This window comes from Zonotrichia leucophrys, chromosome 1A, assembly GCF_028769735.1.
Source record: "Zonotrichia leucophrys gambelii isolate GWCS_2022_RI chromosome 1A, RI_Zleu_2.0, whole genome shotgun sequence".
In the NCBI taxonomy this organism is placed as follows: domain Eukaryota; kingdom Metazoa; phylum Chordata; class Aves; order Passeriformes; family Passerellidae; genus Zonotrichia; species Zonotrichia leucophrys.
Genome location: NC_088170.1, coordinates 16033948 through 16095357, shown reverse-complemented (window position 1 = coordinate 16095357; position 61410 = coordinate 16033948). Strand labels below are relative to the sequence as shown.

General features: G+C 43.3%; 4 protein-coding genes across 6 annotated transcripts in view; 3 read left to right on the top strand and 1 right to left on the bottom strand.

The window, feature by feature from the left end:
* The first annotated feature begins 4103 nt into the window (after positions 1-4103).
* On the top strand, positions 4104-29820 carry TTLL12 (tubulin tyrosine ligase like 12). Of its 2 annotated transcripts, XM_064701740.1 has the most exons (15): positions 4124-4262; positions 5237-5312; positions 10992-11164; positions 13170-13368; positions 14543-14702; positions 15286-15416; positions 18128-18204; positions 22196-22312; positions 22440-22634; positions 24150-24261; positions 25218-25369; positions 25442-25523; positions 25969-26037; positions 27511-27649; positions 29442-29820. In XM_064701740.1, exons 3-15 carry the CDS (start codon positions 11022-11024, stop codon positions 29591-29593), a joined length of 1728 nt encoding a protein of 575 aa, XP_064557810.1. In that variant the 5' UTR covers positions 4124-4262; positions 5237-5312; positions 10992-11021; the 3' UTR covers positions 29594-29820. The 2 variants fall into 2 exon arrangements, with proteins under 2 accessions (XP_064557809.1, XP_064557810.1); XM_064701739.1 differs by lacking the exon at positions 5237-5312 and having other exon boundaries at positions 4104-4262.
* A 1168-nt stretch (positions 29821-30988) lies between these two features.
* TSPO (translocator protein) lies at positions 30989-40259 on the bottom strand. Its single transcript, XM_064730893.1, has 4 exons — positions 40188-40259; positions 34301-34501; positions 32483-32621; positions 30989-31737 (listed from the first exon to the last, which is right to left on the bottom strand). The coding sequence occupies exons 2-4, from the start codon at positions 34486-34488 to the stop codon at positions 31561-31563; spliced, it is 504 nt and encodes a 167-aa protein (XP_064586963.1). The 5' UTR covers positions 34489-34501; positions 40188-40259; the 3' UTR covers positions 30989-31560.
* Positions 40260-40320: 61 nt separating this feature from the next.
* MCAT (malonyl-CoA-acyl carrier protein transacylase) lies at positions 40321-42967 on the top strand. The gene is made up of 4 exons (XM_064701738.1): positions 40321-40955; positions 41052-41139; positions 41404-41621; positions 41894-42967. Exons 1-4 carry the CDS (start codon positions 40512-40514, stop codon positions 42314-42316), a joined length of 1173 nt encoding a protein of 390 aa, XP_064557808.1. The 5' UTR covers positions 40321-40511; the 3' UTR covers positions 42317-42967.
* A 14508-nt stretch (positions 42968-57475) lies between these two features.
* TTLL1 (TTL family tubulin polyglutamylase complex subunit L1) overlaps positions 57476-61410 on the top strand; it is a 21151-nt gene continuing 17216 nt past the window's right edge. The window contains exon 1 of one of the 2 annotated variants that reach the window (XM_064701728.1): positions 57476-57713. The gene's annotated coding sequence lies outside the window, so the exon portion shown is untranslated. Of the gene's footprint in view, positions 57714-61344 lie in introns of those variants that run through there. The other variant, XM_064701722.1, reaches the window with a different exon arrangement.

Here is a 61410-nt window from a genome sequence, read left to right as displayed (position 1 = left end):
GTGAAAGCAGGCTGGGCATAGATTATTTATTCTTTTATCCAGGAATCAACATCAACCGACTCCTGGTGTCACAGAAAGGGCCTATCCTGTACAACAACCTTAATTTGCTTTTTTTGCCTTTTAAATATAATGTCTAAATGGCAGTCAGCACAGGATGAGCTATGCTACACTCCAAAAGCATTTCTTAACATGTAGAATAACAGCACCTGTACCTCACTTGTGTGTGTAGAACAGTATTCCTAAGTAATGGTCTAACTTTTATAAAAGTAATATATTATACAGCATGGTATGTGTGCCTAAAGACATGGGAAAGGGAAGAACAGAGATCTGCCTTTGAAGGCACCCAAGCAGCTGGAGAAAAACTGGAGGTACAGCAGGATGGCTCAGGACTGAGGGCAGCATGTTGGATTGCCTACATGGACACAAGATCCTTGGAGCTGCCTGGCAAGGTGTTTTTTCATTGTTGTACTCCCAGAATGAGGGCAGCCTCCCTCCACCCCAGAACTGCATGAGCAGTGGGAGAGTATCTTTGAGAGTAAAACACCTGCACTTGTCAGTGTATGTTATGGCAGCACATAATGTGGGTGCAGTAAATTTGTCTCTTCAGGGAAAACCCTCAGGGGAAGTATTGTTTGTGCCAGACAATTTGTTTGGTTTATTATCCTTCACACACTGATCTCTTGCCAGACTTCGAGAGAAGGCTCAGTCCAACCTGCTGACATCACTCATCCACCTGCCGAGTGTTCCCCAGAGCTCTTTCCAAGCTCCACGCTCACATTGGGCACCCATTCCAAGGTGAAATCATGGGTTTCCCTCCTCACTCAGGTGACCATCCAGCCACACAACAGGACAGCACAGCCCAACTGTCCCAGGGTAGCCAAAGTATGGGATAGATCTCATACAGACTCCAGCTAGCATGTGGATATTGCAAAACCTTCCCAAAAGTTGTACCTGTCCACAAAGCAAGCAGGCAAAAGCTATACACAGTGATTGCTTGATTGCTTTTTTGATGCAGAAGAATTCATTTTTCCTTCCTAAAACATCCTTCTTACAAACCTTTCTGAAGTTTTAAACTCATATATACTGCTATGATAAAATATTTGCAGCAAATTATGTTCTTATCATCTAAGCCCCTAACACAGCTTTCCATGCTCTGAAGTTCTAGTTTTACCATTGACAAAGTTGTTGACTTGAAAACAAATGGTTTATTTATTTTAAAGTGCACCAAAAATATGTCCCTTCATCTCCTTTTCACTGTGTTGTTAAGATCTCTTCTTCCCCTTATATCTTTATCTCTCTTGAGGTTTCCATGACATGTTGGCAAAGAGGAAGGTTCGAACATTAAACAACAGGAATATGAAGTGGGGAATGCACATCAGATCTATTTGGATGAGACAGCCATAAACATTTGGAATAAAGCCACAAACTGCCAGCCTCACAAAACTTTGAAAAACTCTAGCTGTGTTTGTTGGGGACAAATGCTGCTTCACATATGGTAACTCATGATAAATTTCTGCTGCAGACTGCTGCAGGGTAGGAACTAAATGTGGTGGTGGCGGATAAGTCATGGAGCCTGCTGTGACAGAGAGGCTCAAGGGCTCCCTGGGTTGGCTTCCTATGGATAGTGCCAGAAGGCCAAATCCTCTTTAGACTGGGGTAGTGCTAGCAAGCTCAGCTTTGCTGGGATCTTTTTGCATTCTCTGTGAATTTCTATATAAAGTAACCCATTAAATTCAACAAGCACATTGCCTTAGTAAGGGCTGCACTGTTCAGGCACTGTGAATCAGCCACTCTTCCTAAGGAAACAATCAGAATAAAATACTGTGGTGACTTTTCTTTACAAAGATTGTCCACAAACACCTGCAGTGGTACTGGGCTGTGGCTCTGGCATCCATCAGAGCAGGAAGGACTGCTCCTGAAAGCCTCACAGTGCTTGAAGCAGTGGTAGGACAATGGTGAGTGCTGGTCCCTGCTCCGTGCTCCAGGAATTACTGCTACTGTGAAAAACCAACAAAAAAGTAAAACAAGCTGCCAAGCACAGCAGCTGTGCGAGACCACATTATATAAGTGCTGGACAAAGTCAGGGAAGGGCCCACTTACACTCTACTCTTACCATCAGTGATTCTCACTGTGTCTCATTTATTACTTGGAGTTTATCAGCAGCAGCCCCCAGACCTGCAAACTCACCCAAACTGCCAGCCAGCAGCCACAACTCCCATCCAAAGGGATGTGGAAGTGCAAACAAGTAGTGAGAAAGCAGCTGTCTACACTTGGTGAGAAAAAGAATTATGTAAATCTCATGTTCTAACAGGATCACACTCCCCTTACCTCTGGACAGGGCATGATCACCGTGGCACTACTGAACAAAAACATGAAGATGCCCTAAACTTTTCCTCCTTGGTCTGTTTAAGGAAAAATACTGGTTTGGTTTTTTTTTAAGGTAAGTAAAATATTTGAGTTAACTACATAACATGACAAAGACAGAAGTGAGGGAAGGGTGGCCTTTTCAGTAAGCAAGGTCCCCAGGAAGACTACTAGTAAGTGATCAAACCTCCACATTTTACAATACTAGGGCAAGATCAACACCACAGCTATCCTCTTTTCCCAAAACACAATATTAGCAATAAATATGCTGAAACTCAAGGTAGCAGGGTGGGAACACAGTCAGGGAACACTGGAAATCCAACCATTTTTTGATCTTCTGCTGTTTAATCAGGGAGGTCTCCTTAGAGACATCCTAGTGGAGCCTTTATGCTGAGGAAATGTGGGAACACAGCACATGGTGAGGCAGACACAGTCTCAGGCAAAGAGGAAAATTTGCCTGCATTTACTATTCAGATATCCAACCTGGAGATTTGAGTTAGATCCTCAGCTGCTGATGTATAGTTACAGCACGTAGGCACCATTTATAATCTTTTTCTACTCTCTCTCTGCCCAGCCAATCTACTGTAGCCCTTTAGTTTATAGACCTTCCTCCTGAATAATTCTGTGACTATGTGGAGAAAGGGATTGTTGCTACGCTTGGGTAGTTACAGAGGACACCAGTCCAGCAACAGTAGACAGGGCAGAGAGCAAAGAGGTATTTCTTCAACATGGCACATTCTCCACTGGCAATGGTCTGCAAAAGCAAAACTTTCTTGACCAGCCACTAGATCAGATTTCTTGAACTTGACTATTTCCAGGGCTGTAGGACTCTCCTCCCAGCACAGTGCTGCACTGCCAGTGCAAGCAGCACCGAAGTTGAATTGATTTGAGGATGGGCTGGCAGGAAAAGGAATTTCCACAGTCTGTGGAGCAGATAATGTGCAGAGGGAGCGGTGTGGGTGCTCCCAGCAGCAGCAGCGGGCACAGCAAAGCCCTGACCTGTGCTCTGAGCAGTGTCAGACACCTGGCTTCGCTCTTGGAGCTTTACAACCATACCTGAGGCAAGACCAAAGCTACCAGTCATGTTTAAAAAGCCTCAGGTTAAACTGGTTTAGGCTGTTCTCCACAAAATCTTGGAAGGAAGAGATTTTCTCAGAAATCTCTTCTAAACCATCCAATGAAAGAACTGAGAAGCCAGCACTCCGCTACAGGTGCTTGCAAAAAACACACTCCCTCTTGTACTGACAGATGTTTAAGTCAGGCTAACATGTTAAAATTTCCTTGTCAACGTTCAAAATAAAAAAGGTTTAATTCAATAAATGACTCACACTATGTTTTTCCTGAGCATCACAACTCACACGAAGCAATTCCCACGGCTGTGGCCAGCAATCAGTGCCTACCATGCCTCACATCCCAGCCGGAACCCACTTCAGGGACTATGGCTGGGGCCTTCCAGAAGAGTCCCTAAAACACCGTGGAAATAAGAAACATCTTGTGGCCAGCACTGCACCACAAACACTGTGAATTTTATTAACGCTCAAGGGCAGAAGAAGAACAAAAGAGAAGCAGAACCCGCATCTGCTCGGCAGACTGAAGCCTCCTCAGGGTCCTTCTCCTCCAGGGTGCCTGAAACCCTCGCGGCGCTCCCGGGGCCCACGGCTCCCACCGCGCTCCAGAGCCAAACCCCGGCGGCTCCGGGAACGCTCCGGGCACGCCCCGAGCGCCGCTCCCGCCTCCCCGCCCGCCCTCGGCCCCGCCCGGCGCGTTCCGGCCCGGCCATGGCGGGAGAGGGCGAGGAGGATCTGGCGGCCTTCGTGGCCCTGCACGGGGCCGCGCTCCGCGCATCGCGGGTCCCCACGCAGTACTGGGAGAGCCTGAGCCGCAAACTGCGCGGAGAGGTGGGTGAGCAGCGCTGGGGCGGCTCCGCACGGGAGAGCGGCGCTGAGGGAGCAGCCCCGGAGGGCAGCCCCGGGCCGGGGAGAGCGGCGCTGAGGGGGCAGCCCCGGAGGGCAGCTCCGGGCCGGGGAGAGCCGCGCTGAGGGAGCAGCCCCGAGATGGGCAAGCTGCGGCCGTGGCAGTGGCCGTGGAGAGCCGTGCTGAGGGCAGCCCCTGCAGCCCTGGGCGAAGAAGACAGGAGAGTCCCGGTGTTGCTTAGCAGGGGACAGCGGGAAAGGCGCGGTGCGGGTTGTGTTACCGAGACTGAAGCTCGGGGCTGTAAAAGACGTCAGGTGTATTGTACATATCTGATTTCGTCTTTTTGTTGTCGGCGTGAAGTTTGGAAGCGTTTGGAAAGCCTTGTAACTAGCGATACAGTACTGGAGAGAGGTGATGAATTGAAAAAACCACTGCACTTTAGCAACTTCACAGAAGGAAATTGTCTCTGGCCCAGGCAAATGCAGGACAGTGTCCTCAACCCTTCAGCTTTTTATGAAAGAGGGTTAAGAAAAAACAGCAACCGTAATAGTGTTAGAGTAAGGATGTTGTCATATCTTGATCCATTATGGTTTGGATTGACTTTTGCCTTATTTTTAATTTTTTTTTCCAGTTCAGTTCCACGCAGATCTGCCCTGCGGTCACTTATAACTGTGCAGAGCTCAGCCAGCTCATCTCATGTGTGCATGAGTTACCTGGCTCGGGCAGTGCTCTTCAGGTGAAGCTGGCCCCTGGCCCTGAGCTAAAGGGAGTGTGGAGACACAGGCACACTGCAGGGTGGAGTATCCCTTTTCACCTTTGTAGCAACCATCTGCTTGCTTCCTGGAGCTTTGTAAAGAGAAAGGGAAGAGAAACAAAGACAAGAAAATGAGTGATTTTAAACAGATTGTAAAGACACGGGTTGTATTTAGACAGTTTTTTTCTGTTTGCACATCTGCAGCCCAGCCTCAGTGATGAGGAAAGCTGTCTTTGATTTGTGGGAGTAAAGGAACAAGGAGCTGAGGCAGGAAAGAGAGGTAAGCCAAAACCTTTCTTCTGGAGAATTGAGAGTTCTTGAGGGAGACTGGAGGAGTTCACCTGGAGAAGAAGATATGAATGAGGTGAATTTCTAGTCCTGGGGAGAGAAAGAGATCTGATAACTGGAGAAAGCAACTAGTGGTGGTTTGCTGGAAGGCAGGATAAGCAGTGAAGAAATGGCTTAGATGGGCTGAGAAGTTTAAACTGATAGTATAGAATGGTAGAGAAGGTGAGGGAACTGCAGTTTAACACCCATGTACAGGTAAAGTAATTTCTAATTACCTGAGTACTTCTTTTCCCCATCTCAGCTCCGAAGTAGGAACAGGAGAAAAGCATTGCAAGTCATGATATGAGTGTTTATAGTCAGGAAAGGTCTGATTATGTTCCTGCTGCTTTCAGTCAGTTGTGTGGTAGTATTAATAACAGGAATATGTGTTTATTACAGAGAAGATTACTGAAAATCTATACTATCTCAAGCAAACTCCTTGTGGAATTACACCCCCCTCAGTAAGTACTCATGCAAGGAACTTGGAGCAGGAATATTGTCACAGACATGTTTTATGAAAAATCCTTTCCATAGGATTTTTCCTCCCAAGAAGCTGAGAGGCCTCAGGAACAAAGTGTAAACAATGATTGTCTGCTGCTGTGGAATGCAACAGGAGCATCTGTGATTGGTCTCATGTGGTTGTTTCTAATTAATGGCCAATCACAGCCCAGCTGTCTGGACTGTCTTGGTCACTCACAAACCTTTGTTATCATTCTTTTTCTATTCTTAGCTAGCCTTCTGAGGAAACCCTTTCTTCTATTCTTTTAGTACAGTTTTAGTATAATATATATCATAAAATAATAAATCAGGCCTTCTGAAACATGGAGTCAGATCCTCGTCTCTTCCCTCCTCCTGGGACCCCTGGGAACACCACCCCAGAATATCTGCTGCTGTGCTTAGGTAGGAGGGTATGAGAAGGGATGTCCTGGAAGAGGATGGAACAGAAGGCAGCATAGAAAACCCAGAGTTGAGACCTGTTACGTTTCCACATGCCAGTGTGAAGCTGGAGGTAGCAAACTGAGCCTGTGCTGTGACCTAATGCAGGCCTGAGATTCGTGACCTGTGGCTGAGATCCTTGCTTGTTAGCAGCTGTGCTGGGAAGTGTGACACTGAGAAGGTAGGACAATAGAGCGAGGAGAGATGTTTTTATGGAGACTGGGATGAGGAAAGGCAGAAGGAAGAAAGCACATGCCCTAAGGCAGCAGACTGCTCCTGCTGCTTCATTTTACTTGCAGTAGTGGCTGAGCAGGCTCTTCTGTACTAAATGTCCCAGTGTGTGTGGAAAAAGAGACTTAATTATTTCAGTGAGCTTTGGGAGATAAAGCAAGCTGCTCAGAGTGCTTGTCTCTACTGCTGCAGCTTCAGGTTTTTGCCCAGAAGAAGGGCAAAAGGATATGGAGAAAATTGGGATGTCCAGGAAAAGTTACTATGAGGAGTGCTGTGGACTGGGATAACCTCTTGAGCAGCTTGAGACAGAGTCACAGGAGCTTCCTTAGAACTGGACTATGCAGGGTGGCTGGAAGAGAAGCAGTAAAGAAAGAAAAGGAGGTGAGGGGAAGGGGTGAAATGGTTTTGGGAATCTAGGTAATAAAGTATAACCTAGGGGACAAAACCCCAGGGCAGTGTAGAACATAGGATGAGTTTCCTTGTGACGTGTTAAATGGGAGGAATTTTTCCTTTGTCCTAACCTGTTGCAAAGATTAAAACTTTCTAGCATAGAACTTGAAAAAATTTGCATCTATAATAGAGATAAAAATATCTCTTGCATCAATACCTCTAGAACCCAGCCCAAGCAGCTGCTATTGAACACTGTCACATGTATTTCAACATAGAGAGTGAATGCACCCTCCCTCCACTGTGTGCACCAAAGCCTGTGAGAAGTGGAGGGTTTGGTTGTTTTTGGTTTTTTTTTAATTTACCTTGGGATCTGCTGGAGCAGGTTTCCTTCTGAGAGCATTATGTAATTGGATTGCTCATTCAAAACATGGTGTAACTGCTGGATTGGTAAACCTGCATTTAGTTATTCGTTTTGCATTTAACATTCAGCATCTGTTGGGAGGAAATTCTTTTTGTGTTACTGACAGAAACTTGAAAAATAAAATATATGCATGTGTAATCATTCATTATAAGTGCTAAAATTGTGTTTCTAGTGTAGTGGATGTTTCTTATGCTCTTGGATAAGCTAAAGTATCTTTATAAGCCTGGAAAATACAGTGCCTGCATCTAATTTATTCATAATCTTTTCTTTTTCTATTCCAGCCATACACTAAGTTATTTTGCAGGCTTCTCTGTATTGCAGGGAGATTTTTGTAGCCCTCAGATGCTGCTGGCAAAAGACTGCTTAGAGTTTCATCCCAGTTAGAAATGGAGGCTCTTAATTAATTACCAGAAGGAGTGCAGTATGGTAATACTGCTAGATTTTATTTCCAGAGCAGTGGAAGGCAGCCTGTTGCTCAGAAGTTCCCTGTGGCCTTCAGAGCAGTTTCCAGTGTGCCTTAAAGGAATTTGCTAGAGATGCCTGTGTGGTAATTGTCATGACATGTGCTGCTTTGGTATCAAGTTCTGTGGTTTGCTGGGCTTGGTTGGGTTGGAGCTGTACCTGAACATGCAGAGGGAGGGATTTTTTGCCCAAACATGTTTTACTTGCAAGCAGTTGTGCCACTGGAATGTGTTGGTGCTTTTTTGCTGTCTAGAAGTTATTGGTTGCGCTGGTGGCATACTTAATGTGAGCTCTCCCTGTTCTGCTTCAAGCCAGAGATTACTTTTCAGATTGGTGATGTGATCTTATCCAGCTGGTTTTTGCTTAAGGAGCTTACTTAAGATTCCCTTAATGGAGCTGCTGTGTTAATAGGTTCAGTGTGACAGCCTGGCTCAGAGGGAGGGAGGAAGAGAGGACACACAAAACTGTCTGTGTATCCACACTGACCACGAGGTGCTTCTGCCAAACCCATCAGTGAACTGCTGAACTGCTTGTATTATCAACTATGAGTTTAAAAACAGCAAAACCCTCACAAAAAGCCGCTGATTAAGATGGTTTTGAGCTGCTGCTGCTGCGAGAAGTGTGATTTGCTTTGGGTGAGGAGTACACATAGTCCACTTTTAGGTGGTTATAAATTCTCTAGAAGAAATTTTTCATTAAGCATAATTCTGTAAAGGTATTGAAAGTGGAGATTTTATGCTAAATGTAAGTGCTACAGCCTCGTGTATCTGATAATTTGCCAGAGGAAAAGACCAAACTTTGGCTTAGGGCATTTGGAATCCCTTCATTTTTCAGTCTTGAGATGATATTAAATACAAAAAAATAAAATAAAAGTGCAACAGCTTCCCCTTAGTGTTGTGGAGGAACTCGATATTCACTGTGGGTGTTTGGTAAACGGGTGGAGCCTGTCCTGAGGGGAGGCTGAGGCTGAGTCAGCCATGGCTGGCCTCCTGTCCCTCTCACAAACTCCTCAAGACAAAAGCCAAGTGTGGAAAGCACACACGGGGCCACGATGCAGCACATGCCAAGTGGCTCCCACTTACACTTTCCATTTTCTGATGGCTCCCACTCACTTGTCTGTCACTTCTCTGCTGGCTAAGGAGGTTGTTGAGGGTGGCCCTTGATCCGGGCAGGGGCACTGAAGTGTCACTTCAGGGAAGAGAGGAACGTGTTTGCTGGCTGCCATGGGCTGGGATTAGCATTTGTGCCCTAAACCTGACGAGGGAGCTCACCCAGCTGGGAGCCAATCTGACAAAAATTAGTTGTGAGCACAGGGCAGGGCTCTTTCTTTTGCTGGGACCTGCCTGCAGCTACATGAATTTCAATAACTACAAATTTTCAAGGCAGCCATGCAGAGACTTTAAAAAGCATTGAAAGCTACTATTAGAACAGCAAGAGGTTTTGATACTGCTTACTACTGAGTAATGTTATCCTCTTCTAGCAACTGGAAAACTAGAAATAAATTGGAACTGCTATTTTGATACCTGCTGAAGTGAAAGAAACTAAGTTTCTGATTTTATTCTTTTTTAAATAGGTGCAGCTTTAATCTCTAGTAAGTTTGTTTGGAGAGTAATTTTCTTTACCCTAAAAAGATGCATATGTATGTATTAGCCAGCATACTGTTAGCATCTCCTTAGCATTTAGCTAAGAAGCTGTTAGCTAATAGCAGCTAATAGCTGTTAGCTATTGTTAGCATCTGGAAGGCATCCCTGCCCGTGGCAGCAGGGATGGAGCCAAGATGATCTTTTAAGGGCCTTTCTAACCCAAGACATTCTATGACTTTTTATCCAACGTGGCCCCCTCCCCTTTGCTTCCGCCATGCCAGAGGAAAATACCATCCCCTGTTCCTCAGAAGGGAATTTCAGATACTTCTCCCCTTGGATCTGATCTGTGAACTGTGGCTTAAGATGAGAAGTAGCTGTTGCTGTCCTGCTGACTTTCTCCTCGTAATGGTGGACACTCCCTCTTTGAGCAACTGTCTGTTTTTTCTAGGTGCCCTTTCTTCGCAGTTGTGGAGTTGATTTCATCACCTTCCTGTTGAGACTTAGCAAAAATAATTGTCCTGTAGAAACACTCACCTGAACAAATGAAAGCTTGTTGCTGCCACTGGCATTTTACAGCTAAGAAGTTGTCAATATATAGAAGTAATGATTTTTAATAATGTGGCATTGCAGGCTGTGTGTTGAACCATTGCAGGTTTGGAGTGTTGAACCAGTAACTCGAGAGCTCACACTTTAGACCTTTCTCCTTCCCTGCTACTTTTTAGTCATATTTGATTGAGGCAAATAATCTGTCTGCCCAAGCCTGGTTTATTAGGTAGTATGTGAGTGATTCTAGCAAAATAATTCTCTCTGAAAAATTCCAACAGTCTTTGGAGGCTTTACCTATTTTTGTCTTCCTAAAAGCGTATGTTCATTTTGAAATGATGAGAGTTGTCAGCAGGGTCTTAGTTCTGCCAGATATGCAAGCCCACTGTTAGGGAAGGGAGCCCTGTGTGGTGACTGCCCTCATTTCTCTATGTTCTGGAGGGAGTTGTTGCATCCAGAGTGGGCAAGAATGTAAACAAACCCCTTTCAGCACCTTAGTAGACATAAGTGTATGAAACTTAATTTGATATATAGCAGTATAAGGAGTCTCCCAATTTACCTGGGGGTGAGTGAGCACTGATAGTTCCTTTAATAGGGAAAGAAGAGAGAGAGAAGCAGGCTGAGATTTCTTAATGGTTCAGAACTCAATTGGGAAAAGCTCTTTTTCTTCAGGGACCTTAATGTACTTCAGTATGGTGGTGGAGCCTGGGTAACACTCGGTTTTGCAGGTCTTAAATTACTGATTTTAGCAAAGGTTGAGCAAGGGTATTCTGTTTTCAGCCTCTAAAATTCTTAGTGAGGCATTAAACTGATAGACAATCATTAGTAGACCTGCTGCTGCCAAAGAAACCAACAAAGCTTCCTGCCAGTATTGACTAAGAAACTTCCCAAACAAACAGCTCTGTTAAAATGTGAAAGAATAAATACTGTTGTTCATTCATCTCCTAAGTTAAAAATGCCATTTTTTATCAGATTACAGGGAAGAAATGTCTGCAGGTGTCTCATTGTGCATATCAGAGTTCTATCTTATCCAGTTGCATGATATTTTCTGCACTTTCCATCTCAGATATTTGATGCTGGTGACTACTTTGGAATAATGCAAGTAGAAGAGGTGGATGAGGAGGAAGAAGTTGATGAAGAAATGGAAGAAGAATTCAAAAAACCAAATCCTGGAAATGGACCTTGTTTCAAAGTTATTGTAACAAATGAGAATGGACTTCAGGCCTCTAATCCCAATAGGTGAGTTGTGTTTTTGAAAATATTGTTCAGTCTTTGAGTGGTGTGAAACCCTAAAATAATAGTGACTTGCTTTGAGACTGGTTGGAACCTATTCAGAAATCCTCTTTTCTATCTCTAAGACATAGCTGCATGTTTGAGGAAAGATGCATGCTATGAAGCACCCATTTCACAGGGTACTGGGAGCACAAACATCTTAATGTGGTTCCTTTTTCAATCATGCAGGAAGATATTTAGAAATTGGTTTTTAGTAAATTCAGGGAGAAAATAAGGAAAAGGCAACCTTGAAATGATTTCTGCAGAAATAAAGCAAACCTTTGTATCTGCAAGACTGTGTGCCTGTGGAAAAAAAACTAAAGAAATACTTGTGATCTCCTCATGCCAAGAAGGTATTCACAGTAATATTCTGTGGGCTTCAATTTCCTTCAGTTGGCTGAAGTATAGTTCAAGAGTGGTTGTGTGCATGTGTGTGGAATTTAGTATATTAAATTACTGTTCTCTTGCTAACAATCAGCTTATCTGTCATGAGTGTAAGACTAGGAAGCATGTATAAGACTATATAAAGTTGTGTAAGAAACAACTTTAGTTTATAGTAAAGTTTATAGTACTGCTTTTTGTGTTCTTACTGGTTTCAGATATAGACCAGGGTATTTGTCATACATTAATTAAAAGCAGTGAGATGACATCATCTCTGCTGGAGATCTAAGTTCAGTTCTGCTCAGTTCTGTAAAACTTCTGTGAGACCATTCATACTTTTTAGGTCTTTGGTAAACATGCAAACTCTAAAAAATTAAATTAAGCTTGATGAGTAAAACCAACAAAGATTCATAGGTATGTGCCTTTATACCCCTGCCTTAACCTAAGTAATCACCTTTCTAAATCTGACAATACACTTGAATTATCAAGTCCAGAACCAACTCCTGTGATAATCTTGGGCTTCTTTGCAGCATTCAGGTAGTTTGAATGTGGGAGCAGAACACCACCACACCTGTTTGCTAACATTTTGAAAGAGCTTGACCTTAGCATTCTCTGGAGTCTTTAATTTTAAAATTAAGTGAAGTTTCATGTGTGTGTGGAATCTGGGATACAATAATTGTTCAACCATATTTGCCCTATGTGACGGCTAACGTGTTTTTAGCCTCCTGAAATATGGGTGTTGTGGAGGGTATTTTATTTGGTGTGGGGATTTTGCTAGCAAGTAGAATTCAAATTTTTCTCTGTAATCGTTTAGTCAGATGATATCACCAAAATGTGAAGAATCCTTCTGTTTGAAAAACTGTGGTTTTTTTCTAAAAGTCATGCAGCCTAAGCAAGGATTAAACTTGTCAAGGGAAGCTGTGCCAGATATGTATGGTTTTATTTTGGGTTAGATTGTAATTTTTTTAAGCAATGCAATTTTTTCTAAAAATAATTTGGTGACAAACCCCACCCCTACCCAAAGAAAAAAAACCAAAACAAATGGAAACGATCAAAACTTATTGCTCATTTTCTTTTAATAGCACATACAGGCTTCTAATGATCAGACTTCTCCACCTGGCTTTACAGATGACAGTAGATATCACAAACCCTGTGGCTAACAAGGTCCTCAAGTAATTTTTCAAATCAGTGTATTGTTTTCCTGGTTAAGGCAAGAATATCAGGTTGTTGCAGTAGAGTTCCTAGTGATAAAAAGGGAAGGTATTTGTGTTCTTGGCTTTTAAAGGGAATAAGCTCAAAAACTGAGTGCCTGTTCTTTACCTGCTCCTCATTTTCATGGAAATGCTCATTAATGCACCATAAGCTCTTTAGAGCAAAACCAGAGTGTGAATTACTGCTGGAAAGTTGCTCCTGCAATGCCCCGGTGTGTGCTCAGGGAGTGACTTTGTGACTAAGAGCAGATTAGCTATCACACCATCTGCAGGGAAAGGCAGCATTTGTTCAGAGCACGTGTGTGTGTGTGTGTCTGTGTGTGTGAGAGAGCCCTGGGGGTAACCCCACCCGGGCTGGTGCCACCCTAACTCTCCTGCAGCGTGTTCCTCGTGGACCACGCCTGGACGTTCCGCGCGGAGCACGCGCGGCAGCAGCTGCGCCAGGTGCCCGGCCTGCTGCACAGGATGGCCAACCTCATGGGCATCGCCTTCCACGGAGAGATCCCCGACGAGGGCAGCATCCAGCACGTGCTGCAGGAGATGTGGAAGTACAGCCAGACCTACCAGCTCTCTCAAGGGGTAAGAATGTACGGCATGCTAAAAATTTTGGGGTGGATATGTTCCAATACATGAATATTAGCAAAGATCCTTACAGGTGTTCTTTCTCATTGGAAGAAGAGCAGATGCTGCTTTTAGGGTGTGTGGGTAAGACCACACAAGGTCACCCTGCCCTCTGTAGTCCTTCAGCACTGTGCAAACATGTCTTGAGCCTTCAAACGCTTCAAGTGCCATTTTTGAGGGACTACAACCCTTGGGGTGCAGGTGAAAACCCTATTGTACCGTTTGCATTGGAGCTCCAATGTTTTTTTGAGTCTTTTGAATTGAAGAGGAGAAAAATTAATTCTTTGGCCTCAGCCCTATGCAGGATGGGCAGGGCTAGCCCTGAGAAGTGAGAGCATGAGCAGACTGCCCCTATTAGCTCAGAGTCTTGAGATGTTCTCTGGACTGGTCATCTTTATCATTTAAGCTCAAATTTAACTCACAGAAGAATCAGGTCTGAAAAATCCCTGAGAAGGGGATTCAGTGTGACTTTTTCCTTAAATGAAAGGGAAATCTGAACAGTATCTCTGAGTCTTTCTATCCTATCTCTCTGTTTCTCAATTTGTCACGAATAGCTTGTGAGTGAAATGGAATTATCTGTGTTACTACTTGAAAAGTGATTCTCCAGAAGGCAATTAATTCATCCCGTAGCTGAACTTGTCTTCTGTTCACTTTTCTAGGAAATATCTCAAGTCTACTCTCTCTGCTCCATTTCTGCCTCCATAAAAAGGCCACATTAATGCTACCAAGCAATTTGAAGTTTATTTTCTCATTCAGGATTTTTTCATTATGAGTGTTGCAGGAAGGGGGCACTTTGACGATGCAGCCTCTGCACTTAGAGCCAGCTGTTGTTGCAGGTGGCAGTGTCGATCTCCTTCACACTTAAGCTTCAGACACTTTTTAGCTGATTGATTCTGAGAGAAACTGAAGGAAAACTAATCCTGCCAAGCAGCCTTCTGCTGGTTTAGCTGTTTTAAGCAGTTGGTTTGGTTCAGGGAAAGTGGGTCTGGTAGGCAATAGCAGTAGCACAAGAAAGAGGAGGCTGAAGGAGGAATCTGAGAAGTGGTGTAGGGGTGCTGCCAGTGCCTCTGTCTCATGGAGCTTTTCCTGCACTCCATGTGTGCAAGATGTCCCCCTCTGTTTATTCATGCAGACTGCAGAGGAGAAGGTTCCTGTCTGGTACATCATGGATGAATTTGGATCACGCATTCAGCATTCAGACCAGCCAAGTTTTGCAGCAGCCCCTCTGTTTTATATGCCTCAACAAATTGCTTACACGATTCTCTGGCCTTTGAGAGACCTTGAAACTGGTGGTGAGTGTGTGTCTGAGGAGCTGGGGTTTTCTTTAAAGCTTGCAATAGAAAATGGGCCAGTTCTTACAAAATCATTGAACATTTCACGGTAGAACGAATGTTTCAAGACCAAAATGGCTGCATTCTTGTAACAGTGTCAAATATAAAAGTTCTCTTTGTCTAATATTTCTGTATTTTAGGATACAGACCTTTTAGCAGTCCAAAAATGTTGCTATTGACAGAGAATTTAAATCTTGCATCACTACCTTAGTGAAACTGCAGATTCAGTCATCTAAGGGATTAAAAAAAATCCCCTAAAATCTGTGTTTGTAGCTTTGAGTTGGAAAGTCAGGCTCTGAAAGTTGGGAAACACCAGGCCAATGATTTATTCCTGTAATCTGAATCAGGGGTCAGCCTCTGCCTCCATCATGTGGAGAAGATAAACATCTTAAATAATACTTCTTTTATCATGTTTCATTAATTATCTCTAATTTTTCATTTAAATAACAAAAGTTGTGCTGGTATTGACTGTGCAGCTGTCATTTGAAGATTTTCAGTGGGAAATGAAAGGCAGTTCCTAAAGGTTCTCCTGGTTTTGGTGCAGATGAGGTCACTCGTGATTACGCTCACGGGGAGACGGATCGCCTGATCAGGAAGTGTGTTTTGTTACCCTGGCTGCCTGAAGTGTTGGATGTCAGCTCTTCCACTCCAGAGCCACCAGATGAGCATTACCAGGTATGATTTTAACAGGTTAATTCCATATCTTATCTCTTTAAATAAGAGGCAGAGTCTCGAAAAGCATTGCAAGAATTCTGATTTTGCTTCTTTTTAAAGACTGATTCAAAGGACAGCCATTAAAATAAAAAAACAATTCAGAGCACAGTGAGATAAGAAATGTCTTATATGTAATATTTAAGTATTTAAATACTGGAGCAACATAAACAAGTTTTAATATTTTATTGCTGTATTGCATGGCTATTTTTATAAGCACACTACAAGGTACTTCATATGAGGCATCAATCTTCCAGGTAGATGTTTGATACATTGCCTATTAGGCTTCTTGATTGAATTTGTTATTGTAGCATTGCTGTTCAGTCTTGAATTACAGAAAGTTTTGTTTTATTATTTTAAGAAAAGTTTAATTTTTCAGACTGGATGCTGGGCTATGTTGTGGTTTAGAACTAATAAATATTGGAGCACAAACATTTTTTAAGTTGTCGGCATGCTTCTAAAGTACTGATTCAGTTTGTTTCCTTTCTAATAAACGTTTGGGGTATTTTAAAGATGTGAAATTAATGTTTGGAATCTCCTTGTCATGAACAATGTCTACATGAGATTCACTTCTTAGAAAAATGAGGAAACTGATACCTATGAGTTTGCTACTGGCCACTAATAGCATTCAAAATACAGCTTCTAAACCCCTACCCTGTGTTTCTTTATGGTGGCTGAGAGGCAGAAAATGCTCTATCCAGCTTGTTACTAACAATATCTAGTCAGAAGTGTAGTTAACCTGCTTCTGCTTGGTAAAGTTGTACACTCATAATAGCTGGGCTGTCTTGTAACCCAAGGCAGATGGATTGGTTGTGATTTTGCATTTTTGGAAGAGCTGTACTTTGCATTAACAGAGGAACAGCAATGCACCCAGAGTTTGTCCTATATGTATGCTGTTGGCAAAAGAGCCTTGGTCTCAGAGAAGGCAACTTTTGCGTGTTTTAATTCCGTTTTGGTATGATCGGGTCAAGTTAAGGAACTGTGTGGCAAATAAGTCCAGAATCCTCCTTTACCACTCTACCTTAAAAACATCTTTTCAAGGTAGCTTTTTTTTAAAACTGTCTCTGCCACTCAGCTGTTGAGGGGAGATGAGAGCTCTGCTGATGCTAGAACCAACCAACAGAGCTTTTATTTACTGCTGGACATCTAGAGTGAAAGAAAGTCTCAGCTAGTGACAAACCAGTGAGGAGTGGCTCAGGGCATGCCACATCCCTAGACACCAAAGGTGACACAGCTAGAAAGAGATACAGCTAGATACAGCTAGAAAGGTGATACAGCCAGAAAGAGATACCATGTTGCTGACAGTTCTCATTATATGTAAAACAATCCTAGTTGCTGTGACAACTCAGCAACATTTTGGCATAACTTTTTGATACCTGTTTTTTATTCTGTTATCCAATTCCAGTTTCCAACACAGACCACAAAGGCTGTAACTAACTTAGATGATGCTGTGGGTGATGATGGGGCACTGATTGCAGAAGCAAGTGTCAGGGGAGGCAGCTTCTAATGGAATGTCTGGGATGGAGGAAGTATCTTCATGGGACTGGGGAGATTTCAACAGCTCCCTGGGTTTGAGCTGCAAAAAACACAGTAATGCATCCTCTGGTACTGTTCTGAGAATTGTAATCTTCTCACCTTAAAAGTACAGGCTCCTTTCTTTTTCTGGAGTGACTGCAACCATTATTGTGTATTTGTTCCTGCCCAGTCTGGATATTTCATGTAGAAGAGTGAATTCATGTTACTGCTTCTGTGTCAGGGGTTTAGTCATCATCTTTTGAACTGCTATTTTTATGAAGCTGTCAGAGCTAAACTACCTTTCATATTTCTATCTCAGAATATATAATTTTTAGGTAATCTCTCACAAGTTTTCAGAAGGGGGTGTCTAAGATCTTTGATTACCATTGTGGTTTTGTTTCTCTTTCCACTTAAGCAGGATTTTATTGCTATACCAACCTTAAAGGTAAAGAGGTACATATGTGGCTGGACAGGCCCTTCACTGCAATTTATGACAGTCTGGATCAGCTGGAATTCAAAGATCTGTTGCACAGCAGCAGCTGCTTTTCTTTCTCAAGATGTACTTCTCCTGTCCCAGAGTTTCTGAGAGCTGCTTCCTTTTGCAGGGCATCAGCAGGGGTGCCAAAGTGTATTTCCTTTCAGCAGTCAGAGGGGGGCTGTACAGGATGGAGAGAGACATTGCAGGCATGGTTACTGCTGAGGACTGCAAAAAACATTTTGCTCATTTTCACAGGAGCAGAATTGGCTTCCAACGTCCTACAATTTTTTTAGACATCTGTAACAAAGTATCACAGCTAGATGGTCAGTCTTCCATTTTGTTGGAAATACAACAACTTTGTCTTCTATTGCATATGGTTGGCTGTGATTTGAGGAATTTTTTTTTTTCATGTCTAGGAGACAAGAATTTCTCAGGGTCATTCAGCAGTGTTGATGTGCTCTGGTCTTGAAGCCCTATTTCTTACTCCTTTTTACTGTTAGGATTTCCTTCTGCCTCTGTTCTTGTACTGATTTTTTTTTTTTTTTCTGAACAACATAGTACACAACATAATGGAATTATGACTTTCCTGAAATTCACTTGCACCAAAGAGAATGGAGTAAGACATGCAATGAACTCTTTCATTCTGCCTGGAATTAACTTTTTGTGGTTTTCTGTTTTCTAGGCAATTTTAGCAGAAAACAAGGAAAAACTTCCTGTAGCGATCAATCCACCAGTTTATGCCAAAGACAAAGTTTTCAAGTACGTATCCACAAACAAAATGTTTTCTTATCATGATAATGTGCAGTAATTGCAGTGTGTTCAGGCTGAACAGCCTTTTCCATCTTTGAACAGAGGCAAGTTAAAGGTGGGTTTATATGGAGCCACTTGCCTAAAATTCTGACTTTCTAGTTACTGCTCTTGGATTTATTCTTCAAAGTGAATGAATTGTCGCTTACATAATTTCTAAAAAATAAATTTAGTTTGGTTTTTTGTTTCTTTTTTTTTAGTAAGTGCCACCTTCTGGTGAAAGAAAAGTTGCATCATGTTTTAACACTAAGTTACACGGTGTTGTTTTCTCTAAGAATGATTTAAGGTGTAGAAGAGGCACTAAAGACTTGTCTTCTGCATTATAGCATGTATGTCCTCAGGGGTTGCTATGTGAATATATAATAGACTATTCCCCTTGTTCAGATGGCATTACCAAACAGGAATCCTATAAAAACCTGCGATGTTTTAGATTGGGCATGTGTTTACTACAAAAATGAGCTGTATGCTGTGAAACCATTTCAGAAGAAAGCTGGAAGAACATTGCAAAGATAAGAGATTTTTTTGAGCAAAAACAGTGGTGCTGCATGGCCAGGCTGCCTTGTTACTGGTTTTATTCCAGGACAAACCATTGCTTAGCATGTGCTGTGAGTTGCTCTCTGGGGTGTTTGTGGTCTGACACTGGGATCACAGTTCTTGCTTGAAACCTTTTGCTTAAATGCTAAAGTTGCACGAAAATGTATTTGGTAGGCGTACTCACACACCAGCTTCTTGTGTTGATTTGTTACTCCCTAGATGAAGTTTACTTGAGGAGAACTACTGAGAATCAGAAGTCACTTCTTGTGGAGAGGCCAGTGGTAGTCAAAGTTTCATTTGTAGTTGAAATCTCTGGTTACATGTGAGGATAAGCAAAAGCTGATACTTTTCATCTGATGTACTCAGATGCAGGAGTCAAAGGCAGATGCATTCTGATAGAGGCAGAAACCTCTTTAGTTTGTATCTTACATTTCAAATGAATGGCACTCACATTAGGCAGGGAAGGAGCGGGAAGCACATGAAATTCTTCCTGCTTTTCTTCTAAGAAATTTAATCCACTCTTTAATGTAAATTTTAGTGGAAATTTAATGTACTCTTAAGGGCTTCCCTCCCTTTTCCTTTATCTTGTTCATGTCTGGACAGGAGGCTGTAAGGTCTCTCTCAGCTCTGAATTTTGTGTACTAATGCTCCTCCACAGGTAGAGCAGCATCTCAGAGTCCAGATGACTGAGTGGGAGCTGCAGCCTTCCAGTGCTCTTGGCTTTCCCTAAAGGTTTTAGGGCTGTCACCCTGGGCAGACAGATGGGAACATGTGGAGCTGGGTAGATGGGTGTAGCCTGTTAATGATGTTTGTGCTCTCCTTTGTGGATTGCTGCTGTTTTAGGGGATTCAGAAGAAATTCAAGCTGCAGAGTTTAGAACCTGGAACAAACTCTTAGCATCTTGTATCCAAGCAGAGTTAAGACAGAGAGTGGAAGATCAAATAAATGTTTAACCTGAGCCCTGAAAAGCAGGGGAGTGAGTACAAGTAGTTTGATACAGCAAATTTATAGGTTTAATTAGAGCTTGTAGCATAGTAACTGCTGCCCTAGGGAGATTGCTCTATCCAGCTGTGCTGATTGCTGAATGGAAAAAAAGAATCAAAGATCTAAATGCTTCAAAGACAGATTTATTAGGGAAAGTCTTTCCAGTTGGTGTTGGGCTTGATCATCTCTGTTTCTTTTGATCTTCTCTTTCATGTTTCTTTTCAGCTACATCAGTTACTGTTTTAAAATGTCCAAAGAGCTGTTGTGAGGCAACTCTTTGTTTTGGTTGGTCTTGTCAGCTCTGTGCTGTGGGAGTTGATTCTCATAACTGCTTCTTAGTTTTAGATATTTAAAGTTTCAAGTTAAGTAACATCTAAACATATTTATCTTACTTGTATCATTTCACTGAATGTCATCTTTAATCCCAGAGTTCATAGCATCCCTTCCAGGACTTCAGTGAGACCAGGGGAAAAAACCCATAATTTGGGAGGCATGGTTAGCTGGCTTCATTAGTTCAGTGTGCCACTGATACTGGACTGAAAGGTCCAGAATAGCTTGGCTGATAACACAGGATTGCAGTGGAGGTGTTCTGCCCTCTGCCAAAGCCACAATGGGACTTGGTGCATTCCTTACCTGTCTGTGTCTTTTTGTGACATTACCAGTGTATTACCTTAGAGCAAATGAAATGGCTTTATTGCCTCTCTGATCTTAACCTCCATCATCTTATTGCAATGATGTTCTTGCACTTAAAGCTAAATTGAGCTCCCCTGTTTCTTTTGTGCTGCATTTTAGCAAGTCTTCAAATATGTAATCCTGAGTGCTCTGGGACTGGATCTTTGTAGGATGGTGACTTGTAGGGTGTGTTTGTAAAGAACCAGTTTGGGATTCTGAACAAGATCAATTTTAGTACTTCTTGTGCTGCATGTGTTCTTTCTTGCCTATTTGTGTGGAGATTTTGGATGCTTCAGGACTTTGTTACGGCATTATATAATTGGCCTTTTATCTTTAGGTCACCACTTTGATTTCCTCTTGCTCCAGCAAGGACTAACAGTTGCTCCAAACCAGTGGATGTTAGGGGAGCTTGTGGGTTTGGCAGCACTTGTAGTGGATCCAGTACATTTGGTATTACACTTTCCCCTTGTGTGCAGACTTACAAGGAGAAGCCAAGAAGCCACAAATTGCAGGAAGAAATGCTAGTGGGACTCTGTGGAAATACTAATTTTGTTCTGTTGCAACAATGAGGAAGGACTGGTGGCTTCTTTCAACAGGCTGATTCCCTTCATCCAGAGTGAAGTCAGCTCTGTCAGTTACAGACTTCAGCACAAATAGTATAAATATTGTAATATCTCACACATGGAGCTATGCAAAGCACCTTACATACTTTGCTTTTTAAAGAATTTATTTCCCCCTGTGACTGGGCTATTTCTGCAGTTCATCTTTTTAGAGAAGTTAGAGAAGTGTCTCTCAGGGGAATATATTTTCCAATTGGTTAGTAGTGGAGGAGGAGAGGAAAGTTTACAACTAATAAGAATAGATCTGGAGAGAAGGAAGAATAGAGTAGTTTCTCATGGAAAAAATTAGTGTCTTTTTATTCTGTTCAAATGTTTCCTTACCATGAGAATGAAATAAAAAACAGTCTTGCTTTTTGAGTTAACATGCTGAATTCTGAATTAAGTGGCCTCACTTAAAGCTATAAAGTCATCAAAACAAGCATTATTTCTATCTGCTTATTTTAGCATCCAAGTCACTGGTTTTATTTGAGAGGGAACTTTCCTAAGATACACAACAATTTACCTCATTCTTGGTTACATTCTGAAATGTATGTGAGGTTTGGGTTGGTGTTTTGTATGATTTTAAATGAGGTTGAGAAGGAATTTGTATCAAGCCTCAAAGTTTTCTGTATTCCCAGCATATACCTAATGTACCTACTTTCATATGTTTGGGTTATTTACAGTTCTGAACAAACAAAAATAATCTTCTGCAGCTACAGAATTAAGCTGACAGGATTTCCTATGACTTTCTTTCATGTGGGTGACAGCAAGTTGATTTTTAGAGCTCTTTCAGGAGTGAAGGCATTCACAAGGCCACTCTTATTTCTGGATATTGCATGTAGAACAGTGAATTCATGTTACTGCTTCTGTGTCAGGGGTTTAGTCATCATCTTCTGAACTGTTATTTTTATGAAGCTATCAGAGCTAAACTACCTTTGATATTTCTATCTCAGAATAGATAATTTTTAGGTAATGTCTCAAGTTTTTTATCTATCCCACTTCAATTTATGTTGTTTGTGTGAATCAAGAAGAGATTGTCACAGAGAGTGTATACAGGAAAAACATAAAAGTTTTTTTTTCTATTCAAGCATTAGTTGATCAGTTTCAGGAACTAAACTGACATTTTTCTTCTTTTGTGTGCTTCTTTCTTCTAGGGTTTTCACAGACATTCCTCAAGTTCTCAACAGCCTGACACATCCCCGTTTTGTATTCACAGACAACGAGGGAGAGGCAGACATCCTCTACAACTTCTCACACTTCAAAGATTATAGGTTAATTAATTATAGGATTCATTATTCCCCTGATAATACTTCTTTTTAAATTTCTTTGCTATAAAAACTGTGTTCCCAGAGGCCTCCCCAGCCCTCCCCCTTCACCAAGCACTTGTTTGTGTTGTAGGAAGCTGAGTGAGGAGAGGCCTGAGGTCATGGTGAATCAGTTCCCATGCGAGAACCTCCTGACTGTCAAAGACTGCCTGGCATCCATTGCCAGGCGAGCTGGAGGACCAGATGGGCCCAGGTGGTTGCCTCGGACTTTTAACCTCGAGACAGAATTGCCTCAGTTCATCAGCTGCTTCCAGCAACGTGACAGAAGGTGACTTGTGTTTCCTTTTCCCCAGGTTTTGTGCTGTCTTGATCTCACTTTCCTCAAGGACCAGGAGCCCACATATTGGCTTGGCAGCTGTTGCACTACCATGATTTAGCTCTTGCTGCATTTATATTCAAGTGAATTTTACCTGAAAAGTAGAGGCTTTTTAGGTTTTTATTTTAGGTAAAAGTAATTAAGCAATGCAGTTTGAAACCCAGAAACTTTGCTGTGATTTGAATACATAGTTGAAGTCCTTTGCTCTTTTCCTAGTCAGGATCTTGCCTCTTGTGTTTAACAGATATACAGAGCCTCAAAATGTGTTTGCAACAAATGTGAGATTTTATTTCAAGGGAACAGTAGCAGTTGTTCTTGCACTTAAGCCGGAATGGAAAATGTTTAAAGTACTTGGATTCTGTAAGGTTACGAAAGTAAAATTAGTGTTAGACTGGAGCAGTTGTGGAGCTTTTAGGGTTTTAAATCCACACTTCTGCTGGTGCAGCTCCCTTGGGTGGAAATTATGATTTCTCTTCTTGTGAGAGAGAAAGAGAGCATTAGCTACTGTTCTGTCTGGCATGGAGTACTGTGGTTAAAAGGTTGCTGCTTTGGTGATGCCTGTTTATTATGGTGACACCTGCCAGGTGTTTCATTTGGCCATTATTTGCTACACATAATGTCTTATGGACTGGCATTGACCAGGAGAGAGCTCACCTGCCACGTGTCCCTTTGGTGTAATTGCTTTTCAGCATCAAGGACTGACCGTGCATGCAGTGTGTATGTAAGCTTAGTGGGAAGGAGGTGGTAGGGATTTTCAAACAAACAGAAGTTAAATGCTATCTTTAGCTCACTTTATGATATTTTAATAGTTTGAGGAAAGGACATCAAGCATCATCCTGTCCTGACTTGAAAAGATAGGTGGAAAGACCAGCATATTGCTGGATTTTCTCAAGGATATCTCAAAGAATTTTGCCCCAGGAGGTGTCGGGGGGTTACAAAGTGAGACGATGGTGGTGTGGTTTTATTTTCCTGTAGTGTGAGCTGCTGATAAACTGTGTGGTTTTTTTCCCAAAGAGATGAGTTCTGGTGTCATTTAATGTGAATGATTTTGAGGTCTTGGAAAATTGCACACTACGCTGCCAGAGTATTCTCAGGCTCCTGGCAGAACAATTCCACACTGTGACTTGCTTGTGCATGTTCATGGTGATGCTGTTGATGGGTTGTTTTCCCAACCATGATGGGAAAACATGGAGTTTTGATGGAGTCAGATGCAATAGGAGATAAACAGTGAGATGGAGTTAGGTCTAACTAAAAAAAAAAATTGTGAAAGGTACCACTAACTTTTCTCTCCCTTATTCCTAAGACCCACTCCTCCCAGCTGTCAGCAGAAGTCTTAATTCTTGCAGTGTAGCCCACAGCTTTATAAAGTATTTTTTCGGGAGAAGACATGTATCCAGCCAAATGGATATTTAGCCGGATGAATGAGGTAGATACTTACAGGTATTGCTCTCCCACTTTCTCTCCCAGAGGAGAAGATAATCACTGGATATGCAAACCATGGAACCTGGCCAGAAGCCTGGATACCCACATCACCAACAACCTGAACAGTATCATCAGGCACAGGGAAAGCAGCCCAAAGGTGAGAGGGCATAGTTTTGAATGGGATTTAAAAAGCAGAGCTGAAAAAACTGCTTCATAGAACGAGGTCTGAAAATACAAAGGAAATTTATTCTTCAAAATACATATGCTGGCCATAAGCATACAGTTCAGAGTAGATTCAGTTGCAAATTGGTAAACTCCAGTTGTTGCAGAGGTGAACTCAGAGCCTGATGTTGCCTTATGTAAAGAATAAAACTTGCCCTGGCTGTAGTTAGCATTGCTCGTCAATTTGGTAACATTATTGCTTCTGTCCCCTGGTTGGTTGTTGTTGCTCAGTGGCACAAAGGACCACCCTTGCCAACAGGAGATGAATTGTGGAGCTTTTTACAGGGAGCCTGCAACATCCACCTGTACCTCACTGTGTGTGAGCACTGGAGCTCGCTTCAGAACCATTTGTTGGTGACGTGTGGACTGCATGTGTTTTCTGGGGTACAGAAATGCACACAGAATTGCTTCACAATTGTTACAAAACAGCAAGGTCACCAGAGTTAGAAATCTGTGATTTTTACAAATGAGAAAATCCTGGCCTCCATGTTTCCACACCCTGTAGTCAGAGTGTGAACAAAAGCAATGTTGTCTATTTGTGCACCTTTCTGGGGAAAAGCTGAAATGCAGGCAGGGCTGCCCTAAGTCACCAAGGTGCAGTGACACTTGCATTTCACCTGAGCTGTCCCTGTGCTGTGCTGTAGGTGTGTGACACTTGCATTTCACTGAGCTGTGCTGTGCTGTAGGTGTGTGACACTTGCATTTCACTGAGCTGTGCTGTAGGTGTGTGACACTTGCATTTCACTGAGCTGTGCTGTGCTGTAGGTGTGTGACACTTGCATTTCACTGAGCTGTGCTGTGCTGTAGGTGTGTGACACTTGCATTTCACTGAGCTGTGCTGTGCTGTAGGTGTGTGACACTTGCACTTCACTGAGCTGTGCTGTGCTGCAGGTGGTGTGCAAGTACATCGAGGAGCCGGTGCTGTTTGGGCGCGAGGACGTGGGGCAGGTGAAGTTCGACGTGCGCTACGTGGTGCTGCTGCGCTCGGTGCAGCCGCTGCGGCTCTACAGCTACGACGTGTTCTGGCTGCGCTTCTCCAACAGGTGCTGCCCTCCCCTCGCAGGCTGCGCTGCTGACACAGAGCCCTTAAACTGAGCGGTTGTTCTGTTCCTTAGGGTGTTCTCGCTTGATGACTTGGATGACTACGAGAAGCATTTCACCGTCATGAATTACGCTCCTGGTGCGACATTGAAACAGGTGAGCAAACTGCCCAAAACACTCCCTCCACTTTCTGTTGGTAGAAAATCTTCTGGTGTTTGCTGTTAGCAAATAGTCTGTTTCACATCCACTTCAACAGGGTGTTCAAAATACCTGAAGTCCTAAGCAAATACTTTCCTAGACTCTTTCCCCTCTTTGCCCCAGTCACCTGTGGTTATCTAAAGTAATACAAACCTATGTTCTGAATGGAATCCACATCGAGAGAGACAATAAAAGAAGTATAAAAAACAACAGCTTGTCATTGTCAAAGCCTTACACTTTTGATCTTTTACAACAAGAAATCCTGGAACAAGGAAGGTATTCAGGAGCTGTCTTAATTCCCTAGTTCTCTACTTGCATTTGTATGAATGGCAAATATATTTGATGCTCTGTTCTCTTGTCATTCCTGACCAAGACAGCCTTTGATGTTACTGAACTGTTTTAGGTGCACTGTGAAGACTTTATTCCTCTGTTTGAAAAGCAATATCCTGAATATCCTTGGACAACAGTACAAGTAAGTCAGCAACTCATCTTTCTCTTGTAAATGTTCATTATGTGTTTTGGGTTTTTTATACTCAGCAAACCAGCTTTTCCAGAAGTCTTGGGTTGTTAGGATTTTTTTTTTTCTTAGAAGACATGTTTCTTGTGTATCACAAAGGAGATCATATGTTAACCTTTACTTCAAACTGTGTAATTTGCCCTCAAATACTTGATTGTTTGAGGATTGTGTTTTTAATTTGAGAATTTTACTTCATGATCACACTGTGATAATTCTTTATGTTGGACGTAGCAATACAGCCAGTCCTGACTACTCTCAAGCAGAGTTTTCTGCTGCTGCCCCAGCTTCTCTCTGTTAGAAGCCTTGCCAGGGCTCTGTCCCTGCTCCTTGCACAGATGACTTTTCACAGGAGCACAGATGGCTCTCTCATACCAGGGCATCTTTTTACTTTAAAAAGGAAGCTCCAAATACTACAGTTCCATAAAACATGCAGGAAGGCACATGAGGGCCCTCTCATTGATTTTCATTTTTCCTGTGATTTGTGCTTGAAAGAAAAAGCTGAATGTGAAGAGCCACTTCAGAAACATGCACAAAACTGAATTCTTTCATTCTTCCATATTTATTAGGAGCTGGAAGAAACAGAGTGAATGATAGCTGAGCCTTTATATGTGCATATTCATTCAAAAGTGCATAAATTTCCAACTGTGACTTGATTTCCTAGATTAATTCACATTTGTTTTAACTAGATCCTTGTGTACTCAGACTATGACAGGGTTTAAAATAGTCTGAAAGAGACTACAAGGGGTGAAAAGAGAGATGTAAAAATACACCCTGTAGGTTACCCAAAGTAGTACCGAAAATAGAGGGAATGATTCACTGCAGCATAAATGCAATGCTAAGACTCACATCTCTGTGTTCTTCCTGGTTTATTTCATTTCCAGATTGGATATCTGACTGTTTTTTGAAACACCTATGTAATACATTCTTCAAATTTCTATGTCCCCCCCACCTTTCTTAGGGGTATAAATGGGTAGAAGATTTTTCATTGCAGAACAGAACAAAACAAAGCAAGACTACAACTGAATAGGCAGGAAAAAAAGCAGGAATTTCACAATTGTACTGCTGGTTTTCACAGAACTCTCCTAGGTTTTCTTTTTCCCCTCCTCTACACATAAGTGCAATACTTGGCATAATGCCTGAGAAGGGGGTTAATTCTAATGTTAAATGCCCTATTTTTAGGATTTCCATAGTATTCATTGGCTCTCCAGAAAAATCCATGGATATTGCCTGGCGCTGAGTTCTTTCTTTGTGTTGGCATTAGGTCTAAATGCACATTTGGAAGCCAGCACTGTGCAGATTTTCACCTGTTGTGTAGTGCAATTGATACAAACCCTTTCAAACACTGCATGAATGAAGTGATTAGAAACGTGTGTTGCTTTTATGGAAGCTATCTGCTCATTCAGAATTCACTGCTTTTTCTGTTACTAGGCAAGTATTTTTAAGGCATTTGCTGAATTGTTCCAAGTTGCTACATCTAAACCTGCCCCTCTTGGCATCTGCAATTATCCATCTTCAAGAGCAATATATGCCATTGACTTGATGCTTAAGTGGGACACCAGCAGAGATGGTGAGAAGCTCTTTATTTGAGTGTTGAATTGTTTATGTTTGTGGACCTTTTCAGAAGTCTGTTCTCTGTGCCTCCCACTGACACCTGAAGTTGCAAATTTGTGGGGATAGCATCTGCCATGCTGCTTAACAGGAGTGATGCATCTGCCATGCTGCTGAGCTGCATCCTTGTTTCCCTGCTGCTGTTGTTCTCTGTTTGGAGAAAAACAGAGCAAAACAACAGGGGGGTGGGGGAGGGGACCAAAAGAATCCAATCAAACCACCACACACAAAAACCCCAAACAAATGTCTGAAATACCCAACTCTCTATGAAAATCTTGGAGACATCTAATTGCCTATGGCTTCCAGGCTTGGAGCAGTGTTCGGTGCACAGTGACTTACTGTGACAGGGAAGGGACCACATTCACCATTTCAGTGCTGTTGATATCCTCAGGGCTGGCATTCAGGTCTTACCAAGTCTCTGCAAGAACATGTGAGTGAGGCTGCTTCATGTTAGTGCCACAGCATGGCTGCCTACCTGAAGCCTTTCTTCCAGGCAGCTGTGGAGGATGGAGGGCTGGTTGCAAAGTCTGCCAGACAGAATAGTTTGTTGTCTCACTAGGAGGCTCAGAAATGTTCTGTAAATGTCCCTGACTCAGACATGTGTTCCTTGTAGAGGTACAAAAGTAGCAGAGGCACCAAGACGAAGAGAACTGCCAGGGAGTATTGAAGAGAGCACACTCTCTTTGTGTGGTACTGGGTTCTCTGGGACACAGGAGAAGTTGCTTGCCTGTGCCCATTTGCCTGCAGAGCAATTAGATGTTGTGTGTTGGGTGAGTGCCCCATGGCCACTGCTGCAGGGACTGATGCTGTGAAGATTGAGTTGCTTCATGTAGGGACATGATTGAGAAACAGGAGATATAAAATGGAGCCTTTGCTGATGAGATGAGGTGGAGCAAGGGTTGAATGTGCTGTGCTATGTCCACACTGGATCCTGTTTCACCTGTCCCAGAGGTGTCCTCAATGGGATAAGCAGAGCAGCTCACAAACATTACTGGATTGAGGACAACTACTGTAGTAAAAGAACATGCCTGGCTGAACATGAGCTGCACAGGTCCCTGGCCTTTAGAAAGTAAGGGGTGGTGCCAGTGGCAATGCTGTAAAGCTGTGGGCAGCCTGTGGACAAAGAGATTTGTTGCTCCTGTGCAAAGCACAGTAGGATTCACTTATCCATTCCCTCACTTAACAATCTCAACACCAGATGTTAAACAAAATCCTTTGGTTTTCTCTGCACAGAATGCATTTGATTCAAAACTGATGAAGTTTTAAGAGAAAATTAAATTTTCTGACTTCCTTTAGGAGTGGTATGAAGTGGCAGATGGGGGTGGCTGCAGTTAAAGGAACAGGACTGCTAAATACCTAGGAGATTTAAAGAAAGCAAGGTTCGTACTGAAATGTGAAAGGAGAAGCAGAGTTTACTTGAAGATGTTTGAGACTGACAAGCAAAACAGCTGATTCAGGGAGACCATATTGAATGGCTGCAAGTTCTCTTTCCAGAGGAGGCATTGAATTAGCACAGTAGTTCCAGAATCTGTTGGATAATTGTCCTCTGGATAATGATGGTAGAACATACTTCTGTCCCTCCAATAAAAACCAACCCACTGAAACAAAAACACCCTGCTGGCTTGGCAGTTTGGGTCACAAAAGATGCTTTTTCCAATAATTTTCTATAATTTCTGGATTAAAGAAAAATAGTGATTTGGGATCTCTGTAGAGTTTGTATTAAGCAGCAATGTTTGTGTTTGCCTTGACAGGGAAAAGAATTATGCAGCCTCAGATCTTGGAGGTGAACTTTAATCCTGACTGTGACAGAGCCTGCAAATACCACCCTACCTTTTTTAATGATGTCTTCAGCACCTTATTTCTGGATGAAACAGACAACTGCCATGTGACACGCATTGTCTAACCACAGGAGATTTGACTCCATCAATTTCCTTGTCAGATATGCTTAACAGCAGGATTTATATTTCAGTTCTATGAGCTGCTGATGCAACTGTCTTTCTGTACTGATCACCAGGGGGAAAAAACTTGTCTCAGAAGAATATGCCATATACTGTATTGATAATCCCTTTGTCTGCATTGTCCTCGTCTTGCTTTTGCTCTTTCTATAAAACATAGCTGTGTGTTGACAAAGTGTCTTGTTTATTGAATATAGGATTTGTTTTACAGGTAACCTGATTGCTTGCTTGCTGGGAAACATTGCACAAGTTCCTTGTGTCAACATTAAAACTATAATTTACTGAATCCTGTTGGGGTTTGTATATCTCTTTCTTATCTACCCCTCCTATACAAAGATCTAAAAATATTCTGGTGGGTGAGAAATCATAATAATAATAAGTAGGGTATTTCTGTCCAGTGAACTATGGGGTTAATGGGACTAAAGATTTTATGGATCATCCCATTTTCCTTATTTAAAAAGAGAGAAAACAACCCCACAGCATTTAGGAAGCTTGTTCTGATGGCTGTCATCCTTAGCCTGCCCCTTAAAGAAACCAGATTTTTCAGGATGTGAGCAGGAGGCGATGTCTGGAGCAGCACAGGAATGCAGAAACCTAAAGGAATGAAAGGAATTTTGAAAACTGCTAGAAGCCCAAACAGTCTTGGGACTTTGAAGTTTAGGGCATAAGAGAGAAGTATTTGGCAGTGGGTTGCCCATTTGAAATGAATCATTCCTACTCTTTCCTTAAATCAGGGTCACTTGGCTGAAATTTAGCTATTATATGTGCAAGCTGCAAAAAATTCTCCTGCCTGCCATGACATATATATTGTATGGGTAGTAATTACTTAAGCTAGATTGCAGGAGTTAGGATGTGCTCAAGAAGAAAGTGCAACTATAAAATTGTGTAAGAGTTCTAAACCTTGCTTCCAGCTTGCAGACATGCGGTGCATTGTCCATCATGATCAGGAACATGAAGGAATATTTGAGGCTATTTCAGGCTGGTCTGCAGGAACCTGCTTTGTTCCACTGACTGGAGCATAGGCTGGAGAAATAAACTTGGGGAAATCCAGTTGCCATGGAGGTGAGGCAGAAGGGAGAGCAGGGTTGCACAGCCAGAAGTGATGCTCACACCATGCGGGCCTGCTTCTCAGGGGAACCCCAACTGGTTTGGGCTCCTTACTTAAATTTGATCAAAGAAATGTTGTGACTGGGTTCTCACAGTTTCTTTACAGTTGCTTGAATTTCCTGGTTTGTCTTGGCCATTGCAAAGGAGGAGATGAGATGAAGGGGCTGTAGCATCCTTCTGCCTTCAGTGTTTTTCTGCTCAAAACAGTTTGAAACAATACCAGCAAGGAACAAGGTTATTAAGTGTACATGTAGTTTAATACATTTAGCTGAATGCACATACAGTTCTTCCAAGTGGGAAGGCACAAATTGTTAAACGTTTGTAAATTGTCTTAAACGTTTTCAGAGTACAATGGCCAGAAGACATCTGGTGGCTGTAGTGGGACATATCATAGCACAAAAGCACTGTGCCTGGTGGTAAATATGAAAGATTCAGGCCACAATCATCCCTGTCACTGTTAGGAACACCTTCTGGAAACTGTTAAGTGTGTGGCTGGATTTCTTCCTCTGAACATAAGGATGTTTGAGTCCCTGCTTTCTTCTGGTAATGGTTACAATGCTGTTGTCATGTAACATATAATACTAGAATATGACACTTAGCACTTTTCAGTCAAGACTTTCTTTTAGTTTGCTATAAAACCCAGTCAGGCATACACCCCTTTACAGCTTGCCTAGTAAAGTTGTATTTGTTTTGTCTACTTGTAAATACCAAAGTTAGGGCTGAACCAGTTCAGCTAATAATAAACTAAGGCCATAATTTTATATAAAAAATTATTGTGGAAAAAAAGATAGTTTTGGGTGAAAACTGCTTATTCAGGTCTTTTCTTGTTGCGATTGTCCTTCCAGATCCGATAATTGAGTGCAGAAGCCAAGCTTAGCCAGGCTAAATAAGGAATCATCAAATAAGCTGCTGCCTTGTTGATGTTGTACCAGGAAGCAGTGGTAGCTGTTGCTGTACCAGTTGTCAGCAGGAGAGTCACCAACCCCTGAAACACAGAACGTGGATTAGTGTTGTTTTACTCGTTGCATTTCCTGTGTGTCACTTTCCACCTAGCTCTGGCACCTATTCTGTCCTTCCTAAGTCCTTCTCAGAAAACCAGCCAGCAGAAAAAGATAGATTTCTGCTGAGTTACAAACTGCTTTGAGTCATAAAACCATACAAGAAAGGGCATTACAGCTGGGAGCAGAGAGGAAGAATGAAGTTTCTTTCACCCATACCCTCTTTAGTGGGCAGTGAGATACTTCCAAGAGTAAGTTGGAGCAAGCAAACCTGTCCAGTTTGTTCATGCCACCTGAAGAGATGAGGTGTGAACGAATCTGTGATGGATTGCAGTCTTTCCCTGTTACAGCATTACATGTACTGCTATTTTTTTTTTTTGCATTAGCAATTCTTATTTTTGAGAATTGAGCGGTTTCTCTTCAGAGAGCTGCAGAAAGTCTATTCTAAAAGGGGTGTTGATCACCTATATAATGTTGTAATAAGCTGTTTATCACTGCTGCTTGCCAGAGAAACCTAGAAATTGCAATAAGGTATAAATGTTTGTTTTGTAGTCACACAAAGCTCTTACCAAAGGCTGGCAGAATCTGTAAATTCTCTCAGGTGGGTGCTGGCATGCATTAAAGAGAATTCTAGAAAAGTTCTGCAAGCCATATTTTGCACTCAGGCCCATTTTCAGGAAGAAAAGATGATGACACAAACCTTTCATGCCAATACCTTAGTGTTCCACTTACCCATCCCATTTTGTGAGCTCCAAAAAATATTGGAGTCCATGCCCAGTTTAATGCCAGGTTCCCTGCATACAGACCCAGAGGAACCACTGACTTTTCATTGAAGCCCCCCAGTTCCTTCCACACAAGGTAGGAGCCGTATCTGCAGAAAGCAAAGGGGAAGTGTCATTCACTACACTGTTTAAAGCTACCACACATCCTTGATCCATGAAATAAGTTCAGTGCCAGGGTCTAGATTAACTTGGAAGACTGAGAGGTCTAAGCCTTACTTGGCAAAGTAACTGACAGCATAGGCTTGATCAGCTGCTCTGGATAACATGGAGAGAGAAAAATTCCAGTCATGCCAGAATTCTTATTTTTAAGTGCATAGAAGCAGATAACTTACTGCATTTGTCTTTAAAAAGAATACCATGTCGAAATGGAAACAAGTCTAAGATGCAAACGGTGAAGAAACTTTGTTTTGGTATTGGGACATGGTGCTTTAAAGATTTTTTAGAAATAAATCCAACCCCAGTTTTTAAGTAGATGAAATGAATGGCATTGAGTGGGATCCCAAAGCACAGTTCAGTAGGGGGAGCAGGAAGAACCCTTTGGTCACTTTCATTACTTTCACATGGACTAAACAATGCAGCTTTGCTATTTTGTCAGTTTGATTGCAGAAAATAATGAAAACAGAATAAAGTTGGGACAGGGTAAGCATTAGAAACTTCATTTCCTAAGTGATTTCCAAAGCACAGTGTGGACTTCAACTTGTTCATACACCTGACTTCAACTTCAGACCAATACTGTATGTACAAATCTAAGATGTGAAGTGTCAAGAAAGACAGGTAAGCTAATTAATTCTTGCTGCTAGTTATTTGTGGCTTTCCATATATTTAAGAGATTCTGGAGGAATGAAATGTCTTGGTCAGTCAAGGAATGTTTGTGCATGATGGATTGGAGAAGGCTGGTAGTAAGTGTGATCTTTCCACTGGGCTGCATGTATGATACGTGAGCAAGACCATCCACCTTAGGGTACAGTGATTCTGCTATTACCAAAATAAGTTATAAACTGTCACAATCTGGACTTTAAGGTATTTAACCTGCTACCCAGATTTGTGGTGAGGAATCCAGACACAGGGTTACAGATTGTGCAATCAACTTGAAGGGAGTTGGGAAAGCCACCCAGCTCTTTTCTCCTTGATACAAGGCATGTTTTTATTCACAGGTCAGTAATGATCTCATTCAAATGTTAACTCTTCAAATACAGAAGTATTCCACTTAAATAAGTTTAAAAGTACAGTCTGTAAGGAAAAGAGAAGTCTGGTAAGGAGGGACAGGACATGAGGCTATAAAAATTAGAAAGCTTTTCTGGACAGAAAATGAAACCAAAGTTAGAGAACATGGGAGTGCCAGTCTAGCATTCAGTTTCATCCATTGCATTATTGAGCTCTGTTAGAACAGTTCTATCCTAATTTCTCCCACCCCTTTTTTTTTTAATTTTCTTAAAACTACTGAAAGATATACTTAGAAGAAATCCCAGTGCTGCCTTGCACTGCTGCTTCCAGCTTGGCATGTCTTCCCCTCAGAATGAATGAGGAAAATAAATTAATGGCAGCTTTTCAAGCTGCTGCTTTTGATGCGGGTACTTCTGCATACAAAATGTCCTATCAAACCCACACATGACTCCCAAAACAAGTTTTTACCTGTTAAAGAAGCAGGTTCACACAGTTCCTTACTAACATAAAGCCACAGGAGTACAGTCATATCCTCTGGTACAGCATTATACCAAATGCAACTTTGAGATCAGGCCAGTGCCTTAATACAATGTGAAAAACATACCCCATAGATGTATAGAGAGTTCCCCAAACAGGAGCAAACATCCAGTTAGGTGGACACCAGGATGGCTTCTGTAGAGTTTGATACCATGTTGGGATTTCCCTTTTGGTTATATTGCCTCCTAACAATCCTCCTGCGTGTGGCAGGAGTGTGAAACCTACTGCTGGGGCCCAGGCTGGTACCATTTCCATTGAGACAGTGAACCTGAAAAAAAACCCAACACTGATTGGCAGAGAACTTGCAAAATGCAGCTGCAAAAGTTTCCATTTCTAACAGATTTTAAAAACAGACATGTCAGATCTGATCCACAGCCCAGTGTTGTCACTGAGAGAGACTGCATCTGAAATGAATGGATCTTGTACCATAATCTTACCTGTACCTGTAAAGGAATCTGTCCCTGGGGAGGTGGGAGCCAGAGGGAAGTGGGGCCTTTACTTCTCTCTCAGCTGAGTGCATGAAGATTACTGAATTTTACCTACAGAAATATCCTCACTAATAAGTATGGCACAGGAATAAAGCAGTTTGAATGTTATATGAACTGCACTTGGAAAATAAATAAATGCAGTAAGAAGTGTGTATTTCTATATTCACCAAAAAGCCCATTCCCTCAATGAAGTGGCAGAGCCAAGGAAGAAAGGAGCATGTGCTTTCCTGTGCTCAAGCAAAATAATGTGAGGTGTTGTCTGCAGGATGCTCAGTGGGAGCCAGAGGGATGTGACAGTAGCAGCCACCTGAGAAGCTGCCTTGGAACACAAACACCAGGGAGGACAATGAGAAGCCAAGCCCATTAAATTTGCCTACAGAAGTAGGGCTAAGTAATGCATTGCTCTGTTGGGCCATGCTGCTTTAGTTAGGGTACAGGCAGCAGGAAAACCAGCAAGCAAGGAAGGAGGACAAAGTGTCATTGCAGATTTTCTGGCCAGAGGCCAAATGTTACAGAAGAGCTGTGCTTAGTTTACTGAAATGTAAACATTGGAGCTACAATAAAAAAAAGGGCAGAACTGAAAGATGTTTTTTCAAATATACAGTAGGCAAATACACCCAATTCCTGTTCATCTGTTATGCAGGAGAGAGATTATGAGAGACTGCAGCAGTGGGGAAAGAGCAACTGCAGAAGGCCCAGGAGAGAAAATAAAGTTTTAGATCAATGAGCATTTCAGATGCTTGTCAGAGAAAAGTGCCATATTGATACTATCTTGGCTGTTGTGTTTCCCTGGATTTCAAAGCTTCTATTGCTTTAGTCATGGCTGCTGGGATGAGGAGGCAGGGAGTGGGGAAGAGGAAATCCTACATGTGACAGATGTGCTTAAACCGATAGGAAATGGCTCAGATGAGGTTGCATTGTCACAGCTCTGACCTGGTGAATTTCTGCTCGGAGATCAGGGTAAGCTTGGGCAGCAAGAAAGTTCTTGCATTATGGTTTTTGTCCCTGCACTCAGGGCTCTGCCCACACAGATTTAATGTGAGATTTCAGTGGCTGGGACCACAATGCCGTTTGCATGGGATCGTGAGAAATCCTGATGATAGAAGCAGAGCAGAGTTTTGAAAGCAAACTGAGCATGGAGGGACTGGTAAGGCACACAGGATGAGAAGGTTGAGAGGGGTAAACATGAAGGGGCAGGTAGGCCTGGACTGTGGGCTTGGGGAAAGTGGGCAATGAATAGAAATACAGACAAAAAGGCAGCAGACAAAGCCATCAGAGATACAAGTCAAGGTCAAAAACCAAAAAAAGACTGAATGGGTCAAAAGAGCCAAGCTGGGAAGAATTCAGAACTGAGGCTAGGGAGAAGGAGGAAGAGGAGTACAATGTGGTACTCTGCTGTGATAGGACCAACTGGGTCTTGGGTGGAGGATGGACAAGGGAGGGAGCAAAAATCTGCAGGGCTCACTGCTGCCATACTCCTGCCTAGTGGACTCCACTTAAGAGAAGCATCTTAAGAGGAGCAGAGGAGTTCTCCTGTTCTCTTGCACTAAGATCTGTGCTGTTATTTCCCAAGGAAGCAGGCTGCCAGCTGCTGTGTGCACTACTTGTCATCCCCACTGACAGCATGAAAGGCTCAGCTTTTACTGGGATGTAAAGCAAGTGCCATGTGCAGGAGCAACAAGGTGTGATGGGAACAAGAGCTCTGAGCACAATGATTCTTCTTTGGCTGCCTTCAGATGAGTAATTCCCAAAGGTTAAGTTAAAAATTGCAAGTTTATAAGATCTCACTAATTTTTAACCCTTTTGCTTTGCCTACAGGGATGCCAGGCTCAGCTCTCTACTCATGCTGTGATATGTGCAATTCCAGAGTGGCTGCCAAATACTATTTTTACAAAAGTGATAAGCAATAACCCAAAGGGCTTTATGCTTTATTTGGATGTTAACAATATAAGGATGGTCTCCTCACATCAATCAGCAACAGATTTTGTCAAGGGTTCTGTCAACTTCCTCCCAGGGAACAAAGTCTGAAAGTGCTAAATACTATAAAATTGAAACAATACTGCTCTGTGGCAGTCATTAGTGAATAAATGATGTACCCATGCATGTTAGAGAAAGAACACTGAAATAATTCTTAAGAGAAAGAAAACCAGACAGGCAAATAGAAACAGGGAAGGTGCAAAGCAAAGAAAAGAGAGAAGTGAAGCCACTCATGCACAGCAAAGGGGTGGAAATAGAAATTAAGAGATTGAACATACTGGCAGGAATTGAATTTTGGTGTCCCAGTCTTTTAACGACTATTGCTATTAATGAATTATGTGCTGTATTTTCCAGTTGTATCTCTCAGGATTTCCCAAGCATGGCAAAATACTCTGTCTAGAAGGAAGAATGAAACCATGCAGCAAGGTGTGCTGGCAGCATGACCACAGCTGTCCATCAGCAGTGGGAGTTCTTGTGTTTTCATTCCCAAGAAATTAAATACTGGCATCAACTTTCCATTAAAAAGCACAGGTAACTCAGAAAACAGCATGGAAAAAGCCACATCTGTGTGTGGTTACCTGATGTATGTCTTTAGCAAGAGAATGAGTAAAAGGCAAGGTGCACTGGAGAGTCTGTGCACTGGCCAGTGCTGCAGTCTTTGTTTACCTATGCAGTAAAAGAGCTGTGCAATGTTTACAGAACACCCTGTACATTTTCTAAAAGTAATGTGAGCACAGAGGTTCATCAGCCCTGCCTTCCTTTCAGTGTACAGCTGATGATCTGAGATGAATCGGTGAGAACTTGAACACCACAGACTTGCTAGCACAGCCCCACTGGCTGCAGTAGCATTACTCAACCTAGAAATAATAACTACTTTCCCAATTGTATTGCAGCTCCAGGGTGAGTTGCACAACATTCTTGCACCCCCATTTTCATACTGAAGAATGCTGGATGTCTGTGAATGGTATCTGCAGTGTACTCAGCAGATATCTGCCTCTAAGAACCATCAAGGTTGGAAACATTTTCTTCTCACACACACTTAACTTGTTTACTTCTTTTCCACTTCTTATCTCTGCCCTGCAATATATTCTTCATCATGCTGCCCCTTTTCTGTTTAGCCCTAGTGTGACTTCAGGCAGCTCCAGCAGAGCAGTGAGGGCTACTTTGCTTTATATAGAATAATTATTCTAAGTATTCAAAATATCTGACTTATCCAAAGTTAGTTCCAGCTACATAAAGTAAAAGGAGAAATAAAGGGGGAAAAACTGCAGTAGTTAAACTTGCTGCCTAATGGGCTTCTCTCTGCTGTTTTTCTATGGTGGCATAACATGAAGAAAAAACTACCAGAAGCTTTCTGTGTCCTCTTTCTGGAAAAAACACTGCACCCAAAGAAAGGGATGGGCTTCTCTGTAGGTGGGATTAGATATATCATGACAGAGCAGCTGAGTTGCTTCAGCCTGATGAAAAATGAACTGAAACACTTCTTTGCCTTGAGGAGGTCTCTAAAGGACGGGTGCCTTTCCCTCCTTGGGGCATTCTGTCAGCAGGAAGGAGAAGAAAGGTAAGAAAGGAGAACTGCTTTCATCCCATTTTCTTACACCCTTGTGCTGATAAAACTTCGGATTAGTTCCATTCATGTGCAGCTTGGGGCTGGCTATCCAATCACATGGGGCTTAAAATTGCATTAAAATCACAAACAAAAAACTCCCAGCAGAGCTAAATCACCCTGGCAGCCCTGGGGTTCCCAGTGCCCAGTGTTTGGAGATGGCCTGACAAAGCTGGGACCATACCATGGAAGGGGGTCCCCAAGACACATACTCTCCCTCTCATCCTCTACTATAAATTTTTTTAAGGGCAAATAAGGTTCTGCCCAGGTCTGAGAGGCAGCATGCAAATTTTCCCCAGGAAGAAGGCTTCTTCCCAAGACAGCTGTCTGAAAAATTAAAGACAACATACTTAATTTATATTGATAAACTATTTATGTGTGTTGCGGATTTAATTCCTGGGAAGCTGCAACACTAAAATCAAATTTATATCTCAGCCTATGACAAAAAATACAGCTACCACAAAAAAAAAAAAAAAAAAAAAAAAAAGCTGGCTATCTGATCTCAAGTAATAGAGACACTTCAAACAATAAATGTTCTAGGATATAAATAGAATATAAATACTAAGTGTATAATATGTGTTTATAATATGTATTTAGAATTTTTAAAAAGATGGTATTTATTGAAGGCTATAATGTAAGGTGTACAGATGGAAACAAAAAATCTCCCTCCCCACTGAGATTTCAACATGGCAGAGCACAAGTTGTGCAAATAAATCTATGATTTATTCACATACAGGGAATTGAAATGCATCCTGGAGCAAGATTTTTGCTGGGAGAATTTGCCATTTACTCTCAATCTCTTCTCATTGATGCTTATGTTACAAGTAGAGGCAGCCACGGGCTGGGATATGGTCACATGTATGTCAGATATCTCCTCTGTACCTGCTAATACATTTCAGCCAACTTGAGCAGCTCACTTCCAGGTATTTTACCTGGAAGCTGACACAAATGGAAGAAATCCTCTTACAAAATAACACAGAGAATAGAAAAGTGAGAAAAATAAAAAGTCAACGTTACTCCCTGCTATTTTGAAACATTTTCCTTCTCCCAAGCCGTACTTACAGTCTGTTTTACAGAGCTGCTCTGACTCAATGCTTGATACTGTTTCACAACTTTACTTCATGCAAAGTCGTTACACAATTGCAACTCCGGCACGCCAGCTTTCGCTTTTAAAAAAATTAGCGTTGAACGCTCCAATAACATCACAGTGCTTTTTGGGCTTTGATTTATAAGTATCACCCAAAAATTTGGAATTGAAAACCAAAGCCCTTTCTTTCACCCTTAAAGAAACGTTCCTCGGCGACACTGAAGGAAGATACCTTTAGTTAAACAGCAGCGTGAAAACTTCTCCCGAGTGCCGAGAGCCGCCAGCCCGGTGGGACCGGAGGAACGGGCTCTGCCCCTCTGCCAGCCGCTGAAAACCTCGTGTGCCAGATCGAAATTAAGAGCAAGCTTCACAGCTTGGTGGTTTGGTTTGTTTATTTTAAAGCACTTTCCACGCTAAACCCCGGCACGGAAAAGCCATGAGTGTTTGCCCACGTCCTGTCCGCCCGTGAGCGGGGCCCGCTCCGCCCGTCTCCAGCCAGCACCGCAGGTCCCGTCCTGTCCGGGGGTCCCGGCTGGCCGGCACGGGGCTGTCGCCAGCAGCAGAGTGCGGAATCGCTCCCTCAACCCTCTCCGCCGACCCGCGGGGGAGCCGAGGGCGCCCGGGGTGCGGCGGGGTCCTGGCGGCGGCAGCGCTGCGGGAGCGCCGGGACCCGGGCGGGGCGGGGTCGGGCGGCCCCTCCGGCGAGCAGCCGGGCCCCGTCGCGGGGCTGCGCCGCCCCTCGGGCTCCCCCGTCCCGTCCCACCCCGAGCCGTGCCGCGGGCAGCGCCGACATTACCTCCTCCAGTACCGCGCTGCTGCTGCCGCCGGTCGCGCCTGCTCTGCTCAGGCAGCCAAGCGCCGCCCCCGGGGCCGGCCGGGCGGGCTCCCCCGCCCCGGGGCGGGCTCTCGGCGTTGGGCGGACGGAGGCGCCTGGCGCGGGCCGGGCCTAGGGCGGCGCGCGGGGTTGAGGGCGGCGAGCGCCGGGGCGGCCCGACCGGTCTCCTTCGCTCCCTCCCTCCTTTCCTCCCTCCCCCGTCCCCTTTGCCGGCGCCCGGCCCGGCAGCGGCTGCCGGCGGGGCCGCCCCGTTCCCGTGGCAACGCCCGTTCCCGGGCGGCGGCCATGGGCGGCTGGGCCGCGGCGCCATGGCGGCTTGGTGGCTGCAGCGGGCGCGGCGGCCTCCGCGGCGCTGCGCTGCGGTGGGGCAGCTCCCGCCCCGGCGCTGGGGACCGGGCGGCGACCCTGAGCGACCTCCTGCAGAGCTCGGTGGAGGCCGAGGAACCGGGCGCGGCGGCGGCGAGGCAGGAGCGGCGGTGCCCCCGGGAGGGCACGGTGCTGCTCTTCCCGGGGCAGGGCAGCCAGTTCGTGGGCATGTGCCGCGGGCTGCAGCAGTACCCCGGCGTGCGGGACATGTACCGCCTGGCCGAGAAGGTGCTGGGCTACGACCTGCTCTCCCTCTGCCTGGAGGGGCCGCGGGACGCGCTGGACCGCACCCAGCACTGCCAGCCCGCCGTGTTCGTCGCCTCCCTGGCCGCCGTGGAGAAGCTCAACCACCTGCAGCCTGAAGTGAGGGAGCGCGGAGGGCGCGGGGGGTCGGGGCGGCGGCGCCTCGGGCCTGCCCGCGGTGCGGCTGAGGCGGCGCTCGGCTCTCTGTCCCCGCAGGTCGTGGAGCGCTGCGTGGCGGCCGCCGGCTACAGCGTGGGGGAGTTCGCGGCGCTGGTCTTCGCTGGAGCCCTGGACTTTGCCGAAGGTGCCCGGGGGACGTGCGGAACTCCCTGCTAGGATCTCCCAGCCCGGGCCCATGCTGTTTCCAAAGCGTTGCCTGTTATCACTGTGTCCTTCCCGCTTATTTTTAATTAGAGGAGAAATTTTACTTCCTACTTCGACTGTTCGCTTTAACGCGTGTAACACGGCATTAAAAGCATTGACGTTTCACGACGAGTGAACTGCTGCCCTTTGTTGCGCGCAGGTGCCCGCGCTCACATTTACGCCGCATCTCTGTTTCTCTCCGTAGCGCTGTACGCGGTGAAGGTGCGCGCCGAAGCCATGCAAAGGGCGTCGGAAGCTGTCCCCAGTGGAATGCTCTCGGTTGTCGGCCGGCGAGAGGCAAATTACAAATTTGCCTGCCTGGAAGCCCGTAAACACTGTGAATCACTGGGTATAGAGAACCCCGTGTGCACAATTTCAAACTATTTGTTTCCAGACAGCAGAGTCATTGCAGGACACTTACAGGTATTGCTTCAGAGTAACTTCCTTACTTTGAACTGAGCATTTCGCTTTTTAAAAACTCTTACTTTGTGCGCTTCTGTGTGGGTGTTATGTATGGCCTTAGTTTGTCCAAACAAAAGTATTTGATCTGTGGGGTGGTTTTTTTTTCGGCATGTGTTCAGTTGTTGGGAAGGGAAAGGAATTCCTTTATCACAGTAAGTCTGATGAGGTGACTCTTGTGGGGTGACTGAGAAAACCTTTGTTGTGCAAGACTCACTTCTCTCTCTCTTTTATAGGCTTTGGAGTTTTTGCAGGAGAATGCCCGAAAATATTATTTTAAACGTACAAAAATGCTTCCAGTCAGTGGGGCTTTTCATACCAGACTTATGGAACCAGCAGTAGAGCCACTGGCTGAAGTTCTAAAATCGATCGAAATTCAGAAACCGCTGCTCTGTGTGTATTCCAATGTCGATGGCAAAAAGTACATGCACTCAAAGCACATTCAGAAGCTGTTAGTGAAGCAGGTGGTGTCACCTGTTCTGTGGGAGCAGACCATGCACTCAGTGTATGAAAGAAAGCAAGGAACAGAATTTCCTTACACGTATGAAGTGGGGCCTGGGAATCAACTGGGAGCCATTCTCAAACAATGTAATTTAAAGGCCTGGAAACAATATAAACATGTAGATGCTCTGGAAGATGAGGAAGCAGCGGAGACCTAAATAACCTTTTGAGAAAAATCCATGCAACTCAGTTTTTTTCTAATTTAAAACTTTGTGCTCCCAAAAGAGGAAGCCTTAAGCATTCATGGCTTCTCATGATGTAAAGAACACTCACTATGTGCATAATTGCAAGGAACATTTTCCTTTGAATTCCTCAGGTGTGGAAAGGGGAGAGCAAAATTTGGCTCTTCCATTTGTGTCGGGACTGCAAAGCTGTCAATGAACAGGCCAGTTTGGCCTCAATCCTACAAGCGGCTTTCCCTCTTGGGTGGCTTTCTTTTTTTTTTATTTGTTTTGTTTTGTTCGGTTGTTTTTTGGGGGAGTTTTTTGGGTGTGGATTCAGGTTCCAGTTGGTAGCCTTGGCTGTCCAGTGCAGGGATCTGCAGGAATGCAGGGGTTGTTGGCTTCAGGTTGTGGAGGGCCCTGCTCTGGGCTGGAGGGTGCATTTAGAGGAGCCATTTGTTGGGAGGGCTTTCAGTGTGCTGATGTTCCTGTTTTCTTACTCAGCTGGCTTGTGGGGTGTTCATCTATGTAAAGTTCTCTTACTTTGTGTCAACATTACCAGGTAGCAGCTGAGTGAGGCAGATGATGTTACTAGAAACATTATTTTCTTAAGGTTAAACTATAAATAAACTGAAGCTTTTCTTGCTATTTTTAATGCTTTGGGGTGCATCATTATTGGCTCATCCACACGTGGATGGAAGTAACCTGCCCTCCAGTTGTCCAATGCCACACTGGTTGTGCTAAGTTACACAAGAAATGTTCACTGGGAAAAAAAGCTTTACAAAAATATTATGTACATTTCCTGGCAGCAGGAAATGATGAGCTGGAGATCAGCAGGTTGTCCCAAACCCTTCTGGAAAGAGCTTCCTATTACCCAGTTTTATTTTTTATTTTGGTATTTTTCTGCTGTATTTAACAGATATATAGAAAAAATTAGGATATATTACTTAAATCAAATGACTGACAGTATCTTCAATAATGTATTATGAAATGCTGGAGAACTTCCAATTACAGTACCAATCATTCTGTAACTTCACAATTATGACAGGGAGAGTGAATTAAAAACACTGGCCCTTACTATCATTGCTAAGAGGGCTGTATTATTAAACAGTTCTTTTGTGGACTGCAGCTGGCAGCTGTGCCTGCCCTCACAGTACAAATTCCACTTTTAGCATGTGTAAACATTAACAATTAGTAATGCAGAGTTTTTCAGCTTCACCATTCAACTGCTAGAGGCTGAAGATTAAAGTTTGGAAAAACTGTAAAGAACATTATTTCAGTGAAGGTTCCTGTGTTACAGGTAAGGTGTTAATTATTCAAAAAAGCATACCAAAATCTTCAGTTAGAAGTATTGGTTAGAATATTGCAACTAAATCCCATTCATATTATTAAACACTGGATTGTCCTATGTTAGAAGTTTCTGACCACACCTTGCAGGACCAAATGCAAGGTTGATGACTTTCAAACCAGCTTTTATGATAGGTGAAACTGAGTGTGTGCTTTGAAAGTTCTGGACTTTCTTTTTAATTATTTAACCTTTCTGAGGAAATGTTGGAGACCTGTTTTCTATTTGTAGTGTTCTTGCCATGATTTTTTTCCTTTTTTTTTCCACCTCATTTCACTTTGTTGTACACTTTGCTGGGAATTAAAGCTCTTTGGGAAATCCATGGTAGAAATCTCCTGTTTGCAAACCATTGATAACTTTTGCACTTTTGTCAGCTGAAAAATGCTGAAGGGAAATCTGTATCATAAGAGCATTCCAATGCTGTGGGTCTTGTTTAATTAGTGGGAAGAAGGACCCGTCACCACTGTTGGGTGTTTGCTTTTCCTCTGTGCAGTGGTTGAGCCAAGGCTGCTCCTCAGTGAGTTTTGTGTCTCCAGAGCCAGAAGCCAGAGGGAATCATGCTTTTGTGCTGATGGTGTAATTCCTAGGAGCAGAGGAAGTGTGATGGAGGTGTTGTACCTCTGTATGGAGAGTGTTCAGGGCTTGACTTTGTGTGGTGCCTGTCAGCACAGCCTCACCTCACGTGTGCAATAACATTGCCTGTGCCTGGGTAGAAAGTGCCCAAATAATTACAAATCCCGGATCTCAGAGCATTTCTTTAATGCTCTTGCTCCTCTATTCCCTCTGCTTCTGGAAACTGAATATTTGAGAGGTGAGAAACCAGTATGGCTCCTTCACCTATGAACAAGCATAACAGGATGTGGAAGAAAATCAAGTGCCGTAAATGCTGTCACATATCAGGAAGTGTGCAGCGAAAAAAACAGAATTAACGTTGGGTCCCCTGAGTCACTGTGGGGCTGTGACTAAAGGATTAACTAACTGTGCCCCACAGGTGAAACAGGAGCCTGGCACCAACTGCTCCCTGCTGCTCCAGTCAGTGCTGATTGCTGTGGCTTTGGATGCCATTTGCTTTGTGTTTCACTTGTTTCTTTGCTGCGATTGAATTTTGTGTTCCTCGGGACTGTGTTATGCTCCATGCATGCTGGATGATGAAACTCCCTTCCCTTGTGATTCAACACAAGAGTGGGAGAAAGCAGAATCACCCCACACAGCTCTTGGATAAAATAGGCAGTGAAGAGTCTCCTGTTCCTCATTGCTCCCCTGTACATAAAGGTTATTTATCTAGAAATAATTATTTTATAGTATTAAATTGATTCAGCTGGGAAGAGTCAATTTTTTCACGGTACTTCTGTTACAAATGAATAGTTCATTTATTAGACCCTCCTGATGTTAAATTTTACCCTTTACTAAATAATAGCTTTAAAATATTTTTCTATCACATTGCTAATAGATCTCAGAAGAGCAGTTAATTCACTGATAAAACTTTAGTCTGTTTTTTTGGCTATGTGGGCCAGCTTCTGGCCTGTGTGTGACTCCAGTTCCAGGTGTGTGAACTGTGCTTTTCTAGAAAAAACTTGCCTACCTGCTGCTGAAGGGCACATCAGCTTGAGAGCATTTTGAAAAAACATGACACTGAAATATATGCTGCTGCTGCTTGAATTTCTGGGGTATGCTGGAGCCATCACCCTTTATATTTCTTTGCCTGCTTTCCTTTTGCTCTGTATTTCAAGTCATTCAAAGATATTTCAAAATCCTTTGCATGAAATGGTCAAATGAAATAGTCTAGTGAAGCTTCATTTTTTTTTCCCAGAAACATTTTTTGAGATGGGCAGTTAGCATCATAATGGGATTTAGGCACCATTCATTAAAGAGAAGAAGCATGTTCCTCAACATGCTTAAATTTGGCTTGATTTGGCATTTGTCTTCACTAAAGAGGGGTTTAAATTCCTTGTCTCATTTAAAACAGAGACTCGAACTTGAAACTCCAACTTCTCTGATAAATGCTTAGCTCACAAATCCATTGAATATTGTATTTTCCTGTTTAAAAATACACTAAGGGTAGGATTTTCTTGTCTGGGCAAAAAGCAGGCATCCCCTATGCTGAGGGGAATATCCAAACCACAGCGCTGCACTTTTGTTTTCTCTCACTGAGAGTCTATAGCTGGATACTGCAAACCAGCTTCAAGAGCAAAAAGAGAAGATGCACTCAGATGCAGAGAGAACACCAGGCACAAATGGGAGACGTTGAGAGAGGAAAAACTCAGCTGTGCCCTAATGGCCACCCATGGAGTCCAGGAGGGTGACACCTCGGCCATCTCCATCCTGTAAGTTGGGCTCATGTTCCCCTCGGGCTTCCAGTGCCCCCAAGCACGTGCCTCGTGAAAAGACATCCTCTGAGAAAATCCCTTCTCAGAATCCATCAGCTGCTGGGCTTTTGTTCTGGGCAGCTCCTAGTTTTACTTTGAAAAGGGGCAGAAGATACTGCCATTAATGTGTGACAGCAGAGTCTTGGAAAATAAAGCAGACAGCACTGCAAAAGGTTTGAAGCAACAATTTAATTTTAAAAAAGTATCATGGTTTTAATCTTTACTATTGCTTTTACAGTGTTAAAATTTAAAGGATGGCCAGCATGCCTTCAGTTTTCTTCACATCCAGAATCTCTTTAAGAAACTCATTTATAGGAAATAGACACTTTATATTGCATTAAAATAAACATTAAAAAGACTTTCTAATTGCTTGGAGTCACATTTCAAAACTAGCAAGTCAGGCAGTTATCCAGCAACAACCTCCTTATTTTAAAAGTTTTTTCTTTAAAAAAGATATGAAAAAGCAGTGACCCAGCACTCGCCTAGGTTTAAATATTAAAGAGATTTGTATCAGTGTAAATTTGAAAAACAAACCAGCTGCCACCACTGGGGTGTTAGTGATGTTGGTCAGTGTCCAGCAATGACCTCCTGTGGTAATTGTGTGTGCTAATTCTACAGTCCATAATTCATGGCCCACCAAAAGGCAGCAACAAGCAAGGCTGCAGGCACCAGCTTCTGGCAGAGGCACCTGACAGGAAGCCTGCAAGTCTGTGGGAAGAAAGGGGTTGGACATTAGAAAAAACAAGCAGCAAAAAGAAGGTGCAAGGAAACTAAAAGAGTGCCCATGTGGGCGGTCAGTGTGGGCCCGAGAGCACGGTCTGGTTCTGCTGCAGAAATGCAGAGGGGAGTCAGTTTTACTGGGGCTCCAGCCACTAAAGAATCCTCCTCTCTCCTCTGGGTAAGTACTGCTGGCAGCAGCTCTGCTCTGCTCATCTCCCCAGGGAGACCCTTCCAGCATCTGACAGTGGCAGGTGCCTCCCTCTGAACAGAACCCCATGAGTTGTGTGGGATTTGGGTAGTCTTTAAATGAGAAATTTCAGCCTAAAGAGAAAAAAACAGGGCACCGAGGGGGTACCACACCAAACAAACTAAGGGATAAAGCCCAGCCTGAAGTCATATGATAATATTTCACTCCCTGACATTACAAGGGGGTCAGGTGTTCCTGTTGCCTGCGTGCCAACAAAAGTGGGAGAAAAGGGAGAGAGCGTACCCAGCCTCCATAGCCAGTGATCCGCTTTGTCCAGTTACTGCTCACATCTCCACAGCTTCTTATAACACTTTTAATAACATTCCACGTCTGGAAAACACTGATAGCAACCCTGATGATTTAAACAAAACAAAGAAAGCATGAGGATATAACATTTATTCTAAGAAGTGGCAAATAAAATAGCAATGTTTAGGAAACACAAACCAACAAAACCCAAACAAAAATCCTTAGTATATTCCTTCCTAAAAGTGTATGTGTACATTTACATTTCTCTAAATATTTAGGAAGAAGACCTTTGAAATCTAAAGATAATTTAAGTTCAGAATTAAGTGATAAAGTGACAATCTTGGTGGTTGTTTCAAACTTGGAAGAGCATAGAGCATAACCCAATGAGAGATGTTCATGCCTGATGAATCAGGACAGCAATACAAGACTGACACAGCAGTGTCACAGGCTCTCTCTGGAGTGTGAATCCAGCTTTGCTGAGGTGGAAGGTGCATACAAATGTTATATACACATATTTACAGGTTATGTTACACAGCTGTAATTGAACTGCATTCTGGTAGGTCTGCAATGAGTGACCTTCCCCTCCCAGAAGCAAGGAGAAAATAAGGTAGAGTGCCTGGGACTTCAGACACAGCTGAGTATCTCATGTCAGGACACTGCTGCATGTCAGTTAATAACTATGCAGGAGAACCCTTCAGCTCACAGCAGATGAAAGGCAGTTCAAACTAGTTCCAGCCATGTTTTCTTGGATGTGCATGGGTAAGTTATTGCACATGCAGTAACATGTTAATCCCACACTGGGCTGCAAGTCTCTCATCACTCAGTTGTGCTTAAAATTGTGTCTAAAGTTACTGTGCCTCTAAGGAATTTGAAATAGCAAGACACTATTGAAGTCTTTCCACTTTAAATGGCTATAATCTGTTGAAACAACTTACACTTTACATTATTACAAAACCTTTCCTTGTAAAACAAGCTGCTTTGCTTTTCTATGTTCTATATGAGGCAGCAGTAGCAGCAATAAATTTTTTATTTTGTGTACAGAAACATTCTTGTTTGTCTAACATGATTATTAAAAGGATCTGCCAATAAGGTAACTTACACTCGTGCCAGGTGAAGCAGTGTCTCTTCTAATGTCCTGTGGTGCCTCCTGTTAAATTCATCTCCAATCAGGGCCAGCTGACGGCCAACCTGAGTAGCTGAGCTGCAAGGCAGGCAGGATGTGCATGTTAGAGGAGAACCTGCAACAGCAATTCTCTAAAAGCACTCTGCAAAAGTCAGTTAATGTAATTCCCCCAACAGCTGGGCTAACTGGGAATGTAAAAATGAAATGTTGCAGAAGGTTTGTTTCCCATTATTTATGGGTTTGTTGATTAAGTATTTTAGGCCCATACATGAAGCTACATATTTGGCACTTTTGAAAAAACATGTTGATTTTTTAGGTGTTTCATTTCTTTATATAAGACAATGAGATTCTGGGGTTTTTGATTGTCCTACTCCCTTCCCCACCAAGTCAAAATATTGAAACTGCCTTCACTTCAAACCTTGCAAGATATTTCTTACAAAAATGTTGGCTTTGTCATCCAACAGATTTACTCCAATGAGTTCCACCGTGCAGTGTGGGTCTCCAGCTACTGGGTGGTGCCCAGGTACAAACTGACAGAACCTTAAGGCTTTCAAGGAGGTCCTGGGATATACAGAAACTTGAACATCTGTGTCACATGCTGATGCTAAACACTGGTTATGCTTTCCTGATGAAAATTTTCCATTAGATTTTGCTTCTCTTAGACACATGATTTTGTTCTGGTAGACAAATAATATGAATATACATTTTTATTTTAATTTGCATTTCTGCTGAGATCTGTTCACCAGATCTGCAAATAGTAAGTAGGCTTAAGAGCTTAATTCTAGAGTCTGCTGAAAAAACCCCTTGGGCTTGGCAGTCCACCTACAAAAAGCCACCAGAAAAACCACATAAAGGAATTATCACAGACGGGGGAGAAAGGCAACCCCTGATTCTTGTACTGGAAAAAATGTATGTATGGGATTAAGAAAAACCCAAGGCAGCACTACCAGTTTGTTGTAAGTGGCGCCTGGAGAATTATGTAAAAATGGCTTCTTCAGCTGCTTGCTGTAACAGGTGGGTCTCTAATAAAGAGCCATATCTGTGCCCCTGTGCAAGATAAAAACTTACAGACATTTAATGCAGCATAATCTTGCATAGTCAGTGTTAGGCACCACAGGTTATCTACACTTGCATCTATTCCACTTCCAATAGTATGCACTATGATTACTTGGCTTAGCAGTTTTCTGGAAAGTCTGGCACTTTATACTTGGGGAGGACAGAAGGGGTATTAATATAGTGTGATACCTGATATCAAACTCCATTTGCTCTGTGGTGTCTGGAATTGTCTGGAGGTTACTGTAGGTTTCCTCTTCTGGTGCTCCATTGGGGTAGCTGGAGAGGACAAAGTGCCTGGGGCTTCTCCTGATTTGAGACATCTTACTCTGCAACAAGTCATGAAAGACAACCTCAGGGCTTCATGTTATTGCAAGGTCTTTTCAGTTTAGGGGAAATCGTTTAAAGTGCTCCTAAAGTTACTCTTTTTACTTCTCCAGTCAGAACTCGAGTGTTTCTAAGATTACTATTTTAAGAGTAGTCAAAGGAAAGTTCCAGTGACCCAACAGATGTCCAGCAATTCAAACAAGCAGCATTTAGATGGCTGCTACATTATACTGGCTCAAAACAACCCAGAAATTGGAAAATCTCTATAAATATAAGTAGTGTAGACAAGTATAGTTTCTCAGTAGTTTCACTTAGTACAAGATGCTTTCCTACACTGTTTGCAACAACCTGCCTGGCATTAAATCACTCTAACCCATGAAGAACCCCAGGCAGAAAAGTACCTAAAACAACCTTGAACAGGTTTTCCTAAGTCTAATTCAGGTCCAAATTTACACATCTTCTTCAGCTGGAGGCTACCAACATGGAAATTACAAGCAACTCACCATAGAAATAAATATAAAAAAGATTTAGACCCATTAGTAACTTTCCACATGAAGGAGCAGACAGTAGGAACCAGTAAAATCAGCAGAGCTGCTTTCTTGTACAATGGGAAAGTTATTCACAACCAGTACCACAAAATCAATGTCAAAATTTAACAGGTTTCAGCACATGTGGCTTGTGTCTAATATTGCAAGCATTTGTGTAACACAGAGAGCAGTGTTTGGAGAGCAGAGCTGATGTTTTTGTAGTCATTAGGATTGTTTTATTTGGTTTATCAAGGGAAACAACATCAGAGCTGCGGATGGGGATTATTCCAATTACACACGTCCTTGGACACTCGCTGTAGTGGAAGGCTCTGCCTGATGAGGAACTTAATTACAACCTTCTGGAGATGCTCTGGTTTTATCTGGCATTGGGTTTGGCCAGCTTTTCATGGTTTCTTTGCTTCCTGGCTCTATCATTAAAAAACGGATCCCTTTTGTTGATGGAGCGATCCTGGACGGCAACAAAGGGGAGTTCTGCTGGCTCGGTTTCTTTCTTATTTTAAACACACTCTCAGCAGGTCAAATGAATAAAATGCAAATAAAATATTCTCAGAAATTAAACTAAACCAAGCAGAAGGTAATGTCATAATGCTGCTTAGTATGAATTTGGTTTGCTACATTGCTGCAGTCTTGTAAAAACTTTAAATTTTTCACTTGGGATGAGGTTAGGGCCTTTGTCATCTTCTTTCAATATTTAGATGAAGTTTACATTTTCCACAAAGCAAAATTATTCACAACTAATGTGTATACATTACTGCATAAGCAGACTCACAAAAATGTGATACTAAATATATGAAAATAGGCTTGGTTTACAGAAGGGTAGGATCCTCTTACAGTGGACAGTGGTGTTAATGTGGCTGGAGAAAAGCATGTTACAGACCAGTGTCAGCAGGCAGATATTGTGTTTTATACAGTTTGTAGTTTCATCTTCTGGATTTTTTTTTCTTTGTAGCATTTCTGCTTTACTTACAAAGATGTTTAGAATCTAGGGTTTAAAATATATCCAGAGTTCTGAAAGTTCTGAAAAGCTGTGTAATTTTTGCCATGACAAAGAGAAGCTGGGATCAGGTCCTCTGAATTTTAATCCACCATCTTTGAGGGGAGTTGTGTGACTCAACCCTCTTTCTAAGGGGAAATACCACAGCCTGCCTTCCAAGAGAGCACCTATCTTGGAATGTATTTTACAGGTGAGCTAAAGGGCTCTTTTAATTCAGATAATATTTTTTTAAAAAGAGACAGTAGTTTTAGGTGCTGTATTTCAGCATCATTTTTCATCTTCAAAAGATGCCCTGTTCCTTTATGTATTGCTGTGTGTCTCTCTCTTACATTAAAAAAAAAAAAAATCAGGTAAAAAAAGGGTGATGTCCATAGAGGAACTTTGTGCATTCTGGCACCATACCTGATTTCCAGATACCCAGTCACCCCAAGGGCTTTGTAGCTCAGAATCAGGTGCCAAGGCTTCATACACACACAGGAGTGAAGCTGTGTCACATTAAATCATTCCATATTCACTGCAGCAGATACTTGAATGGATCTTCCATTTCCCAGGGCACCATCTAGACCAGTGGGTTACTGGGTGTAGTGGAGGCCAAGGGCTGATCCCGTTCCCACAAGCACATCCCTGTCCCTTTCTGGCGCAAAGTCCAGTGTGGCACTACTGCAGTACGGCCTGCGTGACCCAGGGCAGCTCCTGGTTTGAGAACTCCACCAGAGCTTGGGCAGGAGCTCCAAGGCGTCCTGCAGATCCCTAAATGGGAAACTGGGAATGGCAGAGCAGGGTTTGGAGGATCCCAGGGATGCTGAAGTACTCCCTTGGACAATTAGGGTGTCAGTTCTCTGGATGCAGTTAATCTCAGTAGGCTGCACAGAGAAACAGTCAAAGCACGCAGTGCTGGACTTTTGGAGGCTTAACAAGCCAACTGTTTGGCTCACACGTACAAAGTAAACATCTAGGGATGTCATGGTATACTCCTGTAGCTTGTCGGTACCAATGGAAATGTATTAATTGTGTTTCTTCACAGTTCAGAAAGTTGTTAAAAGTTATCTAGTAAAACAAGTGCCATAGTGCATAAAATGTATTGAGACCAAGCACAAAAGGTCAGCTGTCTCCTGCACATGTATTACTATTTTTAGCATTCACAACAACATAGTGAGGAGGAAAAAATACTAAAAAAAGTAGTTTCTTTTTCTCTTTTTTTTCTTCATTTCTAGACTCAATGCTAGTTTCACATTCACAGGGCCATACAACGGAAATGTCTATATATGTGTGAGACAAAAACTGTGTCCTGAAAAAGACCTATAATAAGTCAACAGAGTACAGAACTCAGACATGTAAACAAACCATACAATACCACAACAAAAGCCCAAAGTGCAATATATGCTACCTCACACCTGTTACCATGATAATACCTTCCTCCCACAGGCTAAAAAGAGTTGTTGGGTCATGCTCTCCACAGCTCAGCTGCAGCCTTGTATGTTGGCTTTGCCCACCAAGCTGCCTCGATGCAAGGCCCATCCAGCAAGCAGGGGTGCTCAAATGTATTTTACAGGATGGGCAGTACTGAGGCAAAGGTAGTCTGGGAGGGTCACTGTCTTGAAGGTGTACAGGATGGGTCTAATTTAGATTCAGAGCAAAGCTTAGCAATTATCTGCTTGAGAATTAGCTGTCTTCAGGCCATTTACTGATTTCTGTCATCATTAAAAAAAATCTGGACTTACAGGTGTAATATAGAAATGCACACAAAAGCCACATTAATATGGACCTGTTGTGTTCCTCAGGTCTGGATCTGTGCAGAGCTGATCAAGAGGAGTGTGTATCCTTCTCCACAGCAGGATGTGTTAATCTTCCACCACCCCATCTCACCCTTCCCTTCTTTCTCTCATTTATACAGGAAGAAAAGGCAAACTGATTTTGGTTTACAGAAACCAAAGAGGTTGTACATGTTTGTGAGTAATTGCTTGTGATTCAGAGAGTAAGTGTTCACCTCACAACACCTCTGAGGAGGCATTGGCATGACCCCATGACAGCAACAGAGATCATTTCCAAACAAGCAACCAGATCAAAAAAGCTCGAACTTCCCTGTAAAGCTTTGACTGAGCGTGCTTAAAGCTTAGTTTCAATGGTAAAATGCCTTCAGCAGAATAAATAATGTATTTCAAGTCAAATACATACTTAATGTTCTGATGAAAAGAGGTCTAGATCCAAATTTTAAAAACAGCTCTCCAAATGCCTAATTATATGATGGAAATTATGGCAATTTATGAACACAAGACTGATTGAATAATGAAGCATCTTCAGTAGAAAGATTATGTTGATGATGTCTTTACTTTGCATAGTCAAGGTTGGTTTTATTTGTGAGGGTGTTTTTTATTCTAGCAAAAGAGAACAGAAAATCTTCTTGAAAAAGGAACATTGCTAAACCAGGCAAGCCAGCAGGTGAGTTGGGGAAAATAAAAGGATCTGAAATTTACTTGTAGTCAGTTCAATTAGATTTGCTGTGTTAACAGACTTTAGGACAGGCATAATGATTCTTTAGTACAATGCACTGAATGCATTAGTTATAGTTTATATATTATCCTTATGTATTTCACAACTTATCAATGCAGTTTATGTGCACTTTATGTCTTACACATACAACCTGACATATTTTATGTAGATGTGACACCGTAAAGCTATAAATATACTAATACATGATTTACAATACTTTAAAACTGGTTATGGAAAGGGAAAACCACTACTGATAATCTAATTCCAGTGTTCAGGTTCAAAATTCCCAGTGCCTGCCTACATAAATATGGACTGACAGACAGGACCCTCATCCTTTACCCCCACTGTATCAAAGCCTATCTCAAACTGCTTCAGATTCTACCAGCTGCCCATGCAAACTAAATTTAAATGAAAAACAAATAGAGGCTTGGTTGTTTGCATGTATATCTTCAATCCATAGCCACCTCTTTCAAAACATGACATCATCCTCACGGCTGCAAGCACAAATCTCTGTGCTATTTTACAAGGACAAGTCTCTGACATAGCGACTGAAGATTAAGAGCTAGTTAAGGTTTCAGAGAAACAGCAATATTTGGCTTGCAGGAATATACACTTTAAAATCTCAGGCATTTTTTTGTTTGGTTTTCTGTAGGCTCTCCTGTGACCTCTGTCAGTGAGCAGCAGTTGTCCTCAACTTCTGGCCTCTTCCCTGGCAGCCCAGATGCTGTGAGCCATGGGCAGCACACAGCCCGTGGGCACCAAGAGATCCTGGCCCTCCCTCACTGGGACACCTGCCCTGGGAACCACCACAGCTCAGGGCAAAGTGTTGGATGTAACCATCAGCAACCTCAGTTTCTCTTAGAAAGATGAGAGGTTAAGTCACCATTACTCATTTTGTGCAGGTTAGTTAACCCAGGGTGCTAGATGAACTCTTAAATCAGTATAAGGTCAAGGAGCAAAGATAAATTAATTCCTTGTCTCCTACCATGTTCTCAGTCAGCTTAACATCAATGACCTTGGAGTCTGTTTACACAAAACACTTCTTAATATTGCCTCAAACAGCTATTAAGGGACACTTTGTAAATCTATAAAATACACATGTACTTCTTACATTTTACTTCATTTCTGGTTTTATGCACAGTAAGTTAGTATGATAACATGCCTCCACTGGGAATGTAACAGACATTCTCTTACCCTAAAAGAGAATAGGAATTAAGCATTTGATTACATTTAAACATAAAAAAGTATTCCTAAGCAAGTTCTGTAACCTCAGCAGCAAGAGAAATGCATACAGCAGACTTTAAATGGAGGAAACCTTTTACAGCAAAGAGCACATACAGATATTTTGTATTTCAGTCTCTACTGAAAATGTTTAAGGGTCTCTGAGTGAGTCAAGACTTCAAGAACTTCAAGATTTTTATGTATCATCAGCATTTCCATGTCTGTTAGAGCACTCAGAGAGCCCCAGTCCTTACTGTGACAGAGATCGTGACGGTAGGGAAAAAGAGATTTCCACCTTAAAGAGTAGATAGCACAGGTATGTCTGCATTAAAAAAGTCATCATTTGATAAGCCTATAAAGTATAATTTTCCTTAAAGAGACTATGGATTCCTTCAGTTCTCACAAACCTATTTCAATGGCTTCTAAACTGAAAAGAAACAAGGAGTGTCTGCTTCTATCAAAATCACCACATTGAGTTCCCAAGAGGTTCATGGGAAGGGCTAAGAACCTTGACAATAAGAATATATTGATACCACAGTGAAACTATTCTAGTAAAAAAACCCAAAACCACACACATATTCTGCCAGGCTCTGCTCTGGGGGTTTTTTGTGACACCACCACCCATCTCAGGGATATCTACTTGCTGATAAGGACTTAAGGTTTAGATTGAGTCAGATTCTGCCCTAACATTTACATTTCCTTTTCAAAACATCTTCTGCCCTTTGTACCTTTCTGTCTCACCAAAAGGTCAAGATTCTTATATAATAAATAAGAACTCGTTTAAAATTGATTATTGAATTGAATGGCCAAGTTGTTGGAGGTAAGTATGACAATATATTTGGTTCAATAATCTATGAATGGAAAAATGTTTCTCTGTTCACATTTACTCCAAAATTTTGTGTCTTAGATTTTTTTAATTTTGAAAGCTCCTAAAATAAACTATTGAGACAGAAAAGTTATTACTGGTGCTCAAAAAAGTTTGTGGAAAACTCATATATATTAATACAGTTGCATAGTAAAATCTGAGTCTTAATTTTAAGATGTGTTCAATCACATTAAAAATTAAAATCTGATGTACTTTTGAGACCTTATTCAACCACTCCATCCACTTGAGGGTGGAGTACCTGCAGTGAACCTGCTTGTTGCCTCAGCAGATAGATTATGGGATTCATGCCTTGATATTAAATGAAGAATTCAAGGATGCTGGCCACCAAGGTCATAATCTATAAAAATACTGGGGCAGATGCTGAGCTTTAATGGACCAAATAACATTTTTAATTTAATCCCGATAATTCATAATATTAAAAAGCTGGCACACTTGGGAGAGCCATGGGCTGCATTTTCCATCCCTGGTCCCCTGAGCACTGCACAGCACAGCACACCCACTGTCACCTTGCACCTCCAGCCTGTCCCATTTGGGGACACTTTACTGGACTTGTGGTCAGAAAACTCATCATCTTTTAAGACCTTTGGTGCCATCTTCTACAGGTGCCTCTGGAACCCCAGTCACTGCTGCCACGTTGGGAAGGTGAGAGAAACTGTTGGTATGCAAGAACAGCGTGACTGTGAGTCAAAGAACTCAAATTCATCTCAGTATTGATGCTGTCCTTGTTCTGAACATCAGCACAGAGAATTCAAATGCCGTGTTGTTTGCAGTTTTACTTAGATTTCCTGTATTGTGTCAAGCTCACAGTTCCTATTCTACTCCCACCAGCTCTTGTTCTGCCCAGGAGGCTGTTACCCTGCAGAAGCTGAGTACATTCTTTTTTTTTTTTTTAGTCTGTTCTAAATCGTCTTATGGTCAATAGCCTATTGATACAGAAATCATTAAAAAGAACTACCACAGACACCTAATAAACAGGAGAAGTCAGCAATTTTGTTAAATTTCTTTTTTCAGAGATATTGTGTCTCTACAGAGGTGACATTTTTACATCAGAAGATATCAAACACCTTGCATATAGACTGATTTTATTCTTCATTATACTCACTGCCAACTCTCATCCATTATGTGTTAAATGAAAAAAGAATTAATGTGTCCACAATATTCTAATTCAAAATAACTTTGTCCATGTATCTGTGACAGAAAATGACAATGTAATCTACTCTGTCTTCCTGTTATACACGTGTCTGTCTTTCTGCTATGGCCTTAAGAAGTAACCTCAGGCTAATACTTTCCAATTAAACACCTCGAAATCTGTTTAATCACAGAACTCACCACGCTGATGAAATCACTTCTTGTGAAATGACTTAAACATGACTGAGTATACACTGCTGTACAGATTTCTTTCTATCTCTGCTGTTGCAGATCATTCCTGTCATCAACAGCACCGTTTTAAACGTACACAGACATGGTAAACGAGTTATTCAGGGATATTTTATGTTTAACTCTGGCATATTTTGCTACATATCTTGGACTTATTTTGAGGGCTTATTTCCTGCTTTGCTAAGAGTGAAAGTACAGGCACTCCGTTCTTCATTTGCTTAGAACACCGTAGTTGAGTACAAAGCGCACGGGTGCTCGCAGCATCCTTCGGAGGGACGCGGGTCCCTGCCGGGGCCGAGCAGCCGGGGCCGAGCGCTTTCCCGCCCGCGGGCAAAGCGTCCATCCCCGCCCGCCGCGGCTGTTACAGGGCATCGATCTCGCCTCCCGGAGCCGCACATGCGGAGGTGCTGCCCGTGAACGGCCCGGGGCGCGCCGCGGGGCCGGAGAACAGGTGAGGCGGCGGGTCCCGGCACCGCCGGCAGCCCCCGGCACCCCTCAGAGCCCCGGGAGCGCAGCCTGGGTCTGCCCGGCGAGCGCGGCCGGGCTCCCCCCGCTCCCCCCGCGGAAAGGCGCCGCCCGCGTCCCGCCGGGCCCCGCCGCTCACCTGGGCCCGCAGTCCCCGCCGCGTCGCGGGCACACGGCAGCGTCAGCAGAGGGGGCTCCCCGCGCCCCCCGCGCCGGCCGCTCTCGGCGGTGATCCTGCCCGACGGCCCCTTTTGTCTGCCCGCGCCCCGCCCCAGCCCGGCCCGGCCGCGCCGCCCCGCCCCGCCGGGACACCGCCGCCACCGCCACGGCCACCTCCGACCGCCAGCCCTGGCGCTGCCGGCGCCGCGGGAAGCGCCGCGGGGGGGAGCGGGGCTGACTGCGCCCTGCGCCCCGGGGGGAGCCCGTGGGGCGGGATGGCCCCGGGCGAGAACCGCCCCGCGGTGGGACAGCGGCCGTGGTGGGATGGACCCCTGCGAGGCCACCGCGGCACTTTGTCACCGCGGCCCCCTGGCCATCACGGCCCCCTGGCCGCCACGGCCCCCTGGTCACCACGACCCCCTGGTGACGACCAGCGTTGCCGCTCCGATGGAGATGCCAAGTGGCGTGAGCAGGCCCTGCGGACACCTTTTGCAGAAGGAGCCCTGTTCCAAATGGCTGCCCTTGTCTCTCAGTAGGCCCATGTGGGTTTTTTTTTTTACAGTACGCTGAGCGTGGTGGAACCCGCGCAGTGCTTTGGTTTGGAAATGTGGTGGTGTTCACTTTTAAACAGGGAGGAGCAGGCTTTCCTCTTAGTTCAGCTTAGCAACAAAAATACGCTTGCATCCCCGGCTGTCTCGAGGGCACCTGAGGAAAAGGGCTTGGAGCAGAGAACAGAAGCCCTGGCAGCACAGCCAATGCAGAGTTACTGAAAGGTTAAAGAGAGAGATCCTCTGAAACGCTACTGACACCTTGCCCAAAAGGTTTAGTGAGGTCATGGGACTTTCGGTGTTTTTCTTTTGTGCTGGTGATAGCAGTGTTGTGATTCAGTCAGTATCACCCATCACTAGAGAGCACAGTGTACTGCTAAAGAGCTCTAAAGAGCCAGCCCCGCTATTGCTCCACACTTTATTGTCATGTCAAACAGCAGACTACACCAGGTAATGTTTGAGAGCGGACTTTGCCCTCTATTTATAGTATGATCTCATTTCATCTCTCTGAGTGAAGGTAAACACCAGGAGAAGCAGAACAGCAACATAGATACATCACTCCACCTGGACCTGGGATGCCCTTAAGACTTTCCTGGCCAAGTCTTTAAATGTATAAAAGTGTTTGCCTGTGTTGTGTCCGTGTGTCTTATACAAACCACTTCTTTCAGCACGGTGCAGTAGAACCCCCCTTGTCTCCCCCCTTCAAGCACCGTACAAGAGGTTTACTCATCTGTAAAATGAACATTACAAAGCTTATCTTCCAACTCATGCCAAGGACTGTACAGTGTTTACATTCGCACATGCTGGAAGAAAATTGCCTGGAAGGTACAATATAATAAAAGGTAAATTAACCTCTGCACTGTCACTGCTTGCCACGACTTTCTTCTATTCACCAGTTCTGATATTTCCATTCTTGTATTTACCACTTCAAATCAGTAAAAGTTCCTCTCTTGACACTTGTGAATTTTGCACATACAGGTAACCTTGTGAGTTGCCTCAAGCTTAAAATAAAATACCCAAATGTCATCATAGGAGTCATTTCCATCACAAAGATAGCACACCAGGGCTGCCACTGCATTTCCTGATACAATAATAGTGAGCACCACCGAGCTGCTCTCAAATTACACCCCACTTCCCTTTTTTTAACAATAATGTTAAAAAGTGCAGATGCCTTAATATTGAAAACCACAGCATCTATTATTAGCTGTGATGTAATACTGTCAGTGTAAATTTCAGAGAGACTGAAAAAAAATCTAATGCTATGAAACTGTAACATCAATTAAAAACTGGTGAATTAAGGTAAAAAGCTCTTATAATTAAGAAATCTAAACAACAACAAAAACAAACAAAAAACCCCAAACAAACCCCCCTCCCCCCCAAAAAAACCAACCACCAACATAACAACTGTTTCTGTCTTTAATGAAATATTTAATACATTTAAAAAGTGAACTTCCTTTCAGCTTTCCTCTGAAGTCTGATAGATGCAGGAACATAAAGGATTGACCAGCATGAAGATGCAGGCTCACTTTCCTAGCTGTCAGCTGCCACAGCAGACATACCTTCTCGACAGAAGGAAGGCTGTGAAGGCTGCTCTCTTCTGCTGCCAGAGGTATTGTTGTGCTAGGAAATTTCCATTGCACGTGGCCATGCACGTGACACTGCATTTTGCAGCTGCTTTCATAGCTAAACTAGGGAATATTTAATAGCTCTGGTTATATGAATTATTAAATTAACTCTTTCCTTGTAGTTGCATCCTTGAAACAGCCTATTACTGTAGCATCACCCAGGAAATCATAATGTATATTTATTCCACTCAGATTATTTGGGGAATTAAGGCTCTTATGAATTTGCTGTACTCCAACACACTGCAAACTGTTTATTTCAGCTACTGTCTTACTGTATCTATTTTTTAATGAGTAATTTTGTCTTACAGAGACAAAATAAGTATTAGGTGTAATTTGTCTTACAGAGTCTCCCTCAAAGACTTTTCAGATCTCTGGAGTTCACTCTGTAGTATCTTACTGTTTTGCATCAAGCCCATCACAGAATGTTGGTGACCGTCATATATGGCAGGTGTCTTAATAATCTCTTTTTGGAAGGATTTTTGTATGCGTAGATCAGGCTTCTCTGCACAGGAACTAAAACATATCTTCTTAGGCACTATTTTTCTCACTCAGCTCTCACTGAGTTAATTAGAGTTGTTGACCACAGTGTTGTTTTCATCAGCACAGGTTGCCCAGAGCAGCTGTGGCTGCCCCATCCCTGGCAGTGCCCAAAGCCAGGCTGGATGGGGCTCTGGGCGACCTGGGATAGTGGCAGGTGTCCCTGCCCATGGCAGAGGGCAGAGTGGGATGGGCTTTAAGATCCCTCCAACCCAAACCAGTTTGGGGTTCTGTGATTAAATATTTTGGGTGAAAATTTGCCTGCTTCCTCTGAACAGGATCCGTACAGAAGCAGCTATTCCTGCCGCTCTAGGGTGAGGAACATTTTAGCATATGACAGGCTCAAATGCGGACCTGAGCTTTGACATCCCAGTGTCCCTGGGGGCTTTATATTGTGGAAATATCCGAGAAGGTTTTGTCACGCGATAGCCTTTAACAAACCCCCATTTACTCATGGACTGATGTTTGTTAGGAACTTTAACAAACCCCCATTTACTCATGGACTGATGTTTGTTACGGACTTGTTTCCTCAGGACGGGGCAGGCCCAAGTCGCACACGCTTGGACTAAAACAGCCCCAGACAGCAGGGACAGCCCTGAGGTGGCTGGGCGGGGTTCGGGGATTCCCCGTCGGGGACTGCACCAGGTTCCCGTCCCTCGGGGAAGGGCCGGCCCCGGCCTCGCTGTGCTCCGCGGCCCGCCCCGCACACAACATGGCCGGCGGCGGCCCCACAGCTCCGCCCCGGGGCGGCGGCCGGAACGGGCGGGGCGATGGCGGCGTCCGGCGGGGACGGCCCGGGGTGAGGGGAGCGGCG

What these genes read in the sequence shown, in the direction of transcription:
- TTLL12 (XM_064701739.1), top strand. Translation starts at nt 4,143, where the DNA reads ATGGCGGGAGAGGGCGAGGAGGATCTGGCGGCCTTCGTGGCCCTGCAC. An exon ending in TGGCTGCGCTTCTCCAACAG is followed by an intron (nt 25,370 to 25,441) that starts GTGCTGCCCTCC and finishes TCTGTTCCTTAG; the next exon opens with GGTGTTCTCGCTTGATGACT. An exon ending in ATCCTTGGACAACAGTACAA is followed by an intron (nt 26,038 to 27,510) that starts GTAAGTCAGCAA and finishes TTCTGTTACTAG; the next exon opens with GCAAGTATTTTTAAGGCATT.
- TSPO (XM_064730893.1), bottom strand. Translation starts at nt 34,488, where the DNA reads ATGGAAATGGTACCAGCCTGGGCCCCAGCAGTAGGTTTCACACTCCTG. An exon ending in ACTCTCTATACATCTATGGG is followed by an intron (nt 32,622 to 34,300) that starts GTATGTTTTTCA and finishes TGCTTTCTGCAG; the next exon opens with ATACGGCTCCTACCTTGTGT. An exon ending in GAGCTCACAAAATGGGATGG is followed by an intron (nt 31,738 to 32,482) that starts GTAAGTGGAACA and finishes TCTGTGTTTCAG; the next exon opens with GGGTTGGTGACTCTCCTGCT.
- MCAT (XM_064701738.1), top strand. Translation starts at nt 40,512, where the DNA reads ATGGGCGGCTGGGCCGCGGCGCCATGGCGGCTTGGTGGCTGCAGCGGG. An exon ending in TCAACCACCTGCAGCCTGAA is followed by an intron (nt 40,956 to 41,051) that starts GTGAGGGAGCGC and finishes CTGTCCCCGCAG; the next exon opens with GTCGTGGAGCGCTGCGTGGC. An exon ending in AGCCCTGGACTTTGCCGAAG is followed by an intron (nt 41,140 to 41,403) that starts GTGCCCGGGGGA and finishes TTCTCTCCGTAG; the next exon opens with CGCTGTACGCGGTGAAGGTG.